This window comes from Tamandua tetradactyla, chromosome 8 (assembly GCF_023851605.1).
Source record: "Tamandua tetradactyla isolate mTamTet1 chromosome 8, mTamTet1.pri, whole genome shotgun sequence".
NCBI lineage: Eukaryota > Metazoa > Chordata > Mammalia > Pilosa > Myrmecophagidae > Tamandua > Tamandua tetradactyla.
In genome coordinates, this window is record NC_135334.1 from 49,109,038 (window position 1) to 49,169,985 (window position 60,948).

The 60,948-nt window shown below is 40.4% G+C and overlaps 1 protein-coding gene and 2 pseudogenes across 1 annotated transcript; 2 read left to right on the forward strand and 1 right to left on the reverse strand.

Annotated features, from left to right (window-relative positions):
• Positions 1–19,045: 19,045 nt before the first annotated feature.
• Positions 19,046–20,158, forward strand: LOC143643383 (septin-10 pseudogene; annotated as a pseudogene).
• A 9,955-nt stretch (positions 20,159–30,113) lies between these two features.
• Positions 30,114–59,119, forward strand: VSTM5 (V-set and transmembrane domain containing 5). The gene is made up of 4 exons (XM_077113247.1): positions 30,114–30,464; positions 55,339–55,665; positions 55,776–55,916; positions 56,046–59,119. The coding sequence occupies exons 1-4, from the start codon at positions 30,377–30,379 to the stop codon at positions 56,087–56,089; spliced, it is 600 nt and encodes a 199-aa protein (XP_076969362.1). The 5' UTR covers positions 30,114–30,376; the 3' UTR covers positions 56,090–59,119.
• On the reverse strand, positions 49,221–50,996 carry LOC143644359 (mitochondrial import inner membrane translocase subunit TIM14 pseudogene; annotated as a pseudogene).
• Positions 59,120–60,948: the final 1,829 nt, after the last annotated feature.

Below are 60,948 nucleotides of genomic sequence, written 5' to 3' on the forward strand. Positions count from 1 at the left end.
CATCAATTTCTCATTGTCCCTGAATGCCCCATCACCTTCTAAGAAGATCTTCTTCACTCCCTTGGGGCCACCTGAAGACTAGTAAACACTGCTAGTGTTTACCTTCTAGTTTGCCCTGAGGCCCTTACTAGATCAAGGCCTCTTGGCATCCCAGAGAAGATCCTTAAGCAAATAAATCTGTCTGTATGGGATGAAAGCATCTCAGGGCTAGCTTGCAAATAACCCCTGACTTCATGCAAATTTTCAGCCCTAATTCTTTTTTAAAAAAAAATTTTATTGACAAAACATAACAATATACAAACACAAACATTCTTAATATATGAACGTTCCATCTTTGGTATATAATCATTGACTCACAATATCATCACATAGTAGTATATTCATTACCATGATCATTCTTAGAAAAAAGAAAACAAAAAACTCATACGTACCTACCCGTTTCCCCTCCCTCTCATTGACCACTAGTATTTCCATATACCCAATATATTTTAACCTTTGTTCCCCTATTTTTTTTCTATACCCCTTACCACTCCCTTTCTTTGATCACTAGTATTTTAACCTACTCAATTTATTTTAACATTTGTTCCCCCTATTATTTATTTATTTTTAATCCATATGTTTTACTCATGTGTCCATACCATAGATAAAAGGAGCAATAGACACAAGGTTTTCACAATCACACAGTCACTTTGCAAAACGTACATCATTATACAATCATCTTCAGAAACATGGCTACTGGAACACAGCTCTACAGTTTCAGGCACTTCTCTCTAACCTTTCTAATACACCTTAAACTAAAAATGGGATTTCTATATAATGCGTAAGAATAACCTCCAGGATAACCTCTCGACTCTGTTTGAAATCCCTCATCCACTGACACTTTGTCTCATTACTCTCTTCCCCTCTCAGTGGAGAAGGTTTTCTCAATCCCTTGATGCTGAGTCACAGCTCATTCTAAGATTTCTGTCCTACGTTCCCAGGGAGGGAGATTCACACTCCTAAGACTCCTATCCCACGTAGAGAGGGGGAGGGTGGTGAGTTTGCTTGCTGTGTTTGCCAAGAGAGAGGCCACATCTGAGCAACAAAAGAGGTTCTCTGGGGGTGACTCTTAAACTTAATTTTAAGTAGGCTTAGCCTATGTTTGTGGGGATAGGTTTCATATGAACAAAGCCCAAGATTGAGGGCTCAGCCTATTGATTTAGTTGCCCCCCAGCTTGTGAATATCTGGAATTCTCCAAATAGGGAAGATGAATTTTCCCTCTTTTTTCATCATTCCCCCAAGGGAACTTTGTAAATACTTCTTTATTCACTGTTCAAATCACTCTAGGATTTATCGGGTCATCACACTGAACAAACCTACAAAATTTCATGCCCTATTCAAGGTTCCATGTACTTATGGTGTTCAATTAACCTGTCCATATAAATTATATTTGGGAATGCACTAGTCAAAATATAAATTTTGTACCAAATAAACATTTTTTGCTTTAGTCTCACACAGAAGTTGAAGTTACTCAGATTATTGTACTTGCTCTTAACAGTGCCCTGTCCTCCTGAGGTCACCCAAATCATGGCTCCAAGTGATATGAATGACCATCTGTTTTCAATACCCTGCAATATTGGCATTCCTTTGTTCTTTGTAATGCAAAAACATTTTTTCATTTGTACTTTTAGTTATCATTGTACTCTAGGCATTGCTAGATTATACCATCTTGGTCTTTATTATCTATCTTTCCTTCTGGTTTCATATATGCCCCCAGCCCTCCTCCCTCTATCCTTCTCACATAACACTTCATTCAGTATACTTACATTATCATGCTACAATCAGGTAGTATTGTACTATCCATTCCTGAATGTTTACAATCACTTCTGTTGCACAATCTGTATCCCTTCAGCTCCATTACCCAATGTCCACCCTATTTCTATCTCTTGATGACCTCTCTTCTCAACTGAAATTCTCCAAGTTCATTCATTATTGTTAGTTCATATCAATGGGACCATACAGTATTTGTCCTTTTGTTTCTGGCTAATCTCACTCAGCATAATGTCTTCAAGGTCCATCAACACTGTTAATGCCTCATGATGTTATTCTATCTTACAACTGCATAATGTTCCATCACATGTATATACCACAGCTTGTTTAGCCACTCATCTGTTGATGGGCATTTGGGCTGTTTCCATCTCTTGGCAATTGTAAATAATGCTGCTATAAACATTGGTGTGCAAATGTTCATTTGTGTCCTTGCCCTCATGTCCTCTGAGTAGATAACTAGCAATGGTATTGCCGAATCATATGGCAATTCTACACTTAGCTTCCTGAGTGGCAATTCTACACTTAGCTTCCTGAGTAACCACCAAACTGCCATCCGCAGTGGTTGTGCCATGTGACATTCCACCAACAGTGGATAAGTGTGCCTCTTTCTCCACATCCTCTCCAGCTCTTGTCATTTTCTGTTTTATTGATAATGGTCATTAAGGTGGGTGTGAGATGATATCTCATTGTGGTTTTGATTTGCATTTCCCAAACTGCCAGGAAAGTGGAGCACTTTTTCATGTGCCTTTTGGCCATTTGTATTTCCTCTTCTGAGAAGTGTCTGTTCATGTCTTTTGCCCATTTTGTAATTGGGTTGTTTGTCTTTTTGTTGTTGAGTTGAACAATTCCTTTATATATTCTGGATATTAGTCCCTTATCTGATATATCATTTTCAAATATTGTCTCCCATTGTGTAGGGTGTCTTTTTACTTTCTTGACAAAATTCTTTGATGTGCAAAAGAATTTTGAGGAGTTCCCATTTATCTATTTCTTTCTTCAGCGCTCGTGCTTTGGGTGGAAGTTCTAGGAAACCACCTCCTATTACAAGAATTGTAAGATACTTCCCTACATATTCTTCTAAAAGTTTTATGGCCTTAGATCTGATATTTAGGTCTTTGATCCATTTTGAATTAATTTTGTATACGGTATGAGATATGGATCCTCCTTCACTCTTTTGCGTGTGGATATCCAGTTCTCTAGGCAATTTATTGAAGAGACAGTTCTGTCTCAGGTGAGTTGGCTTGATTGCCTTACCAAAGATCAATTGTCCACAGATGACAGGGTCTATACCTGAACACTCTATTCGAGTCCACTGATCAGTATATCTATCTTTATGACAGTATCATGCTGTTTTAACCTCTGTAGCTTCATAATACATCTTAAAGTCAGGTACTGTAAGACCTCTGACTTCATTTTTCTTTCTCAGGATATTTTTAGCTATTCAGGGCACCCTGCACTTCCAGATACATTTTGTTATTAGTTTTTATATTTCTGAAAAGTAAGTTTTTGGGATTTTAATTGGTATTGCATTGAATCTATAAATCAATTTAGGTAGAACTGATATCTTAACTATATTTTGTCTTCCAATCCATGAACACGGTATGCCCTTTCATTTATTTAGGTCTTCTGTGATTTCTTTTAGCAATTTCTTGTAGTTTCCTTTGTATAGGTCTTTTGTATTCTCTGTTAAATTTATTTCTAAATATTTTATTCTTTTGGTTACAATTGCAAATGGAATTTTTTCTTGATTTCCCCCTCAGATTGTTCATTCCTGGTGTGTAGAAACACTATAGATTTTTGAGTGTTGATCTTGTAACCTGCCACTTTGCTGTACTCATTTACTAGCTCTAGTAGTTTTGCTGTGGATTTTTCAGGGTTTTCAACATATAGTATCATATCATATGCAAACAGTGAGAGTTTTACTTCTTCCTTTCCAATTTTGATGCCTTGTATTTCTTTTACTTGTCTAATTGCTCTTGGCTAGAACTTCCAACACAATGCTGAATAACAGTGGTGATAGTAGACATCCTTGTCTTGTTCCTGATCTTAGGGGGAAAGTTTTCAGTTTTTTCCCACTGAGGATGATGTTAGCTGTGGGTTTTCCATATATTCCCTTTATCATGTTGAAGAAGTTCCCTTCTATTCCTAGCCTTTCAACAAGAAGTGTTTTTAACAAGAAAGGATGTTGAATTTTGTCAAATGCCTTTTCTGCATCAATAGAGATGATCACATGGTCTTTCTGCTTTGATTTGTTGATATGGTATACTACATTAATTGATTTTCTTATGTTGAACCATCCTTGCATACCTGGGATGAATCCTACTTGGTCATAGTGTACAATTTTAGTGTGCTGCTGGATTCAATTTGCAAGAATTTTGTTGAGGATTTTTGCATCTATATTCATTGGAGAAATTGGTCTGTAATTTTCTTTTCTTATAGTATACTCGTTTGGTTTAATATGAGGGTGATGTTGGCTTCATAGAATGAGTTAGGTAACTTTCCCTCCTCTTCACTTTTTTTGAAGAGTTTAAGTAGGATTGGTACTAATTCTTTCTTGAATGTTTGGTAGAATTCACATGTGAAGCCATCTGGTCCTGGACTTTTTTGGGGGGAGCTTCTTAATGACTAATTCAATTTCTTTACTTGCGATTGGTTTGTTGAGGTCGTCTATTTCTTCTCAAGTCAATGTTGGTTGTTCATGCCTTTCTGGAAGCTGTCCATTTCACCTATATTGTCTAGTTTATTAGCATAAGGTTTTCATAGTATCCTCTCATTACCTCCTTTATTTCTGCAGGGTCAGTGGTTATGTCTCCTCTTCCATTTCTGATTTTATTTCTTTGCATTCTCTCTCTTCTTCTTTTTATCAACCTCACTAAGGGTCCATCAATCTTATTGATTTTCTCATAGAACCAACTTCTGCTTTTGTTGATTTTCTTGATTGTTTTCATGTTCTCAATTTCATTTATTTCTGCTCTAATCTTCATTATTTCTTTCCTTTTGCTTGCTTTGGGGTTAGTTTGCTGTTCTTTCTCTAGTTCTTCTGAGTGAAAAGTTAATTCCTCGATTTTGCTCTCTTTCTTTCTTTCTTTCTTTTTTTTTTTGATATAGGCATTTAGGGCAATAGATTTCCCTCTTAGCAGTGCCTTTGCTGCATCTCATAAGTTTTGATATGTTGTGTTTTCATTTTCATTAGCCTCGAGATATTTACTGATTTCTCTTGAAACTTCTTCCTTGACCCACTGATTGTTTAAGAGTGTGTTGCTGACACAGACTTCCGGGTAAAGATGGCAGCTTAGCAATGTGCGCATTTTAGTTCGTCCTTTAGAACAACTACTAAATAACCAGAAACAGTACAGAACAGCTCCTGGGGCCACATCAGTGACCAGACACACAGTGTACCCCAGTCTGGACCAGCTGGACTGGCTGCAAGCCCCCACAGAACCTTGAGTTCCTAAAGCTGCGGTGGCTGGTGGCCAGTGCCCCTCCCCCACAGGCTGCTTCTGAGAGGGGGAAAGGAAAGGAATCTACCAGCAGCAGGGACTGAGCACAATCAAAACCAATTGTGGAATTAATTAACAAATTCTGACTACTAAAAATAGGCCCCCAGCTTAGGTGGAACTGGTCAAAGTGGAGGTTGCTCATTTTTGCCCCAGCACCAAGGGGACAGGGCTGACAGAAAAAGGGGGAAAAAAAAAGAAGGAAGCAGAGGTTCTTGTGGCTGTGTTTCTACAAAGGCTTGACTGCCTTTGGATATAGTGGCAGGACTTCTCAGGCTGCAACTGCCCTAAGCATAGGCAGAAGTGAGCTCTTTGGGGGGCTTGTCTGGAGCCTGTGCCTTCCCCAGGGGAGGGGTGAAGCCCAACTCAGGTGGAATCCCTCCCTCAAGGAATTCAGACCCCAGGGATTGGTAATTTGAAGCCATTAAAACCAGCCTACAACTTCTCCTCTGTCTCCACCATGCCCCCAGCAGGGAGAGTCCACCAAAGTTAAAGGTACTGCATCATCTTATGCTGGTGGGACCTGCTGTCAGACAAGTGCTACATACTGGGCAGGATAAGAAAAGCAGAGTCCAGAGACTTCACAGGAAAGTCTTTCAACCTGCTGGGTCTCACTCTCAGGGAAAACTGACGCAGGTGACTCTTTCCTGCGTCAGTTTGGTCTGGGAAAATCTGGCTGGGGTCTATAATATCTAAGTAGACCCTCCTAAGGGTGGGGGTGGGGTGGGGAAAGGCACCACACAAGCAGGGCAAGAAACAAGAAAACAAGAACTGAAAAATTCTCCTCTGTTAAACAAAACTTAAGCTACAGGTCCAGATAAAGTTGAACTGAATGTCAAAGAACAGATAGACAACAAGTTCATCCAGCCAGAAAACCCTAGGTAAAAGAAGTGAAAGTAATCTCAGAATAAACTAATTAAGGTAATTAAATGCCTAGACACCAGCAAAAAATAACAAATCATACTAGGAAAATTGAAGATATGGCCCAGTCAAAGGAACAAATAAACAATTCAAATGACATACAATAACTGAAACAATTAATTCAGAATGTACGAACAGACATGGAAAACCTCATCAAAAAACAAATCAATTAATTGAAAGAGGATATAAAGAAGGCAAGGGATGAACAAAAAGAAGAAACTGAAAGTCTAAAAAAACAAATCACAGAACTTATGGGAATGGAAGGCAAGGTAGAAGAGGGAAACCTACAATGGTAGATTTCGAGAGACAGACATAGGATTCGTGAACTAGAGGATGGAACATCTGAAATCTGGCAAGAAAAAGAAAATACAGGGGAAAAAATGGAAAAATATGAGCAGGGATTCAGGGAATTGAAAGACAATATGAAGCACATGAATATACATGTTGTGGATATCTTAGAAGGAGAAGAGAAGGGAAAAGGAGGAGAAAAACTAATGGAGGAAATTATCACTGAAAATTTCCCAACTCTTATGAAAGACTTAAAATTACAGATCCAAGAAGTGCAGCATACCCCAAAGAGAATAGATCCAAATAGATATACTCCCAGACATTTAATAATCAGAATGTCAGAGGTCAAAGAGAAAGAGAGAATCTTGAAAGCAGCAAGAGAAAAGCAATCTATCACATACAAGGGAAGCCCAATAAGACTATGCACAGATCTCTCAGCAGAAACCATGGAGGCAAGAAGACAGTGGGATGATATATTTAAATTATTAAAAGAGAAAAACTGCCAACCAAGAATTCTATATCCAGCAAAATTGTCCTTCAAAAATGAGGGAGAAATTAAAACATTTTCAGACAAAAAATCACTGAGAGAATTTGTGACCAAGAGACTGGCAATGCAAGAAATACTAAAGGGAGCACTAGAGACAGCTATGAAGACAGAAGAGAGAGGTGTGGAGAAGGGTGTAGAAAGGAAGACTATGAGTAAAGGTAAAAAGAAGGAAAATTAGATATGACATATAAAATCCAGAAGGCAAAATAGTAGAAGAAAGTACTACCCATGCAGTAATAACACTGAATTTTAATGGATTAAACTCTCCAATCAAAAGACATAGTCTGGCAGAATGCATTTAAAAACAGGACCGATCTATATGCTGTCTCTACTCAAAGGACATGAGGGCAAGGACACAAATGGACATTTACACACCAATGTTTATAGCAGCATTATTTACAATTGCCGGGAGATGGAAGCAGCCAAAATGTCCATCAACAGACAGTTGGCTAAACAAACTGTGGCATTTACATAAGATGGAATATTATGCAGCTGTAAGACAGAATAAAGTTATGAAGTATGTAGCAACATGAGTGGACCTTGAGGACATTATGCTGAGTGTGATTAGCCAGAAACAGAGGAAAAAATACTGTATGGTCTCACTGATATGAACTGACATTAGTGAATAAACTTGGAATATTTCCTTGGTAACAGAGACCATCAGGAGATAGAAATAGGGTAAGATGTTGGGTAATTGGAGCTGAAGTGATACGGATTGTACAACAGGACTGAATATAAAACTCAGAGATGGACAGCACAATATTACCTAACTGTAATACAATTATGTTAAAACACTGAATGAAGCTGCATATGAGAATGATAGAGGGAGGAGGGCAGGGCATAAATTAAATCACAAAGAAAGAAAGACAATAAAGGTTGAGATGGCATAATCTAGGAATGCCTAGAGTGTATAATGATAGTGACTAAATGTACAAATTTAAAAAATGTTTTTGCATGAGGAAGAACAAAAGAATGTCATTACTGCAGTGTGCTGAAAATAGATGGTAATTCATATTTTAAAATTTCAACTAATGTGTGAGACTAAAGCAAAAAATGTTTATTTGGTACAAACTTATACTTTGACTGGTGCATCTCCTAATATAACTTAGGTAGATAGTTGGTTGAACACCATGGAACTTTGTATAGGACATGAGATTTTGTTGGTTTGTCCAGGTGATGCCCTGATGAATCCCAGAGTGATTTGATCAGTGAGTGGAAAAGTATTTTCAAAGTCCCCTTAGGGGAATGGTGAGAATGGGGGAAAACTCAACTTCCCCAAGTTGGATTCTTGATATTCTCACAAGCAGTGTGGACAACCAAAGCTATAGGCTGAGCCCCCAGTCTTGGGTTTGTTCATATGAAACTTAACCCCACAGGGCATAGGTCAAGCCTACTTAAAATTAGGCCTAAGAGTCACCCCCAAGAGAACCTCTTTTGTTGCTCGGATGTGGCCTCTCTCTCCAGCCAACACAGCAAGCAGACTCACCATCCTCTCCCTGTCTATGTAGGACATGACTCACAGGGGTGTGGATCTTCCTGGTAACATGGGACAGAAATCCCAGAATGAGCTGAGATTCAGCATCAATGGATTCAGAAAAACTCTAGAATGAGCTGAGGCCCAGCATGAAGGGATTGAGAAAACCTTCTCAACCAAAAGGGGGAAGAGTGAAATGAGACAAAGTGTCAATGGCTGAGAGATTCCAAACAGAGTCAAGAGGTTATCCTGGACGTTATTCTTACATATTAAGTAGATATCACCTTGTTAACCAAGATGTAATGGAGAGGCTGGAGGGAACTGCCCGAAAATGCAGAGCTGTGTTCCAGTAGCCATGTTTCTTGATGATGATTGCATAAAGATAAAGCTTTCACAATGTGACTGTGTGATTGTGAAAAATTTGTGTCTAATGCTCCTTTTATCTACCTTGTCAACAGATGAGTAGAACATGTGGAATAAAAATAAATAATAGGGGGAACAAATGTTAAAATAGATTTAGTTTGAAATGCTAGTGATCAATGAAAGGGAGGGGTAAGGGGTATGGTATGTAAAATTTTTGTTTCTGTGTTTGTTTTATTTTTCTGTTGTCTTTTTATTTCTTTTTCTGAATTGATGCAAATGCTCTTGGAAATGATCATGATGATGAATATGCAACTACGTGATGATATTGTGAACTTCTGAGTGTATGTGTTGGGAATGTTTGTGTTTCTTTCTTGTAATTTTTTTTTACAATACAAAAAGCCAAGTTCATTTTAAACACTCAAATTAATACAGCAAAATGTCTTTAGACATAGAAACCGGGTTAATCCACCACTCAACTACCACATTCACCCTTAGATAAACAAGCTGCTATTAATTAAGTTATTTTCCTTAACTTTATAAGAATTTTAGGTCAAATATGAGGCTACTTTTAAACAACAGAGATAGAGATATTGTTCTTACAAGACTTTGTTTTGATAAAGCACCATTTCTCTTATCAAATGACTTTTAAATAATCCCTTACATTGTACATAAATATCTCTTTTGAGAATTATTAACAGAGACTAAACATTCATATGGCAAGGAAGTCTCTTGTAATTTTTTTTAATTAATAAAAAATTTAAAAAAAAAAAAAGAACGTGTTGTTGAGCCTCCACGTATTTGTGAATTTTCTGGTCCTCTGCCTATTATCGAATTCCAACTTCATTCATTTATGATCCAAGAAAGTGTTTTGTATGATTTCAATCTTTTTAAATTTATTGAGACTTGCTTTGCTACCCAGCATATGGTCTATCCTTGAGAATGACCTATGAGCACTTGAGAAAAAGGTGTATCCTGCTGTTGTGGGGTGTAATGTTATATAAATGTCTGCTAAGTCTAGTTCGTTTATTGTGTTATTCAAATTCTCTGTTTCTTTATTGATCCTCTGTCTAGATGTTCTCTAGATGAGAGTGGGGAATTGAAGTCTCCAACTATTATGGTAGATGTGTCTATCTTTTCAGTGTTTTCAGTGTTTGCCTCACGTATTTTGCAGCACTCTGGCTAGGTGCATAAATATTTATGATTGTTATGCCTTTTTGTTGAATTGTTCCTTTTCTTAATACATAGTGTCCTTCTTTGTCCCTTTTAATTGTTTTACATTTGAAGTCTAATTTGTTGGATATTAGTATAGCTACTCCTGTTCTTTTCTGATTGTTGTTTACATGAAATATCCTTCCCAATCTTTCACTTTCAACCTATGTTTATCCTTGGGTCTAAAATGTGTCTCCGGTAAACAGCATATAGATGGGTCCTGTTTTTCAATCCATTCTGACAGTCTATGTCTTTTGATTTGGGAGTTCAATCCATTAACATTTAGTTTAGTACTATAAGGGCAGGACTTTCTTTTACCATTTTGCCTCTTGGATTTTATATGTCATATCTAAATTTTTCTTCTTTTTACCTTTACTGCTGTCTCCATTTCTACACTCTTCTCCACACTTCTCTTTCATGTCCTTTTCTAACTTTCTCTAGTGCTCCCTTTAGTATTTCTTGCAGAGCTGGTCTCTTCGTCACAAATTTTCTCAGTGACTTTTTGTCTGAAAATGTTTTAATTTCCCCCTCATTTCTGAAGGACAATTTTGCTGGATATAGAATTCTTGGTTGGCAGTTTTTCTCTTTTAGAATCTTAAATATATCATCCCACTGTCTTCTCGCCTCCATGGTTTCTGCTGAGAAATCTACCCATAGTCTTATTGGGCTTCCCTTGTATATGATGGATTGCTTTTCTCTGGGTGCTTTCAAAATTTCCTGTTTCTCTTTAACATCTATCATTCTGATTAGTAAGCATCTTGGAGTATGTCTATTTGGCTCTATTCTGTTTGGGGTACACTGCACTTCTTGGATCTGTAATTTTAAGCCTTTTTTTAAGAATTGGAAAATTTTCAGAGACAATTTCCTCCATTAGTTTTTCTCTTCTTTTTCCCGTCTCTTCTCCTTCTGGGACACTTGCAACATGTATATTTATGCAGTTCATGTTGTCATTCAATTCCCTGAGTCCTGCTCATATTTTTCGATTCTTTCCCCTTTATTTTCTTTTGCTTGTCAGATTTCATATGTCCCATCCTCCAGTTCACTATCCTATCTTCTGCCACTTGAAATCTAACATTGTAGGTTTCCATTGTTTTTTTCATCTCTTCTACTATGCCTTTCATTCCCATAAGTTCTATGATTTGTTTTTTCAGACTTTCAATTTCTTCTTTTTGTTCATCCCTTGCCTTCTTTATATCCTCCCTCAATCCACTGATTTGATTTTTTATGACATTTTCCAAGTCTGTTTCAACCTCCTGAATTATGTGTTTCAGCTCCTGTATCTCATTTGAATTGTTGGTCTGTTTCTTTGACTGGCCTATATCTTCAATTTTCCTAGTATGATTTATTTTTGGGGGGTGTCTAGGCATTTAATTTCCTTAATTAGTTTATTTTACAGATTGTTTTCCCTCTTTTACCTAGGATTTTCTTGCTGGATGGCTTTGTTCTCTATCTGTTCTTTGGCATTCAGTTCCACTTATTCTAGACCTCTAGCACAGATTTTGTTTAATGGATCAGAATTTTTCAGTTCTTTTTTTTATTGTTTCTCATCTTCTGTATGGGTCCCTTTTTTTTTTTCTTAGGAGTGTCTACTAGGCATTATAGACTCCTGTCAGATTTTCCCAGACCAGAGTGGCCTCCTTTCAGGCGGAGAGTGACACCTGCATCAGTTTTTCCTGAGGGTGAGACCCAGCAGATTGACAGACTTTTCTATGAAGCCTCTAGACTCGATGCTTTTCCTATCCTGCCCTATATGTGGTGCTTGTCTGCCTGTGGGTCCCACCAGCATAAATTGATGCGGTATCTTTAACTTCAGCAGACTCTCCCTACATGGGGCATGGCTGAGACAGAGAAGAGGTTGTTTGCTGGCTTTAACTGCTTCAGTTTTCCAGTCCCTTATGTCTGAATTCCTTGAGGGAGGAATTCCACCTGACCTGGGCCCCACTCCTCTCCTGGGAAGGCACAGCCTCCAGGGAATTACCTCCTTTCACCTGACCAGCCTCTTCATCTCTCAGACAAGCTTAATTCACCCATGCTGGGGGCAGTTGTAGCCTCAGAAGCCTTGCAGTTGCTAAAAAAAAAAAAAATACCTTTTTAGAGTAGAACGCCTATTCCTCGGGTTTGTTAATCAAGAGCTTAAGTTGGTACACCGCCCTATGTATCTCCAGGTCCTATGTGGTCTCCTCCTTTTTTTAGGGTCCAGACTTTTTCAAGTATTTTGTGTTGTCCATTCCAAAAAACCTCTGTTGTTATTTTCCATCAGCCCTGCCCCCTCTGCACTGGGGCAAAAACTAGTAAGACTGACTTTTATTCGAGGTTTAGCTGAGCTGGGGGCCTATTTTTAGTAGTCAGAATTTGTTAATTAATTCCACAAATTGGAGCTTCGTTGAGCTTATTCCCTGCTGCTAGTAAAGTCTCTTTCCTTTCCCCTCAGGGAACCAACCTGTGGGGGAGAGGGGCCCCCTCCACAGTTTGCAGGACCTACGGCTCTGGCTGGGATTGCAGCTGGTCCAGCTTGTCCAGACTGGTGTACGCTGTGTGTCCAGTCACTGATGTGACCCCAACAGTTGTTCTGTACTGTTCCTGGCTATTTAATAGCTGCTTTGGAGGACAAACTAAATTCCACACCTCACTAAGCAACCATCTTGGACTCAGTCCTAAATCTTAAAAATGCTTCTTTGTATCCCTCTTCCCCAATCTCACTGGACTAAATCATCTACTAAGACGACTCACTTCTGTCCTCCTCCTGCTACTAATTGGCCCTTGCATTTTTAAGCTTCTCACCAAGTTTATTTCTTCCAGATTAGAAATCTTTCATAACAAATCAATGCTGATGCCAATATTTTCAGCCGTTCCAACCACCCATCTGGACTCCTCCCCTCTCAACTTAATTGAAATAGCCAGAAAGTTCTACACTCCATCAAGCAAGGTCTTACTCCCTGACAAGCCAGAAGCACCTACAGAAAACAGACCATTGTCCCTTGGCACTCCATAAAATTAAGAGGGGCGAACTCTCTGACTGAGAATTTGAGGCAGGCTAGAACGAGAGAGGGGAGAGAAAAAAACATGAAGGAGCCTTTAAGCAAGGATGGTTAATCAAAGTTAAGAAGGCCTGTGTCCCCACAGATACCCTGCCTGGGGATTACCCACTTACAGTAAACATCTGGCAGCAGCCAACCCATCTGAAGTCAAATGATCCCCATTTGAGTGGGTTACCTACAGAGAAGAATAGAGCCAACCACCCCATTCAAATGCACTATCTACTACCAGGCACCACCCTGGAGAGAAGGGGGAAGTGCTGGCATGAAGCTGATGCATACCCCAGAAAAGCCATGTTCTTTAATCCTCATTCAATATTGCTGGGTGGGATATTTTTCGTTGTTTTCATGGAGATGTGACCCACCCCATTGTGGGTGATACCTTTTTTTATTATTATAAACAACATACAAACATTCTTGATATACAAACATTCTTGACATGGTTACAATCAATGTCTCACAATATCATCACATAGTTGTGTATTCATCACCATGATCACTTAACTCATACATGCCATACTCCTAACCACTCCCTTCCATCAACCACTACAATTTCAATCTACTCAATTTACTTCAACCTTTGTTCCCTCTATTATTTATTTCTTATCCATATTTTTCACTCATGTGTACATACTCTAGACAAAAGGAGCATCAGACACATGGTTTTCACAACCACAAAGTCATATAGTAAAAGCCATATCATCATACAATCATCTTCAAGAAACATGGCTACTGGAACACAGCTGAACAGTTTCAGGTACTTCCCTCTAGCCACACTAATACACCATAAACTAAAAAGGGGACATCTATATAACATGTAAGAATAACCTCCAGGATAACCTTTCAACTCTGTTTCAAATATCTCAGCCACTGACACTTAATTTTGTCTCATTTCTCTCTTCCCTCTTTAGGTTGAGAATGTTTTCTCAATCCCTTGATGCTGAGTCCCAGCTCATTCTAGAATTTCTGTCCCATGTTGCCAGGGAGAGTCACACCCCTGGGAGTCATGTCCCATGTAGGGGAGGAGGTAGGGTGGTACCTTTTAATTAGGTGGTTTCCATGGAACTGTGTCTTCACCCATTCAAGGTAGGGTTGCTTACTGGAGTCCTTTAAGAGGGAACCATTTTAGAAAAAGCTTTAGAGCCCATACAGCCAGAGACCTTTGGAGATGCAGAAGGAAAGTACCCCCTGGGTAAGCCTTATGAAACAAGAAGCTGGGCGAGAAAGCTAGCAAACATCGCCATGGGACTTCCCAGCTGGCAGAGGTGGCCAAAAACCAAAGATTCCAGCAGATGCCATCCACATGCCTTCCCAGCTGACAGGTGATCCAGATGGCATCAGTCTTTTTTGAGTGAAGGTAACCCTTTTTGGTGCCTTAATTTGGACATTTGCACAGATTAGAATTGTAAACTTGCAACTTAATATAGTCCCTCTTTTTTTTTTTTTTTTTTTTTTTTTTTGCATTGGCAGGCACCAGGAATCAAGCCCAGGTCTCCAGCATGGTAGGTGAGAATTCTGCCACTGAGCCACTGTCGTACCACCCAACATATTCGCTTTTTAAAAGCCATTCTGTTTCTGGTATATTGCATTCTGGCAGCTTTAGCAAACCAAAACAAGGGGGGTAGGAGAAAGAGCCCCAATCAAGGAAGGGGGAAGGTGAATAAGTAAAGCTAATCTAGAAAAGCAAATGATCCCACATTGCCTATTGCCACTGGCCTCCCTCACCTGTTTTTGTGAGAGTGCCATCATGTCCTCTTACATGTTGTACTGGTTTGAAAGCATGATGTACCCTGTACCCCAAAAAAGCCATGTTTTAATCCTGATTCAATCTTGTGGGGTAAGCCATTTCTTTTTTCCTGAGTCAATATCATAGGTACAAACTTTTGAATAGATTATCTCCATGAAGATGTGGTAAGCCCAATTATGGGTGTGACATTTTGATGAGATGGAGATGTGACTCCAACCATGTCAGGTGACTCCAACCATGTTAGGTGGGCCTTGATTAATTTACTAGAGACCTTTAAAAGAGAAAACATTTTAGACAGAGTTCAGAACCAACAGAGAAGACAGAGAGAAAGCCAACAAAAACTTCAGAGCAGAGCTGACACAGATGCCAATACTTGGAGAACAAAGACATGGATATTTGGAGATGCTTGGAGCCCAGCTGACATCACCATGAGATGTTAAGCAAGCAGAAACCTGGAGAGAGCCAAGGGGAGCCAAGTGATGAATGCCAGCCCTGGAAAAGCAAGGTGAGGAACCCCCACAGGAACCGAGTCTGAAACAATAGAGCCCAGAAGCAAGGAACAAGCAGATACCAACTATGTGACTACCTAACTGACAGAGGTGTTCCTGATCCACCGGCCTTTCTTGAAGTAAGGTATCTTTCCCTAGGTGCCTCATAGGCTTATAAATGTAAAATTGTAATTTACTGTTCTAGTTCGTTAGCTTCTGGAATGCAACACACCAGAGACGGATTGGCTTTTAATAAAAGGGGATTTATTTTATTAGTTCTTCAGAGGAAAGGCAGCTAACTTTCAACTGAGGTTCTTTCTTATGTGGGAAGGCATAGGATGGTCTCTGTTGGCCTTCTCTCCAGGCCTCTTGGTTCCAACAACTTTCCCCGGGGTGATTTCTTTCTGCATCTCCAAAGGCCTGGGCTGAGCTGTGAGTGCTGAAATGAGGTACGCTGAGCTGCTTGGGCTGTGCTACATTGAGTCTCTCATTTAAGCACCAGCCAATTAAATCACATCATTCATTGCAGCAGGCATGCCTCCCAGCCAACTGCAGATGTAATCAGCAACAGATAAGGTTCACGTACCATTGGCTCATGTCTGTAGCAACAGAACTAGGTACCTTCACCTGGCCAAGTTGACAAGTGAATCTAACTACCATACTTACTAAATTCCCTTTACAAAAGCCATTCCATTTCTGGTATATTGCAATTCAGCAGCTTACAAATGAATACATGCATATTCCCAATAAATTTTCTCCCTGCTTACTCTTAAAAAAAATTCCATTGAGTTCTACCTACTGCAGTTCTGCATATCAGGTCCTGAAACTGTAGGTCAATGGTGGGATGTTTGGCATCTCACTCTGTGGATTTATACTTAAGAAAGAAGGAAATTAATATTGTAAAACTTGTATGTGTCAGACACTATGCTTGGCAGTTCATATATTATTCATTAATAGAACAGAGAAGCAGAATAACATAGTGATGGGGAGAACAATCTCATAAGCTGAACAGCCTGGGTTCAAGTGCAGCTCTGCCACTTACTAAGTCTGTGCATCTATTTTCTCATCTTCAAACTAGATATGGTGATAATAGTACCTTCCTCATGGCATTGATTAAATGATTAAAGGCTTAAGTAAGTCCTGTCCTGTGAAGTACTAGGACAGCACTAACTCTCTAACATCAGTAATCTTTTTTCTTTTTTCTCTTAAAAAAATGAAGATGAAATTAATACATACAATTAATTATTTTAAAGTGTTGAAGTTAGTGCCATTTCGTGTATAGTAATCTATTTTTATCTTCACAAAAACCCTGCAGATAGTATGAAAATATTCAGTTTACAGATGAAATAACTGAAAATTCAGAGAGGTAAAATAATTTGCTCAAGGTCATTAAGCTATTAAGAGCTTAACGTTAATATTAGAGCCTTAGTTTTCCAGGCTGCTGTTTTTACTTAAATAACAGGAATTTATTGATTCTATTTCAGAGGCTAGAAGGCTGGCTTCCTCCGAAGTCAGTAGCTTTCTAGCTAGAAAGCCATCCTTGGCTTTTCTGTCACATAGCAATGTCCTTTTCTTTCTTTCCTGGGTTTTGAGTTCTTCTGACTTCTGGCCTATGGTTCCTCCCCATAATCTTCTCTAAATTTGAATATCACTCTTTTTCTAAAGGACTCTAGTAATCCAGATTAAGGGACAACCTCATTCAACTGGGCCACATCTTAACTAAAATAACATCTTCAAGAGGTCCTATTTACAATGGGTTCATACCCACAGGAATGAAGAGCAAGACCAAGAATGCATCTGAATCCGGGGTATATCACAAGCCACCAAGGTACCATACTGGTATTTGAACTCAGGAATGCTTCAAATACATTCTAGCATTGAAATTCATGGAATTATTTCATGTAGGAGCTCCTACTGGGCCCTCCTGATAAAGTGAAGAATAAGAGGAAAAGGATCTAGTAACTCTAACTAGGGGGAGGAAGAGAGAAAAAGAAAAAAATAGACGAAAGAGATTAATTCAGATAGATGATAATGCAATGAAGACTATAACAACTGATATTAACAGGCAAAAACTGGAAAATAACCAAAAGTTCATCAACAGGTGAATGGATACACAAACTAGTATAGCTATACAATGAAATAATAAAGAATGAAATACTGAAACACACAACATAGATCAATCTCAGAATCACTGCGATGGATGAAGAAAGCCAGACACAAAAGGTTACATGCTATATGATTCTATTTATATGAAATTCAAGAACATGCAAATGAATCTATATCCACAAAAAACACACAATTCAATGGTTGTCTGACTGTGGGCTTAGAGAGGGATAAACTGCAAAGCCGCCCAGAGAAAAGTTTTGGAGTGATAGAAATGTTCTGCATTTCATGGGTGTATTTATATAGTAAAACTCATCAGCTTGTACACTTTAAATGCATGTAGTTTATTGCTTGTAAATTAAACCTCAATAAAGTTGATTTTAAAACATGGGATGGGACTGAGGAATGGAAGGGGGAACTATGGTGTATACATACAATGGACCAATGAGCGGATGCAAGAAGAAATGAAGTTGTGAGGCATGCAACTAAATGAATGAACCTTCAGAACTGCATGTTGAATGAAATGTCAAGAACAAAAAGGCAAACATTAGCATGCCTCAATCATATGGACTAATTATAATATAAAAATTCAGTGAACTAAAGTCGAGAGCATAGGTTATCAGTTTAGGGCTTATTGTAAAAGGTCCTAGATTGTAAGCTCTTACAGCAGTCACAAATATTCAGGAAGTATAACAGTTAATTCTAAATTCTGAGATACTGAGCTATTTGTACATAATATGGTCTTCCCAGAAATTTTGGGTATTTATATGACACCTGAGACTCAGAGTTAGAGCTCTGAAGCTATGAAAGTCAGCTGTACCACATACAGGAAGTGTTTAAAAAGTTGAGAAAATAGGCAGGCCACAATGGCTCAGCAGGTAGAGTTCTCACCTGTCATGCCAAAGGACCTGGGTTCGATTCCTGTGTGCCTGCCCATGTTAATATAAAGGAAAAAAAAAAAGTTGAAAAAGTGATCAGACATCAAGTAGAGATATAAATGAAGCTGATCTGGGTAGGACTAAAGTATAACAGAAGATTGAGTAAAGGATAACATCATCATTCACATTTTAAAACTTCAACTTCTGTGTGAGACTAAAAGGAGAGATGTTTTATTTGGTACAAAATTTATATTATGTGTAGCACATTTCCTAATTTAACTTACATGGTCAGTTTAGTTGAATACCATAAGTACATGAAATCTTGAATAGGGCGTGAGATTTTGTTGGTTTGTCCAGGTTAGTGTGATGTCCAATAAATCCCAAAGTGATTTGGACAGTAAATAAAGAAGTATTTGCAAAAGCCCCCTTGAGGAATGGGGAGAAAAAGGAAAATATTCAATATTCATTTATGATATGCCAAGCCCTTGATTTTGGGGTTAACCCCTATGAAACTTATCCCTGCAAAGGATAAGCTAAGCCTACTTAAAATTAGGCCTAACAATAACCCCCAGAGAACCTCTTCTGTTACTCAGATGTAGCCTCTCTTTCTACGCCGACAAGGTGAACTCACTGCACTCCCCCACTGTATGGGACATGACTCCCAGGGGTGTAAATCTCCCTGGCAATGTGGGACACATTGTTTAATACCAATTTTGAAGACTGAATACTCAAATTTTTCCCACATGTTAGACTTAAAACTCAGAGGTTTGAACTTCAGGAATACAATGTTCAATTGAAGTTGACTGTTGTGAATACAGTGGGATTTGGTGACCAAATAAACAAAGAGAGTTATCAACTTACAGTTAACCACATAGATGCTCATTTTGAGGCCTATTTCCAAGAAGAACTGAAGATTAAGTGTTCTCTCTTTAACTACCATGTTTCTTGTATCCATGTGTGCCTATACTTCATTTAACCCACAGGCTACTCTCTGAAGACCCTTGATCTCTTAACTATGAAGAGTCTTGACAGTAAGGTGAACATTATACCACTAATTGCCAAAGCAGATGCAATTTCTAAAACTGAATTACAGAAGTTTAAGATCAAGCTCATGAGTGAATTGGTTAGCAATGGCGTCCAGATACACTAGTTTCCACCTGATGATTAAACTATTGCTAAAATCAATGCTTCAATGAATGGACACTTACCATTTGCTGGTGTAGGAAGTATGGAAGGGGTAAAAGTTGGAAATAAAATGGTCAAAGCTCGTTAGTAAACTTTGGGTGTTGTGCAAGTGGAAAATGAAAACCATTGTGACTTTGTAAAGCACCGGGAAATGCTCATTTGTACAAATATGGAAGACCTGTGACACAAACCCACACTCGACATATGAACTTTATAGGCAATATAAACTGGAGGAAATGGGGTTTTAAGACATGGGCCCTGAAAACAAGCCTGTTAGTCTTCAAGACCTATGACACCAAAAGACATGAAATTTATGGTGAGCTTCAGAGGAAGGAGGAAGAGATGAAGTAGATGTTTGTGCAATGAGTAAAGGAGAAAGAAAGCCATGTTGAAAGAAGCTGAAAGACAGCTACAGGTGAAATGTGAACACCTTAAAAGAGTCCACCATGAAGAGAGACTAAAGCGTGAAGAAAAGAGAAGACTTTTGGAAGAAGAAATAATTGCTTTTTCCAAAAAGAAAGTTACCTGTAAAATATTTCAGAATCTGTATTTTGCTGCATTGGGTAGCACCTTAAAGAAAGACAAGGATCGTAAGAACTCCAATTATATGTAAAACAGAGGTTCCGAAACTATACATCACAGAAGGCAACCGCAAGCAAAAGTTATTAAAAAGTTAGAGTATGCTTTATAATATTTTTTGTTGTTCTTATCTCCTATGTCATTTATTAGTTCTATATCTGACACATGACCACAGTAACTGCCATTTGTGGAAAAACATTTTCAAGTATAAGGTCAAAATATATATGCTAGAGTAGATGATACTATTTACATACTTACTGCTAGGAATTTTTCAACTGTTGGTTGGAGATGAATTTAGATCATTTTTCCCTGTTGCCAAGTTATTAATACTTTGTAGTACATTGTACCAAAGAGAAAAGTCTCAGTGCCAATTAAAATACAGAACTCATTCCTATTATATCTATCAGGTTGCACTTATGTTTCAAGATAAACCTTTTTCAAAAATATTCTAAATGTAATATTTGAATTGTTGGGAATATATTTTGATGTGTATTATAAATTTTAAGCTGTGTAACCTCTCAATAGTTTTACGGAAATTTTTAAATTTTGATATAACTACCTAATTGGTAATATCCCAGGCTTTTGTACCAAATTATATGACCTTCTATGCTTCAGTATGCCTTAATGTGATTGATGTATTGGTGTAATGAAACAAAGTATGATTAAAAGTAAAATCATCAGGTGTATACATCCTTTTTTCTAGTGATAAGCACCTTTGAAAACTGGGTATATTACACAATTTTCATTAGGATGTATGACTGACTTTTGCTTAAAACTGTCTTCCAGGGAAAAATAAGAAGGTGGAGTCATTTTATTAAAAAAATTTTTTTAAAGAAAATAGTTATGAACATCTGAATAGTATAGGTGTAAGAAATTCGGATAATTCATATCTCAAGGAATATTTGAATTCAAACTGTCTTAATAGTATTCTCAGAGCAATTTGGTGATTTCCAACCTTTTCTTAACATTCTTAGATATATAGTTTTTCGTTTTTTGTACCTGAATATTTCTAAATAAAACTGACATCTTACTCTTGACAAAAAAATATTTACTTGGTATTTCAAGAACACACACAGTTTTGATAGTTAATCAAATGGTGTTTAAGATACTGTTTAATATTTAAAATTCAAGTAACTGATCTCTGTATTTATAGATATTTTCCTTCCTTGTTTGAATTTTAAATTGGTTTATGAAATATATTGTACAAACAGACTTTATAATGACTACTTAGATTTTTTTTAATTTGCCTATAGCTAAGCTAACTAAGATTTCCATTTTAGGTGGTTAAGATTTCTATATATTAATTGTTTAAATACTTGTGTCTTCAATTTTCCTGAAATGAGGAAATATTTAGTAACATAGGTCATTACTATAGCAATGCAGATATTTGTAAGAACTTTCCACCTGATATTTTGAGAACATTCAGTTTTGACAGCTGATCAAATGGTATCTAAGTATTTAAGAACTTTCCTATCTAAATATGTAGATTTTTTTCCTTGTTGCCTCAGTTTTCAATTGGTTTATGAAACTTACTGCACAAACACAGGCTTTGCAATGATTATATGGATACTTTATGTAGTTAAGCTAGCTAAGATATCCATTTTTAGTGGTTCTAAGGGTATTGTTTGTTTTCTCAAACATGGGATGGGATAATGACTACAGTGGTGTGTAGAGCAGCGCTACTTTAGATTAGACGGTCAGGGATGGTCTTTTTACAGCTAATGAAATCTGTGCTGAGAACAGAATAATGATAAGAGTATTAAAGCATTAAGAAACAAAACGAGATCTTAGTCCAGAGGCACCCAAATATTCTCAATCCACGACAAACTGAGGGCAGTTTTACATTGCCTTGCAAACTGCTGCAGAAAAAATAAGTTGTTAAAGGTTTTATTAAGCACTGGCAGTTCTAAACAACATCAGTGATAAAATATTCTTCCCTGTTAGAGCAGACAGTTTCTATACCAATGCTTTTAGTAATGATGCACAGCATCAGAAAATTCTGTGTGGCTTGCAGACCATGCTAATTTTTACTAAGAACAGTGGCAAACTTAATTTTTTTTAAGCTTTCATCACACCTATTTTTCTTTGGCAGTACTTCTCCATAGTGCATGGCTTCATGTTTGACTTTTATCAGAATTAGGCTTGATCTACTAATGATTATGTCTAAAAGTCACCCCCAGAGAATCTTTTGTTGCTCAGATGGGCCTTTCTCTCTAAGCTAACCCCACAGGTGAACTCACTGACCTCCCCCCTACATTGGACATGACACCCAGGGGTATAAATTTCCCTAGCAATGTGGACACGACTCCCAGGGATGAGCCTGGCCCTGTCAATGTGGGATTGAGAAAGCCTTCTTACCAAAAGGGGGAAGAGAAATGAAACAAAATAAAGTTTCGGTGGCTGTGAGATTTCTAATAGAGTTGAAAGGTCATTTTGGAGATTACTCTGATGCAGTATATAGACATTTCTTTTCAGTTTTTGGTGTATTGGAGTACCTAGAGGGAAATATCTGAAACTGTTGAACTGTAATCCAACAGCCTTGATTCTTGAAGATGATTATATAACTATAGAGCTTTCAAGGTATGATCATGTGATTATGAAAACCTTGTGGCTGACACTTCCTTTATCCAGTGTATAGATGGGTGAGGAAGAATAAAAAGACAAAAAATAAATAAATAATAAAGGGGGCTGGGAGATTTGGGATGCTTGGGGCATTCTTTTTGTTTGTTTGTTTGGGACATTCTTTCTTATTTTTATTTTTATTTTTTATTTGGATTAATGAAAATCTTAAAAAATTGATGATGAATGCCCAGCTATATGATGATCCTGTGAACCACTGATTATACTCTTTGGATGGCTATATGGTATGTGACTATATTTCAATAAAATCGCATTTAAAAAAAAGAACTAGGTGTGAACAGCTCAATTCTTATTTTGTCCATGGGGTTCCTAGTCCATCTGAGTACTTAATGATAATGGCAGGCCCTGCTGGCCAACTAAGCTCACAAATGTCAGCTGAGTCAGGAAAACTGGTTTCTTTGTTTGCTTCTAATTTTTATGTTTGACTGAGAATCTCCTGCAGACCATATTATGAAATTGATCAGACCTCATCAGCCTCAGGTCATGTATGAAATGCCTAATTTTTATCAATTAAGAAATCGAGACCCAGTGATATTAAATCATTTTCATACTAAAATAGCTATACCCAGAATTGAAGTTAGGTTTTTGCACTCCACCACACTGCCTCCACTATGTATTTACTGAACACCTTCTGTACAACCAGCACCATGCAAGAAGAGACAGCTCATAAAAGATCTAGAAGAAATGGTCTCTGCTGTTGGGCTCTGTCTTGGAGCCCAAGAACAAAAAGAATGAATATACTAGATAAATTAATTTAACATTTCTGAGCACTTATCATGCAAAGCACTGAGTTTGGCACTGTAATAATAATTAACATGGATCAAGGGTCTACTAGTCAGCCTGCCTGCAATTAAGCATTTCATATCTGTGTCTTATCTAACCCTCACAACAGCACTTTTAAGTAGACAGATGAGGAACTGATGCTAAAGAAATGTTAAATAGCTTGCCTAGGGTCACCCAGCTTGCAAATGGAGATCTGGGCTTCTCCTGGGGTCTGCTTGACTGCAAAGTCAAAGTTCTTAACCAACAGGCTTCACAGCCTCTCCATTATCACGTGGAAGGGATGAAAAAATTATAAGCAATGGCATTAATCCCTAAGGTAACTATCGCCTAAAAGGGGAAACAAGGTTTACTAATGCAATAATAACCACAACTTCTGACTACAGAGTCTAAATACAAGCTACATGTTAAAAGCAGTTTAGACCACTCGTTTTCAAACAAGGAAAAGGCTTTCCATGGCACATCTTCCCCTCAGTGAGTGTTAAGAGTTCAACTGTGTCCTCCCAAGAAGTATGTAGAAACTGTAACCTGTGTACCTATGAATGTGGCCTTATTTGGAAATTGCATCATTGCAGACATAACCATGTTAAGATCTGTTAAATATTTGATGAATAAACAAATGAATGCAAGTGATTCCTGAATCTTCTTAATGGAATAAAGCAGAACAGAAAAATGTCAGGACTCTTGTGTTAGGACTTTTCAATTTTCTTTTTCTTTTTTTTTTTTTTAAACTTTTTTTCATTAATTAAAAAAAATTAACAAACAAAGCATTAAGATACCATTCCATTCTACATATACAATCAGTAATTCTTAATATCATCACATAGTTGCATATTTATCATTTCTTAGAACATTTGCATCAATTTAGAAAAAGAAATAAAAAGACAACAGAAAAAGAAATAAAACGATAATAGAGAAAAAAAAGATTATACATACCATACTCCTTATCCCTCGCTTTCATTTACCACTAGCCTCTCAAACTAAATTTATTTTAACATTTGTTCCCCCCTATTATTTATTTTTATTCCATATGTTCTACTCTTCTGTTGATATAGTAGCTAAAACGAGCATCAGACACAAGGTTTTCACATTCACAGAGTCTCACTGTGAAAGCTATATCATTGTTCAATCATCATCAAGAAACATGGCTACTGGAACACAGCTCTACATTTTCAGGCAGTTCCCTCCAGCCTCTCCACTACATCTTGAACAACAAGGTGATATCTACTTAATGCATAAGAATAACCTCCAGGATAACCTCTCAACTCTGTTTGGAATCTCTCAGCCATTGACACTTAGTCTCATTTCACTCTTCCCCCTTTGGTAGAGAAGGTTCTCTCAATCCCTTGATGTTAATTCTCAGCTCATTCTAGGGTTTTTCTCAGTCCCTTGATGCTGAGTCTCAGCTCATTCCAGGATCTCTGTCCCACGTTGCCAGGAAGGTCCACATCCCTGGGAGTCATGTCCCACGCAGAGAGGGGGAGGGTGGTGAGACTGCTCGGCATGTTGGCTGGAGGGAGAGGCCACATCTGAGCAACAAAAAAGAGGCTCTCTTGGGGGTGACTCTTAGGCCTAAATTTTAAGTAGACTTGACCTATCCTTTGTGGGGTTAAGTTTAATATGAACAAACGCCAAGACTGGGGGCTCAGCCTATAGCTTTGGTTGTCCACACTGCTTGTGAGAATATCAAGAATTCCACTTGGGGAAGTTGAATTTCTCCCCGCTCCCACCATTCCCCGAAGGGGGCTTGCAAATACTTTTCCAGTCACTGATCAAATCACTCTGGGATTCATTGGGGCATCACTCTGGACAAACCAACAAAATCTCATGTCCTACCTGAGATTCCAAGTACTTATGACATTCAATCAATCTATCTACATGAGTTATATTAGGAAACGCTCTAGTCAAAATATAAATTTTGTAACAAATAAACATTTTTTTGCTTTAGTCTCACACATAAGGTGACATTTTAAAGGGACTTTTCAATTTTCAATCATAGAAATCCAACTTAAATTTCCTGAGGCAAAGGACAGAATTTATTTGCTGACAAGTGGCACACCCCAAAGTGCAGAATGGCAGAGCTCAAACCATATCATTAAAGCTCTATTTCTCTCCTCACATCCCAGCTCAGCATGTCTCATTTTGGTTTCATATTCCATTCACAGCCTCCATTTAGTGTCTCCCCACCAGGGTTCACATCCTGATTTTAGCAATCCTAGCAATGATCACATATCATTCCCAAGGAAGACTCTGATGGACATGCTTGCCCAATCCTGAACTTAACTTTGGCTGACTGGTCACCCTGGGTCATAAGTCTACCCTGGAGAAGTTCAGCATGGTACCTCTATTGTCAGCCTCACAAACAGCACATGGAATTGGCAATAAATTCCCTTAGGAATCAGAAGAGAGATAGGAAAGGATGCTGAATTACCATAGTCTCTTGTATCTTTCTTTCTGCTCCACCATCCTTACTTATCATGATAGCTTTGTCCTTACCTTTGCAGCTTTACTGACGCCACAAACCTAAACACTATGAATGCTTTCAAAGAAGGGAGACAGAAAGGGCTGGAGTCCCAGCCCTATCTGTCCCATTTATCAGGAAGGCAAAAATCTTTCCAGAAATACTTGTAGAAACCTCTTTAAACATCACTGGCCAACACTGGGTTACACTGCTAACCCTAGCTGCAACAGAGGCTAGAAACTCTAGTTTTGACAGAATGAAATAGAATTTCATGACTAGCTAGGACCAATGGTGATTATTCCCTGTGTTAATTACTCAGGTTAATTACTCCTGCTCTGAGCACCCATAGCATCCTGGACCTCTCTTATCATAGCAACATACACAAATTAGAGTAATTGCTCATTATTCTGCCCCACCTGAGGAGGTACCCATGTCTTTCTTGCTTATAGTGGGACTCCCCAGTGCTTAACAGAGAGCCAAGTTTCATTTCACAAATGATTTCTAAGAGTCTATGATGTCCAGTCCATTTCTTGGACAGACAGATGGACAGATGGATGGATGGATGTTATTACTGGCCAGAGCAGCCTGAGATTCTTTTTCCCTCTTTCATGCTGTAATAGTTTGAAGCTGTTATATACCCCAGAAAAGGCTATGTTATTTTAATCCATTTCTGTGGGAGGAGATCTCCTAAAGGTGGGATATATATTTTTTTAATTTATTACAGAAATTGGAGGTTTACAGAAAAATCATGCATAAAATACAGGATTCCCATATACCATCCTATTAGCAGCACCTTGCACTGGTGTGGTACATCTGCTACAACTGGTGAAAGCACATTTTTATAATTGCATTTTTAACTATAGCCCATGATTTAACTTAAGGTTCACCATCTCTATAGTGCATTTTCATGGATTTTTAAAAATTTTTTATCCTATTACCATATATATAATACAAAATTTCCCCCTTCAGTCACACTCTGATATCTATTTCAGTGCCATTAATCACATTCACAACGTCATCCTACCATCATTACCAACCATTACCAAAACAACTTCATCATTCCAAATAGGAGTTCCGTACATTTTTTTAAAAGAAAATAAAAATAAAATTTAAAAAAATACCCAAAACATCCATCCTCCCATTCCCCCTACTTTTTAATTTATTTTTCGTCTTTTTTTTTTCTTACTCAACTGTCATTATACTGGATAAAGGAGTGCCAGTTACAAGACTTTCACAATCACATAAACAGACCTTAAAAGTTCTAAAGTTATTCAATCATCTTCAAGAATCAAGGCTACTGTATTACAGTTCAACAGTTTCAGGTATCTCCCTCTAGCTACTCCAATACACCAAAAACTGAAAACAGATATTCTGATTGGCACCGAATGGAGGTGGCCTAAAGGTACAACGACTGAGAAATGGAAGGGGGAGCTGTGGTATATACATACAACAGACTACTGAGCGGTTTCAAAAAGGAATGAAGTTGTGAGGCATGCAACTAGATGAATAAATGAACCTTGAGGACAGTATGTTGAAAGAAATGGAAGAAACTAAAAGATAAGTATTATCATGCCTTACTCATACGGACAAACAATAATATACCATCTCAGAGAACTGAAGTCAAGAGCATGGGTTATCCGATTGGGGCCTATTATAAAGGGTCCTAGACTGTAAGCTCCTATAGCAGTCACATCTATTCTAGAGTTGTAACTGTTATTTCTAAATTCTGAGATACTGAGCTATTTGTGCATAACCTGGCCACTCCCAGAAACTGGGGGTATTTCTGTGACACCTGAGATTTAGAGTTAGAACTCTGAAGCTATGAAAGTCAGCATTACCCCATATAACAGCTATTAAAAAGCTGCAAAAAATGACCAGGCTTCCACTAGAGATATGAAGGAAGCTGATCTGCATAGGACTAAGGTAAATCAGAATATAGGGTAGAAGATGATATGGTCATATTTTAAAACTTCAACTTCTGTGCGAGACTAAAGGGAGAGATGTTTATTTGGTGCAAAATTTATATTTTGGATAGTGCATTATCTAATTTAACTTGTATGGTCAGTTTATTTGAACACCATAATTACATGGAATCTTGAAAATGCTGTGAGATCTTGTTGGTCTACACAGGTTGATGTTATGTCCCAATATATCCCAGGGTAATGTGGGCAGAGACTAAAAAAGGAGACTGGGGAGAAAGGAGGAAATATTCAACTTTCCTATCTGAATTCCTGATATTCTCACAAGCAGTGGAAACAACCAATTCAATAGGCTGAGCCCTCAATCTTGGGGTTTGCCCTATGAAACTTATTCCTGCAAAGGATAGGCTAAGCCTACTTATAATTATGCCTAACAGTCATCCCCAGGGAACCTTTTGTTGCTCAGATGTGGCCTCTCTCTCTAAGCCAACGCCGCAGGTGAATTCACTGCCCTCCTCCCTATATGGGACATGAATTCCAGCAGTATAAATCTCCCTGGCAATGTGGGACAGGACTCCCTGGATGAAGCAGGACCCAGCATTATGGGACTGAGAAAGCCTTCTTGACCAAAAGGTGGAAGAGAGAAAAGAAAAATAAATAAAGTGTCAGTAGCTGAGAGATTTCAAACAGAGTTGAGAGATTATCCTGGACATTATTCTTACGCATTATAGAGATATCTGTTTTTAGGTTATGGTATACTGGAGTGGCTAAAGGAAAGTACCTGAAACTGCTGAACAGTGTTCCAGTAGCCTTGATGCTTGAAGATGATTGTATAACTATTTAGCTTTTATAATATGACCATGTGATTGTGAAAACCTTGTGTCTGATGCTCCTTTTATTCAGGGTATGGGCAAATGAGTATAAATAAATAAATAAATAAGGAAAAATAAAGAAAGAAAGAATGGGGGAAAGGGGGTAAAAAATATTCAGTAGATTGAAAGAGGTAAAAAAATATTGCTTAGATTGTCAATGAGAGGGACGGGTAAAGGGTATGGGTTGTATGAATTTTTTCTTTTTATTTCCTTTTTTGGAGTGATGCAAATGTGAAAAAGATCATGGTGATGAATACACAACTATGTGATGATATTGTGAGCCACTGATTGTACATCTTTTATGGGCTGTATGTGTGTGAAGATTTCTCAATAAAAATAAAAATTAAAAAAAGAGCACCCAAAACATCCCATACCACCTTACCCCCTACTGTTAGTTCTTTTGTGGGTTTTTTTTTTTTTTGTCTTTTTTTTCTCACTCATCTGTCCTTACACTGGATAAAGGGAGTGCCAGTTACAAAGCTTTCACAGTCACACAGACCTTAAAAGCTCTAAAGTTAGTCAATCATCTTCAGCGACTTAGCCACTGATACTTTATTTCATTTCTCTTTTCCCTTTTGGTCAAGAAGGCTTTCTCATTTTTAGGTTGCCAGGTCCAAGTTCATCCCTGGGAGTTATGATCCATGTTGCCAGGGAGATTTATATCCTGGGAGTCCTGTCCCATGCAGCAGAAGGAGGGCAGTGAGTTCACCTGTGGAATTGATGAGATAGAGATAGAGAGAGATGAAGGCAGGATCTTTTGATTAGGTTATTTCAATTGAGATATGACCCACTCCATTCAAGGTGGTTCTTAATTCCCATACTAGAGTTCTTTATAAGAAGATAAAACACCTACAGAAGCTAAGAGATAAAATTAAGAGAAGCTGACAGAGAAAAGCTCCAGTGAAGCTGAGAGAGGGAGCCACTGAAGCCAGAAGCCAAAAGTTAGAAAACCCAGGAGAGAAGGACGAACAGACTTTGCCATGTGCCTTGCCATGTAATAGAAGAACCCCAGATGCCGGCAGCCTGTCTTCAGAGGCCTCTTTTTGATGCCTTGAGTTGGACATTTTCACCATCTAAGAACTGTAAATTCTAAGTTAACAAATCCCCATTGTAAAAGCCAACCAATTTTTGGTATATCGCATTTCAGTTACTTTAGCAAACCAAAACACACCCCCTCACCCCAGGCTATTTCACTTTCCTAAAAGCCATCCCTCAGCTTCCTCAAGTACAGCTAGTACTTTCCCTCCCTTCTGCCACCCAGGATCCAGCTGAATCTTGAATCAATACTAGTAACTGCGTGTTAAAAGGAGACAGCTCATTATTTGCCTCTGATTGTGTGCATTCTCATTCCTTTCTTTCTCTCTCTGCCCTCCCACCCCTTCTTGGGAACTAGTTCAACCAGAGTACTGCCGGCATACAACCAGCTCGTCTGCAGAGGGCCCCAGAGAACTTGCAGCAGCCAGAGAAGGAAGAGGAGGAGAGAGAAGGTGAACTGGCAGCGGCAACGGGTAACCGGTGCAGCAAACACAAAACCCTGCTTAAGCAACCCATGCCTTGCCCGTGTCACCACGGGCTTGCTCATGAGGCCTCTGTTGAGCAGGAAGAAGAACCGAGGCATCTCCCTGGGACTCTTCGCCCTCTGCCTGGCCGCAGTCCGCTGTCTGCAGAGTAAGCGTGGGGCGCGGGTGGCGGGCAAGGGGCGTGGGCGGCAGGCGAGGGGCATAGGCAGGATCTGGGCTCGCGACTGCCAGGCCCTCACCTTCCTGGTCCCATTGGAGGAATGGCGGCAGGAGGGCGAACCCTGAGCTCCAGCTAGCAGGAAACGCGCCGCTTCTTTGGGGGCAGGGTGTGGCCTCGAGCCCTCCTACACTGCGGGAGTAGCTGAGACAGAGGCCCTGGGCCATTTCGGGGTACCTGCCCTGAGCGCCCCTCCCAGTGACCTCGGCTGAGCGTTAACGGAGCCGGAAGCCGGTCCAGAGATTACCTGCTCCCGGCCAGTGGCTGCCTCCTCTGCAACACTTTCTTTCTTTTACCTGGAATAACCATGACTGCAGCTGAGGTTCCCACGGCCCAGCCATTGCCCCATGTGCTTCCTCTGGTCACCAGTAAGTTCTGCAGACCTCTCTGACCAGACAAACCCACAGCAGCCTGTGCCCCAGAAGAACAGTTTTCAGAGTTTGAATTCTTTAGGCTGGAGGAGTTCTGACCCTACACTGTGTGAACTGCTTTGGGTTGGCTGGACCGAGGATCCCTAGCCCTTGGTACACCTGAATGTAACAGGCATCATCCACAAACACCCATGGTCATAGAACACAGATGAAAACACAGTTTGGTTTTCTCATTTAATCGCTATCATTCTCATTTCTAAGATCAGTGAATTGAGGTTTAGACAGTGACTAGAGCAGGGCCACTGGAAGTGGGGCTATAGTAAAAGCCAGCACATATTAAGGACTTTTTCATTCAGCATTACTCAGACTTCACAAGACTCATTATTTAAGTTCCAGACAACCCAATGAAATACGTGCTACTCTTATCTTTGTTTCACTGTTGAGGAAACTGAGGCACAGAGAGGTTTTGTTATTTGCCCAAGGTTGACAACCAGTGTGCGGTGGAGCCAGCCAAGCCCAGGCAGTCTAGCACTCTTGAGCTTTGAGGATACAAATCTCAGAAACCCACTAAGACCAAGATGGAGCAGGTAACTCTGGCTGGCTATAGTGTAAGAAACAGGGATATCAGTCAGACAGGTGGGTTGGTGTGTTTGGCGCTGATGTGACCTTTTCTATGTTCAAACCCCCCAGCAGACATTCCCAAGCACCATTCTTACTCAAAGTCAGTATGGATATCCCCAACATTCATGGACTCCCCATTCACCATAGTGAATGGGAAGTCACTCATTCACTGACCCTCTCCTGCAGGGAGTGGGCTGCAGAGGATACTGGGGATACTGTGGCACCCAGATTTGCACTTGGTAAGCTATGGTCTCAAAGGTAGACAGACAAGCAAACAAAAGTGCAAGCCTGGAATGGCAAGCCCTGAGAGGCAGGAAGCAATCCCCTCTGGGAACCCTATGAAGTCCTCAGAAGGCAGACTTGGGGAATCAGAGGAAGCCTCTCAAGTGTCCTGCGCCTACTCAAGCTAACAGACAGGAGCAACCAGAGAAATGGGACAAAGGCAATCCCAGGTGTCCCAGACAAAAAAGGATAGCATGTGCAAAACCTGGAGGACAGGTAACAGTTTTACAATTATCTATTGAATATCTGTCTTCTGTACAGCTCTAAGCTCCAGGAAGGCAGGGATTCTTTTTCACCTCTGGGCCCCTAACACTTGTCCACTGCTGACATGCACCTGCCAGAAAGAGAACTGTGCTTAAAGAAGTGGAATGGGCCTCCTCTTCAGCCTGTCAAAAGCATCCATCCAGCAAGTCTGGTGTTCATCATTTACACTGTTACAGTGTTAAAGTGTACCCCTCACCCCACGCACAAACACATGCACCCTGCATTTGAATCCTTTCCTCGATAAATACAATTTAAAGGCTTGTTACCTCAGAAAGTTGGCAGGCTTCCCTCAGCAGGCCAGGGCAGGAAGTGCCTTTCCCATGCTCATGAATGCCTATGCTCATTTCCTTTCTCAGCTCTCAGCACAGCAGATTAGCTATCTGAGGAGTACCCAGAACTTCCTCTCATTTGGAAGCAGGTGATCCAAGACTGAAGTAGACCATTTTAGTTAATGGGCCAGGACTGAGTCACCTGCTTGCTCTGCTCTAACCCCAGCTCTAAGAAGCAGGTTGCTCCTCTTACACACACACACACACACTCACTTTAACGTCTTCACCGCACCAGGTTGGGATCGAGGCTAGAGGAGGTGGCCCCAGGGAGTCACTCACTGACCAGTCCCCAGAAGAAGAGAGGAACAGTGGGTGGGAGTTTGAGTCTGAGTCTGAGGAGCAAGCAGACATGTCTGGAGCTGCCACAACCAGAATGGAGGTGTAGGTTCTGGGCTTAGATGGAGCAGGGGTGAGGGAAAAGAGGGAGCAAGAGAGTCGTGTGGAAGAATCCCTTGAGGCCCCCAAACATCTCAGAACAAGGTCCCCTGTCCCCCAGGTGAAGCCATGCAGCATATACTCGTGAGCACCTACTGCATGTCAGGTTTTGCACTAGCCCTGGTGAAACGGATAGATGAGATGTAGTCTCTGTTTACACTGTCCTTTCAGACTTTCAGAAAATGGTTTTTCATGCACCCGTCAAAAAATCTGCTTTTTGGGTGTGCTTTTTAAAATGTAATCATGCTAAACTTGTTTTTCAGCAGCTTTTTTATGCCCCAATTTTTTTTTTAGCTCTATATTGATAAGCAGAGATCTTGTTCATTCATTTAACTGCTATGGAGTATATCATCATATAAATATGCCACATTTTTTTTTGCCAACTCCCTACTGAGGGATATTTTAGCTTTCAGCCCTCAGTCAGGGGACAGAGAGACCCCTAAAAGAGGGTGGCAAAGTTCACTGCTAATGATATGCACATGGTAGGAAGGACGTGGAAGGCAAATGCCCCCTCCCCTACTCACAGAGACTCTTGCACATCTCTGTGATGCATCTCCTCCCCAGCCTCCCAGTATTGGGTGAACACCAGAGCTAGTGTTCAGAAAATGCCCAAAGGATTAAATTGAAGCTACTGAGGAAAGGGTGGTGATAACCAGAGTCATCAAGGCCTTCCTGAATATACTCCTTGCTGGCCTGGGAAGGGGACTGGAGCCAGGAGACCCTCCTTTCTCCATTATCCCCAGGATGATAACGTCATACTTCATCTACTGTCAGACTTTTTTTTTTTTTAATCAGGATGAAAATTGTTAGGAATCATTAGCTTCATTACCATCTCTATTGGCCTGGATCAAAGTTGAGTTCTTCTAGAAAGGATGTGTGTTGATTGAAGGAATGCAGGCATCCTTGCTGGGGAGTCAGGAAAGGCTTCATGGAGATGAAGCTGAGTGTTGAAAATGAATAAGTGTGTACAGCAAGACAGGGTGAAAAGAGAATTGAAGTTATATAGCAGGTACTCAAAAAATCAGTACACTGTTCCTCCTGGGGCCAGGGAGGGCCTGGATTCCTGGCCCTTCCAGGCCCCAAGTACCTACTGGGAACTTGGCCACTGCTGCTCTCAGAGAATCTACTGACACTGGACCCCTCAGAACTTGTACACTCAGGTCCCTGGTCTACCTGCACCTGGGATTTTCCCTGGAAAACAGGCTTGGGGTAGCAGAGTACTTACTTATCCAGCAGAAATGGGAGTGGGAGGGAAGGGGAATTGGCAAGTTCAAAGTTGGAAAATAACTTTCTCTTGTAACTGATTTGCTGGGCAGGGAAGGCACTGGTGAGTCCTGTGGGCAAAGGGGAAACGATACACTGGACCGTAAAGGGAGTACAGGACATTCCTTATTCACAAGTCCAGCCAGTCCCACTACTAAGGCACCCTGGGAAGGAGCTTGGGTCTGTGCCATGTTGACCCAGAGGAGGCCAGCATGCTCTGTGGCTTCCTAGATGTCTTCATTCCCTAGGGCTGCCATAGCAAAGTACCACCAACTAGGTGGCTTAAAACAACAGAGATCTGTTGCCTCAGCCCTGGAAGCTAGAAGTTGAAAATTTGTAAGGGAGAATCCTTCCTTGCCTCTTCCTACTTTCTGGAGGTTTGCCAGCAATCCTTGGGCTCATCTCTGCTTCAGTCCTCACATGGCATTCTCTTCCTAGTGTCTGCATCGAAGTTTCCTCTTATAAAGACACCAGTCATATTGGATTAGGACTCGCCCTAATGCAGTTTGGCCTTACTTTAACTTAATTTTTTCCATCTGAAATTACCCTATTTCCAAATAAGATCGTATTCATGGGAATAGGGAGTAAGACTGGAAAATGTCTACATGGGGGGACACAATTCAATCCATAACCCTGGAGAATCCTCAGTTAGCAGAAGGGAAAGGACCTTAAGTTCCAAATATTGAGTCAGCTTCCTTCTCAAAGCATACAGGACTAGTCTAGTTGATCTCAGCCCTGGTTGCACGTTAAACCACCTGAAGAGCTTTAAAAAATTACAAATACCCATGTCCTAACCCAGACCAATTAAATCAATATTCTGAGGCACTGTTTTGTTCAGTTTTTAAACTCCTCATATGATTCTAATGTGTGGCTGAACTAGACCATCTCCAAATCCCCGCCATTACTCTCCTCCAATGGAAATAGTCTGTCAGGAAGTTGTGCACCAATCTCCCACTCTCTGTTCTCAGAACACCCACTATGGTGCACCATAGTAGAGTCTCACTTATGTCTTATCTGTGGTTTTAGCCTGACAAACCTGTAAGTACTCTCCCACCAGGTACAAGTCAAGAGAATAGACTACTTTACTTTGAAGTTTGATATGGCTCAGTTGATAGTCCTCAAGCACCTATATGTCAGGCCCCATACCAGGAGCTGGGGATATATAGCACAGTCCCTGCACTCAGGATCGTACAGTTTAGAGACTTGAGTCCCTAAACAGATTATTTCAATGCCAGATGCCATCCGTCGGGGCACAGAGAGGCATTTAGCCTAATTTGAAGTTGGAAGGAGACTTCTTGAAGAAGCCTTGAAGGCCAAGTAGAAGGGAGCCAGGTGAGCAGGGAGGGAGAAAATTCTGAGCAGCAGGGAATCATAAGCACAGGCACCTTCTCTCTCTGTGAGACAGCTGGAGGCATGATGATTCTTTAATTAAACCAAGTTTTTCTCCTTCAATTTCATAATATTAAACCTGACAAGTTGTCTATTAAAGGAATGAAGCTTGGGAAGATCTTGGGTCTCAAGTGGAAGATACTACATAGTTCCTCTGATAGACCCTTACACTAGTGCCAAAGAATTAGGTTAGGCCAGTGGTTCCCTCAACACCAGGAACTAGCCAGGGCACCTAACATAAGGCTTCTCTGTTTGCCCATCTATAAAATTGGGCTCATATAATATCCCTGCACCCAAGCTCACAGTGGCACTGGGAGAGATTTCTTTTAGAAGTCAAAGCCTAGAAGTGTGCATCCAATCTGCTCTTTCCTCCCCTCCCCACCCCCATCAACCAAACTTTCTATTTAACTTTGGGATGGGATTTAATTGCTAATATCTTCAGAGGCCCTATTTACTAATGGGTTCACACTGACAGGGCCAAGGGTTAGGACTTGAACATCTTTTGTAGGGAGCAAGACTCAATCTCCAACATCACCCAGTTTCATTACATACTTCTTCCTCCTGTTCATCACATTAGGTTTACTTCAGGGGTGTGTGAGAAGGAGCAATCCTTCCAGTTCCCCAAACAGGCCATAGACCCAGGCCTAACTATAATAAGTTTTACATGCAGTCCAGCTGTGCAGAGGGCAAAGAGGTAGGCATTCATGGCCACCTGTGCTAAACTCAGGTTGCATCAGTGCCTGACCCAGCCAGGTCCCCACTTCCTTGAGGTTGCGCAAGGCAAGGCAGTGACCCCTGCCACACCTGATTTCCTTGGCATCCTTGGTATCTTATTAGAAGCATGGCAATGGCTTCACATAGCCTGTGGCCATTCAGAAGAGAGCCCACTTACGAGCAAGGGTGGCTCTTGCTTGTACCTGTAAAAGGTGTGGTAAAAGAGACCTGAAGGAATTCCACCAGTATAAAATCACACATTTACAAATGCTCATTCCATTTCTATATCTACTATGTCCTTTGGGTTGGAATAACCAGCCTCCTCCACCCAACCTTTTAGTTCCTAACCCAGATATACTGCTTAATCTCTGGTACAATTCTAGCTTCTGCATACACACTGATGGGCATGGGGGATTCACTACCTTAGTTTCTTCAAAGAATTGTAATTGCTAATATTTATTAAGCAATCACCAAACGGTAGAATCTGTGATACTCTTGACATGTATTGTCTCATTTCAATTTCATTCTGCTGCAGGTCTTGGGCAGTGTAGTATTATAGTACCCTTATTACATAAGCATGACAACTGAGGCTGAAAGAAATTAATTTACCCCAGATAACACAGTTAGGGGCAGAGCTAAATTTTTAACACAAGTCTGCTAATTCCAGAGTCCATGAATGTGTCCTTTATACACACATTGCCTTAATTCTTTTCACCAGACTCAGTCTCCTTTCACTCTTTATTCATTCTGGCAATGATTTGAAAGCTATGATAGGTGTCACAAGTCTTCCCTTCTCCAAAATAAATTCTGCACCAGAGTCTGGTCCCCTGCTGGCAGAAGTGGTGTCACAGTATGGGGAAGAAGAAAAGGAGTCCTGGCCTGCTGGGATCCTGGGAGCATTCTCAGTATGCCCTTTGCCTAAGGTTTTGGGGAATCTTTACTGCCAGAGTCTAAAAGTGTGGTGCTGGAACCAGACGCAGCAACATTAGCTACGAATTTGTTAGAAATGCAAATTCTCCAGCCTCACTCCAGAATTACTGAATCAAAAACTGTGGATTTGATTCCCGGTGCCTGCCCAGGCAAAAACAAACAAAAAAATGTGGGGATAGGGCTGTGTATTAACAAACCCTCCAGGTGATTTGTGATGCATTCTAAATGTTGAGAACCACTGCATTATAACACTGGAGAGAGTGGAGGGGGCAAAAAGAATTATTTAGCCTGCCCTTTCTTCCTCCCAAACTCCAAAGCATCACTAGCAACAGGACCAGCCAGATACAATGCAATCTGAGGGATGCCAGAAAAAGTTCCACCTCTGTGAGAAAGGGCTTGTCACAAGTGCCTCAAACATTCCATTTACACAGAAGTCTTTCATACCGTTGGTTTTAGGCTTTATTAAAACATCCACTGTGTGTAAAGTCCCCTTAAGGGACTGGGGAAAAATCCTGGGGAGGACCTGATATTCTCACAATCATTAGAGACTGCCAATCTCATGGGCCAGGCCCTTGATTTAGGCTCTTATGATACTTATTCCTGCAAGGAGAAGCTAAGCCTACTTGTGATTATGCTGAAGAATCATCTCTAGAGAACCTCTTTTGTTGCTCATAAGTGGCCTAAGTCAACTCCACATTTGAACTCACTGCTCTGCCTACATGGGACATGACTCCCAGGGGTATAAATCTCCCTGGCAATGTTGGGACATGACTCCAGGGGACAAGCCTGGCCCTGGCAACATGGGAGTGAGAAAGCCTTATTGACCAAAAGGGGGAAGAGAAACGAAACAAAAGTTTCAGTGGCTATGAGATTGCAAATAGAGTTGAGAGGTCATTCTGGAAGTTATTCTCATGCAGTATATAGATATCACCTTTCAGTTTTTTGGTGTACTGGAGCAGCCAGTATTTTGAACACAAGTCTGTCCAATTCCAGAGCCGCTGAACTGTAATCCAATAGCCTTGATTCTTGAAGACAATTAAATAACTATAGAGCTTTGAAGGTCTGACCCTGTGATTGTGAAAACCTTGTAACTGACACTCCCTTTATCTAGTGTATGGACAGATGAGTTAGAAAAAATTAAAAAGACAAATAAATAAATAAATAAATAATTGGTAGGATGGGGGTATGGGATGTTTGGGGTGTTCCTTCTCACTTTTATTCTTAATTTTTTTTGTTTCAGAATAATAGAAATGTTCAAAAATCTATTGTGATGAATGCACAGCTATATGGTGATACTATGGTGATACTATGAACCACTGATTGTACAATTTGGATGATTACATCCTATGTGAATAAATAATGTCTTAAAAAATGCATTAAAAATACCCCTTATGAAGGAGTTTATAATAAATGATTTTCAGCAGCTAACATTTTAGTGTGTTTCAGCTCAATGTTTGTCCATCTTGGCTACATACTGTAATGACAAGGGGGGGTTTAAAAAAACACAGAGGCCTTGTTGCCACCCCCAAAGATTGTGAATTCATTGATCCCAGGTAGTTCTAAAAATTAACCCCAGATGGTCTGATGTTCTGTTAGGGTTTGAAAACAACTAGATTCGCTGATTCAGTCCTTTCCAATTGGAAAACTAGATATCTGAAGGCAGGTATTCCTGTATACAAAAGCACGGAAAGGCTGACAAACACGGTGGGAATATATGGGTAGAGAGCAGGTCTGAATGGGGTGAGCCCTAGATTCCATCCTCACCCTGTAGTTTCAAAGGCTCCCACCCTTGTCCTACCAGGCCCCTGATCATAACATCATACCAATTCCTCAAGCTAGCACTATTGAAGTATATATTTTTTAATTTTATTTTTATTTATTATTTTGCATGGGCAGGCACTGGGAATCAAACTCGAGTCTCTGGCATGGCAGGCAAGAACTCTGCCACTGCGCCACCATCGCCTGCCCTTAGACTATATATATATTTGTTTTTTATAATGTAATTTATACACCAACAAAAGCTGTCTGGTAGACTATATATTTTTAACCCACCTTACAGTGAGTGTTTACTGGGTGCCAGCCACTGAATCTTCACAATCATGCAAAGTAGGTATTAGACCCACGTCACAGATGAAGAAACAGAGTCAGAGAGGTTAATTTGTAAGAAACAGGAGTCATCCAAGGGAAAAATACCTTTACAGGGAAGCAGTGGTGTCTGATAAGGACAGAGACGCCATCTTAGGACTGGAACCAGGATGGGGAAGCCATCTGGGAACACCGCAGGCCCTCTCCCAAAGTCCTTGGGCCGCGTGAGCCGCCCGATTGCCGCCTCTCACACATGAACCACCTGGCTCCGGCTCAGGCTCATCACCTCTCTCACATACCTGCCAGGCTAAGGTGTGGCTGCGTCCTGATCTAGACCCTGAGGAGAGAGAATCTGATTGGCCCTGCTCGGATCAGGTGGTCCAGTTTGGTCCAATCAGCTGTGGCCTGCTGTGGCCTGGTGGGTTCTCCAGGCCTTTCCCGCAGGGGCTCTGAGGAGGCGTTTGGGTAGAGTAGGGAATTAGTTAATACCCACTTCCCTACAGACGGTGTGACGTGCAGTAGTTCCTCCTTAAGTGTTCTTAATTGAATCATTGGTACCAATCCCCAGTGAGCCCTAATTACAGATGAGAAATGGCGGATGAGAGAGGTGCAAGGATCTGAGCAGTTTGGCCAAGACCAGGGCCTTGGTACTCTGGTCCCACAGTGTTGGCTCTGGCCGGCATCTTGCCCTCGCTTCCTGTCCTCGCTTCCTGCCCTCTGCTTACGGGCAGTCGGTCACCTGAGGACTGAACTGGGCGTCCTGAATACCTCTGCAGAGGTGTTAGGCAGCCTTCAAAGGAGAAGCGCTTAGCTTGCTTTGTTTTAAAAATTACATTTTTCCAATATATACTTATAAAGTACTTCTGGATAAATATTAATCATATAAAACCAACTTCTCAAAATAGAATTGAACCTAAATTCCCACAACTCTAATTACTAAAGAATCAATTGAAGTTGTCTATGTGTTTATACAGGAATGATAACTTTAATAATTTTTAGAGTTTGGAAACATTCCTTGTTTTCTTTTAAAAGCTTTTACATTGCTTTTGTACAAAGGTTTTGTTGCAGGAAAGACGCGGTTAACATGAGTTCATTTGAAAAAAAAAGATAACTTATTTCTTGGGTTTGCTTACAGCAGCCTGAGGTACAAACTGCACCATGAATTGTCTTCTGATTAGGCCTAGTGTTCTTCTAGGCATAGCAGGTATAGAGCTTTGTGGCTACCACTTATTATTTTACAGGAGTGGGAGGAACTATGCCAGGTATTTGACACGCACTCGTTCCTTTTTATCCCTTCTAACAGATCAGATCTGAGGTGGCTGTGCTATCCCTGTTTTACCAATGAGGAATAGTGATTCAGTGACTTTGGGGTAACGTGTCAAGGTCACAAAGTTAATAAATGGCAGACCAGGATTTGAACCTCCATCTGCTTGACTCCTCTCCTCTGAAGGACTTGCCTTCCTGGTAGGATTCCTTGGTATTCTTACCACAAATGGCCCTGTCTACCAGAAACTCAGGAACTGGACCCTGTGTGTATGAGTGTGTGTGTGTGTGTGTGTGTGTGTGTGTGTGTGTATGCGCACATTCATGCACATGTAAGGGACTGTTCAGGTGGGATACACCACATATTTCAGATAGGGCAAAGGAGCCAAACTGAGCCTCAAGAATAACACCAGACCGGGTTGTGGGGTCATAACCCCTGATCCTGGACTCAGTTTGGCACAGTCCTAGTCTCCCCTCTTTGTGCCCCCTCATCCTGCCCAGACCAAATCTGTAGTCCAATAAGGGGAAGTCACTGTGTAGGAATGCACATCTGTTCTCTGGGCCAGGTGCTATACAGGGTTCTGGGACTGCAGTGGGGAGCCATATCGGCAGCTCCCGGCCTCAAGGAACTTATAGTCTATGCAGAGGACAGACATCAAATTATCACAAGTAAATTTACACTTAAAAACTACCATAGTTACCATGAAGAAAAAGTGCTTCAAGAACATGTAAAAGGGTGAAAAAGTTAGAATAGGCATAGCCCAATACCCCTAAAGAATGAGATAGAAAGATCAAAGGTGATGGTGGAGTTATACAGAGAAGGTGGGGTTTAACAAACGAATATGAGTGCGGAATCATTGAATTGACATTTATTTTAGTCTCCAGTATCTTAGAGAAGCTAGAAGTAAAAACCTGAAGTTGTGGAATTGTAACCCATATCAAACTCTGAAATCTGTTCTACAACTAATTATTGTGCTGTGCTTTGAAATTTATTGCTTTTTTTTATATATGTTATTTTTTCACAAAAAGTCAACTGTGATGATAAAAATATATATTTATTCCTTCTAGCCTCCTATATTATGGAGCAGCTAGAAGGAAAAATCTGAAATGACGGTATGGTAGCCCCTGGGATCTTTCCTGTAACTACTTGTTGAGAAGTGCTTTGAAAACTATGCTTTTTTCTTTCTTTGCTTTGTATATATGTTACACAACTTTAAAAATTATTAAAAAAAAAGAACTTGTAAGAGGGGATCTCACCTAAACTGTGGGTTGGTAGACTTCCCTGAAAAAGGTAATGGTTGAGGCCTGAAGGTAGAATAAAGGTTAATAGGCAGACAAGGGAAGGAGCAGAGTGAGGGAGGAGCACGTTCAAAGTCCCTGTTGTGGGACTAAACCTGATGAACCCAAGTGGCTGAAAAAAGTGTGCGGGGAGCCCAAAGCTCAAAGTGCATTTGAGGATGCTGAGGCCTGAAAGGTAGGCAGGACCAGATCATACCTGGCCAATCAAGCCACTGAAGGAGTTTCGAGTTATTCTAAGATCACTGGAGAGCCAAACAAGGGTGTTAAGCAGGAGGGTGATATAACCAATCCTCAGGAAACTCCAGCATTTAATGACAGATCAAAGAGGATGAGCTTACAAAGGTGATTGAGAAGATGTAGCCAGAGAGATGGGAGGCACACCAGACCAATATAGTGGCCCAGAATCCAAATTCAAGAGGGTGTTTCAAAAAGGAGGGAGTGGTCAATAGTGCCCCAGGAGGGGAAGGTCATCTCCTAAGAATTTGGAGGACTTTGGAAGTCCAAAGAGATTGGAGAGCCCTTGTAATAGTTATTATGAAAAAAGAAATAGTACATCTACTAGAAAAACTTAGTAAGATCTTCCAGTATGGGGAACCCTCTTGAATTTGGTGATCGTGAATTTTCAGTGGAAACAATGTGTCTGGAGAGCACCTCCAGAATAATTGTTATTCTGTAGAGCATCTGACTGGGATGTTCTCCTGCAGTGTTGGTTACTCAAGTACGGGCAAGAAAAAGTAGATAGTTATTGATTCATGGCTAGGGTTTTACCAGACAGACATGATGAAAAGATAGAGGTAAGGAAGTTGGTAAGAATTCTAGGACATACTGGGCCATGGAAACTTGACTGGATAGGGAAGGAAGTGAAGATAATGGATTGGAAGTAAAGAGAGGGAATCAGCGGAGTGCAAGGACCAATGAGGCCAATGGAAGTTGAACAATTAACAGGAAGGAGAGAAACTGTGGCCAAAGAACCAGCTGCTTTCCTGGAAGGAGAAGGAGGATGGCTCCTGTGATGAGGGAGCTGGATGAATAGCCCATGGAAATGTCTGAGGTATTCAAGATGATGCCAGGACCAGCAGTAAAAAGATTGCTAAAGTGTTTAAAGAATGAGGAGGAAAGACAGACATCATAGAAGTGGTCTTGTCAAGTATGGGAGAGGGCAGAACAACCTCAGAAGAACAAGAATTTTTTTTTTTTTTTTTGCAGGAGCATAAGGAAGTGATAGTCCAATAAAAACTCCACTATTGGCTCTACAGATGCAAATAAACTCTTTGAATGGCCTACTTATGTTGTGGTTCTTTTAACTTAGAGCAGTTGCTGTTGGTTTTCCTGAGAAATGTAAGCCACAAATGTAATTTTTAATTTTCTATTGGCCACATTAAAATTTTTAAAAAGACACAGGTAAAATTAGTTTTAATACTATATTTAATTTAATCCTTAGATATAAAATAATGCTATTTCAATATGTAATCAATATTTCAAATTATTAAGAAATAACTTAAATTCTGTATATTGTACTAAGTCTTCAAAATCTTGTGTGTATTTTACACTTACAGCTTATCTCAATCCCAGCTAGCCAGTTTCAAGTGCTCAATAGCCATATGTGGCTAGTGGCTACTATATTGGACAGCCGGGTCTAGACTCTTGCTGCTTGTGACACTTATCTCCCAAGTCTTCACATATACTGAACAGTGTACTATTTTGGGAAACACAAGAGAAATATAAAACTCCACCTCTAGATTCAAGTGTCTTATCTTGTTTGTGGTAGCTGTGGGACAGTGAAAAAGACTTGGGTCCCAGTCTCAGGTCTGATTTTTACTTAGCAAGGACTTGGGCACTTATGTTTCTAAGCCTCAGTTTCCTGTAAAATAGTGACCAGATAAGCAAATACCTGTGAAGCATTTAATCACACTGCCTGGCATATGTGTTAGGTTAAGAAACCACCAACCTCTTAGGAAAACCAATAGTGACTGCTCTAAGTTAAAAGAGCTACAACCTAAGTAGGCCATTCAAAGAATTTATTTGCATCTGTAGAGGAAAGGGTCTGACCCTCGTCCAGAAGTTGGAACCTCTAAACTTTCCTATTCTTGATTTATATATTCTTGTGTAGCTTGTGGCCAGGTATTTTACATAAAGTTAGCATTATTTGCATCTATAATTATCTGTTGACTACTAATTAATGAGTATGTCCCTAGGGTTATATAATCCTGTGTTGTCTACATACTATTTCATATGTTGCATGTTCAAAAATGGAGGAAAGTCACCACCTCTGGATGTGTCTTTTACTATACTGAAAAGGTGAGGGTTACCTTAAGGACATTTGCAACTGGTTGAATCCAGTTTCTCTGTTCAACCAGAGAAGCAGGATGTAGTTAACCAAAAGTACATGATGTTGGTCTAAATATAGGTTCTAAATTTGTATAATCTATGTACATCTCATTACTTTTGGATGCTGGACTCTTGGTTCTCTTTCTTCCATAGTTCTAGCTGGCTACCATCTTCCCCTATGAAACTGTAATAGTTTCTTTGTAATCCTAGTAACTCTACCCCCATCTTTCACAACCACTCCAATAACTCCCCTTTTCTTCAGGATAGATGACAAACCCGTCAAGCACTGCAGAGGGGCCGCGGTCTCAAGGCTTCTGTAGTTTCTTCTGGCTGAGTTAGGGTGGAGATATAGGGAAGGGGAAGCAAGCTGGAGAATGAAGGGCTGAAAACTGTAAGTGAATAAATTTTTGAAGACATTAATAAGGGTGGGGCAGCAGCAGAGAGCAGGATGATGAAGATGAGGGGTCCAATGAAGGGCAAAAGCCACTTGCTTAGTTAGAGAGTTAGGTATCCAGAAGGTAATTATTGTTATAGATTTTCCAAAGGATATGTAGTCCTTGGCTCTTTGCTTTAAGTTGTTGAGTGATTCTTGAACTACTCCAGCCCAAGCACCAAAGGCTCCTTGGAGTCACAAGCTGACACCAGTGTTCTAGGATTTGGTAAGGCAGGGACTGCTGTATAGGTGTTTGCAAGGGTAAACACAGCCAACATCAGCTGGTGATGTTCTGTGTCATCTGAATACTTTGGAGGGAGGGGATTAAAGAAGAGCGAGGAAGTTCTCCTGAGTTTTGAAGAGAGCCTGAGGAGTAAAAAAGAACAGTGCATAAACAACAATGACAAAAAACTCTGGACTACTGAATCCGCCTGCCAGATAAAGGCTTTCTTTTGAACAGCCATATCAGCCCTTCTAAGTGTTCAGTGGTATATCCCAGTTTTTTCTTTTTTGCTGGTGAATGTCCAAGGATTTGAGGTCTGGTACAATCCACAGTTTTACTTGAGTTTAGTGGACCCATGGCTTGAAACCCTGTAACTTGAGAGAAGAGTGAGTAGTTAATAAAACATAATAGTTAATAAAACATAATAGGGGCCTTGCACTTAGGTTTAATCTGGTCCTCTGGCAGACCTTGCTTCTAGGTTTTTAACAGAATCCAGTCTCCTGCCTTGAATATACACAGAGGAATATCAGCTGGAAAGGCATGCCTCAGATTGCCAAACTAATAGAGTACTTTGAGGGTTTCATTAAATTCTATGGCCCACTTATTGAGGGCTCTTCTTTTTTGGGGGAAGCTTTTTTTTTTATTATTAATTAAAGAAAATAAAAGAAATTAACACAACATTTAGAAATCATTCCATTCTACATATGCAATCAGTAATTCTTAACATCATCTAAACAGACAAACAGAAGAGCCTCTAAAGGGCTCTTCTTTAGACAAGGGTGTGCACTTGGGCATGGCTCTTTGGGTCCACTTAGGAAGGGCCTCCATACATCAATTTAAAGGGGCCTAAGCCCAGGCTCTTGCATGGGCTCACTCTAACCCAGAAAAGTGTAATGGGCAAAGTTTGAGTCCATGATATGTGGGCTTCTTGGCAAATTTGTACAGATGGTTGTTTTTAGGTGCAGGTCTTGTGTTCCACTTTTCCTGCAGATGGGGTCTCCATGCAGCATGAAGTCCCCATTTGATTCCAAGATCACAGCTAAGCTGCTGTTCTGTTTTGGAGATAAATGCAGGTCCATTGTCTGACTAGGGAGAAGCATGTAGCTCAAATCTTGGTATGATTTCTTGTAGAAGAAATTTACAAACAGTGGTATGCCCTTCTTTCTGGCAAAGGAAGACTTCAGGCCATCTGGTAAAGGTGTCCATGAAAACTAGAACATACTTGAAATTCCCTCGGGCTCTCTGTATTACGGGGAAGTCAGCTTGCCAATCTTCTGCAGGGAGGGTTTCTCAACACTGAATTGCAAGGGGAGGTTTTTTGCGTTCTGCTGTGAGGATTGTTTTGTTGGCAGTGTAGGCAGGAGAGCATGGCACGAGAGGCAGCTTGGGTTAGATGGGTTCCAGTAGCTGTTCTCAAGATAAGTTTTATAAGTGCCTCAGTCCTAATGTGAGTAGTTTCATAGTACCACTTTATGATGGGCAAACAAGTTTCTTAGGGAGCAGGATCTTGTTTTCAGCATTAGCCAACCATCCACCATGAGTTTTTCCTGTATACTACCAATTTTTGGCTCAGGCTAAGTCCTGGGTTGAGTAGTCAGGTTATAATACATCTTGAAGTTGCTGTGCCATAAGAGGGCATATGTGGGGTCTGTGGTACATGGTTCTTGCAGCCACCTTGGTAGCTAAGTCAGCCTTACAATTCACTGAAGCAGTGTATGAATCTCTTTTCTGATGTCCTTGGCAGTGGAAGACTGCGACCTGGGCAGGCAGCATAACAACTTCGAGTAAGCATGCCTTACAGCTTACTCTGGGTGCCTTACAGCTTTGCTACTTGTAGTAGGCAGCCACGTTCTTTCTAGATGGCTCTGTGTGCTTGGAGGATGAGAAAAGCATATTTAGAGTCTGTATAGATATTAACCCACTTCCCTTTACTCTTTTCCAGGACCCAAATTAGGGCCATTAGCTCTCTGCCTTTTGGACTGAGGTACTTGGTGGAAGGAAACGAGCTTCAATGACTTTTCCTGCCATTAATGAGAGCTTAGCGGCTTCCTGCTCCCCTTTCTCTACAAAGCTACTCCCATCAGTGAAAATTTCTAATACAGGGGTTGTTTAATGGTGTATCCAGTAAGTCCTCTTTAGCTGAGAAATTCTCAGACAAAACTTCCAGGCAATCATGAGTAGGATTTAGAGCACCCAAGTCTGGTAGCAGTGAGGCAGAATTTAAAGTGGGTGAAACTTCCAGTTTTACTTACAGGTTATCAAATAAGAGGATTTGGTACCAGCCTAACCTCCCTTGAGTGAGCCAAAGTCCAGCCTTTCCCTCCGTTAGGGTTAAGACTTTGTGAGGGACATGAATTATCATGGGATGGTCAAGAGTAAGTTTTTCTGCTTCTTGCATCAGGCTGTAGACTTTTTCAGTGTTATGCAGATTTTTGGAGAAGTAAGCCACTGGTCAGAAGTTGTGGCCCAGCTTCTGTGTGACGACACCTAGGGCTACTCCCCTTCTTTCATGCACAAGCAGATCAGAAGTTTTTTTCAGTTCTGAGAGGCCCAGGGCTTTTCCGCATTCTGCTGTCCAAGTGAGGGGGCTCTGTGTCCTCACTCTGTAAGGCATGATACAGGGGTTGTGCAATAAGCCCCAAGTTAGGAATCCAAATTCTACAGAATTCAGCCATGCCTAAAACCCCCATAATTACCATCTAGACTTGGGCGGTGCAATGTGGATGATGGTTTGAACCTGATAGTCTGTTAGGGAATGCCTCCCTTGCTCCATGATAAAACCCAAGGAAGTTACTTTTTTGTCTTATCATTTGTGCTTTCTCTTTTGAAACTTTGTATCTGACCTCAGCTAAACAGTTAAGCATATTAACAGTATCATTTTCACAAGCTTCCCTGGTGGGACTGGCAATATGGATGTAATCAACATATTTCAAGTATTGTCCCTTTTACCAAGCTTGCTCTTACAGGTCTTTACTTAACTGTTCACCAAAAAAGAGTGGGAATTTTTAACCCCCTGAGGAAGGACTGTCCAAGTATACTGTTCCTTTTGTCCCATGATAGGTTCCTCCCACTCAAAAGCAAAGAGGGGCTGACTTTCTGTGTTCAATGGAATGCAAAAGAAGGCGTCTTTTAAATCAAATATTGAGAACCAGGAGTTAGTGGGCAGGGCTTAAGGTAGACAGTAATATGTATGGATTCGGAACAACTGGATGGATGTCTTTAACAATTTTGTTGATTGCCTTTAAATCTTTTTTTGTGTGTGTGTGGCTGTCTTAGGATCATATTCTAAAGACACGATGAACAGATTTGATCAAAAAGACTTTAAATGTGAAGAGGATGAAACAGCACATATACCCATACTTCAAAATGCCCTAAACACATACCAACACCAAATGATTATCTCTGCTATTTTACCTTGAAACGTCTTGTGAAATCCATTAATAATTAAAACACTTTAAGATGATTTAAGAAAGTTTAGATGGTACGTAGTAAAATATATTTATCTTAGAACTGCACAATATAGACTACTTTTGGTGACCACACACTGATTTACCTTAGATATTTTATACATTTCTGGTTAAGATCCTTATGACACTTTATATATATATTGTATATTGTATGGCAGGGTCACTTTATTATTTTTCCATGTGAGTATCCCATTATTGCAGCATCATTTGTTGAATTTTGTTTGTTTGTTTGGGGGAAAGTGTATGGACCAGGAATCAATCCAGGTCTTCTGCATGGCAGGCAAGAATTCTACCACTGAACTACCCCCATGACATTCTAAATATTTTAATGTTAGAACAACTGTGAGCCATTTACCTTCAGATGTTATTTAAATTCATTAGCATATAAATTCTTCAGATTCCAAACTGAAAAATATTTTGATACTGAGTGCATTTTCAGTTACTCTAGGAGTGCTTAAGCTTGGTCACAACAGTCACAAAACTTTGTCAAAAAATAACCAATTAAAGGAACAATTTATAAATGGTCAAGGGGATAGCTGAAACACAATGTAAATATGTTCTTGATTAAAAACAGGACCATTCTCTCAAATTTCTTTTTATAATACTTTTTTTAAGTATGAAATCTGAGTTCTGTTAATTATGATATAAATGTACATGTTTCAGTTTCCTTTGGCTCCAAGGTTCCAGGTAGTTGGGACTTGCTTTTTATAGCATGGTTCTCTGTACCTTGAACAACCTCTTCTCCCAGTGAGATAAGAGTCCCTACTATATAACAGTTTGTGCCAATTCTATTATAACATCATTATATTTTAATTACCTGCTTATTACTCCCCCATTAAACCAGGAGCTCCTTGGGTTCTGGAACTGTCGTGTTCACCTTGCCTTGAGAAATGCTTGGAATGTATAGCTACCAACTTATTAGCTAAATGAGCAGTGAATATTCTAATCAAATGGTATAAGTACATTTATCCATAGTTAATAATTAACCTTCAATATCCTAAAATAGACTGTAATCTGATTTAAAATTCTCAAATTTAAAATTATAACAAGGTTTTATGCTAAATCATTTCTTAAAATTACAGCTTTGAGGCATTTTATTATAAAAAGTTGGTAATCATATACATAAACTACCATGAATTAAAATTTTCATCATTCATTTACCTCATTTTTTAGCTTGACCTTCTAGTGAATCTTTAGCTTCATTGATTTTGACTGCTAAATAAGGAGGTCCTCCCTTGTCTGGGTGACTTAAGAGCATAATTTGTCAATGAGCATCTCTTATTTTTCCTTTATTGGCAATCGGGCTTACACCTAATATTAACACTACTTCCTGTATTGCTATTTTGGGCTCAAAACCTCCTCTGTTATAGCCACCACTGAAAGCAGATTTTGGAAGACTTTGAAAAACTTGTTTTAATTGAGGCTCCATATGCTTCATGGCTTGCAAAACATAGCAGCCTGCAAATCCTGCAGCTGTAAAGGTCGGTCCAGTTGCTCCCACTGTACTGGCCATGGCTCCGGCCCTGGCTCCCAGGCCTCCAGCAGGAGCTTGCCTCGTCACAGCCCACAGGCTACAGCCATGCATGCATGCCCTTTAAATCTTGAACAAACCTGTAGTCCTGTGTTCCAGGTTTCTTAACTGGGAGAACAGGGGGTTGGATGGGGATTGGAAGGGTTTAGGGATTGAAAGGGGATAAGAAGCCCAACAACTTTTAAATTCACAATGACCAATTGGAGCCCCAACTGTGCCTTTAGCACTAAAGAGTACCACTTAATCTGAGGAAGCTTAGGCTTCAGTAGCCCAGACTCTGGGGTCAACCTGGCTTTCTAGGGGCTACAACTCAACTTGCACTTGTCCTGGAGTCTGAATTAAAGTGGTTTGTAACCACCAAGCCTCATTTTCTGGCACTTTAATTTTCAGCCCTTCCGCTTTGAAAGTAATTTCCGCTTGCAATTTGGCTAAACAGTCTCTTCCCAGTGGAGGAGTAGGGCCCTCATGCATATTCAAAAATTGGTGAGAAGAAACTTTGAGTTCCAATTTTACAACAGAGGGGGGCAGTAACTTTGGGTGGTTTTTTTCCAGCCACTCCCTTGACTTTGTGAGGGGCCCCACAGCAGAGTTGAGGACTGAATAGGTTGCTCCCATATCTATTAACACCTTCATTTGAAACTTGGGTTCTTGATGAGTCACTGGGAGAGAGGGTGGGTCCACAAGAGGTGTGGTTCCTTCACTTCTGTCTCCTGAGGTAGTGCTTATGAAGGACTTTGTCAGTTGTATAAAGGTGAATTACTAACATTTTCAAATCTGAAACATCTGGGACTCAAAACCAGTCTTGGCATGCATTCTGTTTATTTTTAGAATCACAGTGTTTTTATTTTTTAAGTAATTTGTAAACTTGCTAAAATATTCAAACTGTTCAAAAGGGTATAGACCAAAATGTCAGGCTTCTTTCCCCCTGAGACATGCAGTCTGCACCCAGAGATAACCCATTCTAGTTTTGAGAGTAACTTTCCAGAGATGGTCTAAATATTTATATGGATAGTTGCATTTATTGGTTATCTGTGTGTGTATACATATATAACTATTTTACTCTAATGGGGGCATTGTATGCATGCTATTATGCCCTGTGCTTTAGTTTTTTCCATTTTACAATATTTTTTAGATATCTAATATCAACACATATAGGTCTACCTCATTTAAAAAATGTCTTTGTTGTATTCCAGAGTCTGAATATTGGTAATTTATTTAACCAGTGTCTACCAGTGAACACCTAGATTCTCTCCAGTCCCACCACTACAATTGATTCTACTATGCTTCAACGACTAAACTTAAATATATATCTTTGCATACATATATCATAACTGTAGGGTAAATTCATAAAAGTGGAATTTCTGTGTCAAAGGGTATTATGTGCTTCTTAAACATTTTTACAGATTTCTCCATATTACCTTTCAATGCGGCTACACCCATTTACAATCACCACAGTAGTGTTTGAGTGTAACTTCTGCATACTCCTAGCAACATAGTATACTATCAAACTTCTTATCTTTGCAAGTCTGATAATGGGTAAGTCACGCAGCTTTCCAAGTTTCGCTGAGCTGTGGTGATGTGTGTATAACATCTTGTACCTGATAGGAGTTACCAATAGAAATGGTGGCCATTGCTACTTTTGAGTGATTTTTCTGTTGGGATACAAGTACCGATACCTGATGAAGGGAGACATCCCTTCCCTTTGTTTTGGTTTGGCTGACATCTAGGTGACTTCCCAGTCAGGAGTGCTCCCTTGGGATAAGATGGAGATTTGGTTTCTGAATAATCAAGAATTGAGCTAGCAGGAGGGCCAGGCACTGTGATGATTAGTTTTCCTGTGTCAACTTAGGCTTGTGATGGTGCCCAGTTGTCTGGTCAAGCAAGCACTGGCCTAACCATCACTGTGAGGACACTTCGTGGATTGAAATCATCAGTCAGTTGATTACATCTATGGTTAATTACATCTATGATCAATTGGGCAGTGTCTTCCTCAATGAGAAAATCCAATCAGCTGGATTTAATCCAATCAGTTGAAGACTTTTAAAGGAGAGGTGACAAGTTCAGCAGTTGGAAGAGAGAACTTTCATCTCTACTTCAGTGAGCAGCCCTTCCTGGAGAATTCATGGAAAACCATCAGAGTTACCAGTTTGCAGCCTGCCCTATAGAATTTAGATTCGTGTATCCCCACAGTTGCATGAGAAACTTTTATACAATTTCATGTTTACATATATCTCTTGTTGCTTCTGTTTCCCTAGAGAACCGTAACTAATACAGGCACCCTGTAAGCTATATGCAGATCGTCATAACTCTTCTTTTGCTAAGCTCAAAAGCCATTATTTGGGGTTACTGTGCTGGCCACCTACACAAAGCTGATTCTGAAATTCCAGGCATGCCTGTTCAAGAGAGCAGAAGTTGGACACCAACATGGATATTTTAGTTGCAGTTTAAAATTCTGCCATTTCTTCTCCTAGCTGTTCCCCTCTCGACTGACTTAGGGGTTGGAAACAAGGTCCTGCCAGTATTTCCTTTAGCCAGATCTGTCATCCCTCACCTCAACACAGGTTCCCCACCTTTCCAATTGCCAACAGTTCTAAGCCAGGGCATGCATGTTTTTATTCAGTCCTTCATATGTATATTTTTGGAGCACCTACAAAGTGCCTGGACCTGTGCTAGGCGCGGCAGGGTGGGATGGGAATGGGGGGTTTCAGTATGGCGGTCCTTCCAATAATGATCTCACCGACACTACCTACCACACGCATGCGCACCTCCTCCTGCCTCTCCACAGTTCAGGTGGTGGCTGGCTTGGGTGGGACTTGGTGGTCTAGGTGGAGACAGGTGACTAGGGCTCTGCCACACCCAGCGCCCCAGGCTAATCTTGGCTGTTTTTGCTCCAGTGCTGTTCTCCCAAGTGTTCCAGTCATGGTTCTTCCCAGGGTGCACAGGACCCAATACGGGTAGTGGGCATAAGTGAAATGATGTAAACAATAGAATAATGAATTCTGCTGCCAGGCTGCCCTCCCAGAAACCCAGTGGGGACCATATCATGCCTTTATTTGAGTACCATCCTGGCCCCTCAATGATTGAGAAACAAAGTTCCTACTGCTTTGGATAACCCCTATCTTGTTCTGCCCCCACCTGCATCTGCTCACTGTTCTCAGCCAAGATTGCACTTCCTCCCTTTTGCACGCTTAATATTCTACTGTTTATGCCCCTGCTTAATTGCTTGTGTTTCTTCTTCCTGGTTCCATTACCAGGAGAATAAAAAGTGCTGGTTGCTGGTTATTTGACTCTCTGCTCAGCCCTTTACTGTGACTTTGGGCAAATTACCTAACCTTGGTGACTTTCAGTGAGCTCCTCTGCAGAATGGGGATGATAATATACCTTGCACCAGGCCAACACCCTGCTGTTTGGGAAGATGTGGCCAGTGTGGTGCTGGATTCAAGGACTAATGGCAGGTCCCCGGTAAAACTCCTAACCCATAGAAGATGTGCTAGAGAGCCAAAGAGTTAAGAGAAGAATGGTTCTCCTCCTTCCTTAGCTTATGCCTAGACGTGCCTGCCTCTGTACCTCCTGAGATGAGGTAGGCCTGGATTCTCCTAACAGGCAATGGAAGTAGAAACCAGAGGATGAGCAATAAGCTTAAATGCTGTCCTATTCACTAACCATCCTCTGGCCAATCCTAACCACTCCTCTCAGTGTTTGGGGGCATTTGTCACATGTGCCCTCCACTCTACCAATCACTGGCCTTTGATTTGAATGCAGAGTTAAAAGTGTAGCTTTGCATGTGACAACATGGATGAACCTTGAGGACATAATGCTGAGTGTAATAAGTCTGAATCAAAAAAACAGATACTGTATTCTTTCACTAATATGACCTAACTAGTATACGTAAATTCAGTCATGAAGCATAGACTATAGGTTACCTAGAGACTGACAGTAGCTAAAGAATGGGGAGTGGATGTCTAATAAGTAAAGAATTTTTAATGAGGTTGAACTTAAATGTTTGGAAGTGGATAGAGGTGTGGGTTATTGGGATTATAAGTAACAGTGCTGAATTGTAGGTGAATTTGGTTTAAAGGGGTTGTTTAGAGTCATTTCTGCCATTGATTAAAACTACAGATATAAATAAATTCATAAACTACTACAAATGTATGACACATACAAAGAGTTAATAATTGAGTGGTATGTGGTGAAAAATTCCCTACTGCAAGTTATGAACTGTAGTTAACAGTAGTACATTAATATTCTTTCATCAGCAGTAATAGGTGTACCATACTGATACTAGGGACAGGTATGAGGAAAGGGTAAGGGTATCTTAGGTATTCTGTTTTTTTATGTCTATCTATTATTTTTCTTTTTGGAGCAGTGAAAATAGTCTAAAACTGAGGGTGATGATTGCACAATTAGGTGATGATACTGTGAGATACTGATTACATACTTTGGATAGATTTATGGTATGTGAATATATTTCAATAAAACCTGCAGTTTAAAATAATTTAAAAAGTGCTACTTTGGAGTTGGCAGTCTTATGTGAATCTCAAGCTATTTAGTCCTGTCGAGCCTAAAGTTCATGTGTAAATCCTGACAGAATTGCAGGGGATCATGTGAATCTTTAATGAGATGATCCATGTAAAGCAGTTAGTACAGGGCCAGGGGCCTGGTGCATACTTAATACATGTATGAAACATATATAATCTCAGCCAATGACACTGCTATCCACCTACTTAAACAGCAATCTCTGCATGATGCCTCTTTGCCCCTTTTATCCCCTCATCCCCAACACGACCACATCTACTTTGTCCGTTTGTTCTGTTCTTCTGGCTTCCAAATCTTACATCAGACTACCCTTCACTGGTCTTCAAGGCTACCACCTTCATCTCTTATCTAGGCTCCTGTAGCAGCCACCTGACTGGTCTCTCAGCTTCTACTCTTGTCCCTTCTGACTCCCAGCATTGTCAAGCTTAATGGAGACATCACTTTCCTGCCTAAGTCCTCATGGCTTTTCATTACCCTTGAATAAAACCCAACCTCTGACCCTGACCTTCATCATGGCTTGGCTCCTGCCCAGCTTTCCAACCTTGTCTCCTAAACTCTCCCCATTGCTCTCTGCATTCCAACATACTGGCTTTCTTTCAAACACACCAACCTTGTTATTTCAGTTTTTGTATTGTTGTTCCCTTTGCCTGAAATGTTTCTCCCATGTATTCACATGGCTGCCTCCTCTTCCTCCTCTTTGTCTTGTAAGCACAATGTCATTTCCTCAACAAGGTCTTCTCTGACCATCCCATCTAATGGTGTGTACCACCTGCATTCCTGCCAGTCACTATTACCCTGTTTTATTATCGTTAAAGCAATTCTCATTATCCTGAACTATCTCATTTATTTACTTGTCCCTTGAATGTTTCCCTTCTAGAATGTAAGCTCCAGGGAATGGTGACTTTGTGTCTTGTTCACCATTATAGCATCAGTACCAGAACTAGATGTATGCCTGACATGTAATATGTCTTAAATAAATCAAATGAATTATACAAGTTTACTTAAATATAAATGTGTCAACATTTAGCAGTCCATCCTGCAGGTCAGAGAGTGTCCTTGTACATTCCCCAGTCCATCATCAATGCCACAGTGGAAGAAGACATTCTGCTCTCAGTTGAATACTCCTGCCATGGGGTGCCCACCATTGAATGGAAGTATACATCCAACTGGGGTGCACAGAAGATTGTGGAATGGAAACCAGGGACTCAGGCCAACATCTCACAGAGCCACAAGGACAGAATCTGCACTTTTGACAATGGCTCCATTCAGCTCTTCAGTGTGGGTGTGAGAGATTCTGGCTACTATGTCATCACGGTGACTGAGCACCTGGGGAGCAGCCAGTTTGGCACCATCGTGCTACATGTGTCTGGTAAGACTGCCCCAGGGACCCTGACACCCCTCTGAACTGCACGTGTGTGAGAGGTCGACTTCATAATATTAAAAGACTTCTCTTCCCCTTCCCCTCACCCCACTCCATAGAGATCCTCTATGAAGACCTCCACTTTGTCGCTGTCTTCTTTGCTTTGCTTGCTGCTGTGGCTGCAGTGTTAATCAGCCTCATGTGGGTCTGTAATAAATGTGTGTATAAAGTCCAGAGGAAGAGGAGACACAAACTCAAAGGTAACGTCTCTTGGCTGTGTGATAATCAATTCATGCTTTTGAGGCTGGAAGTAGCGTGTGCTATCTTGTTCTCACCACAAAACCACTGTATGGCTGATTTTTAACATTGACCTGTCTTTTGCTTTGCAGAAAGTACAACTGAGGAGATTGAGCTACAAGATGTTGAGTGTTAGCCAAGGCTGGGTCCATTTACATTCCTACCTCAAGAGAAAAACATTATTTTCCAACGAAATAAGTAAACGCAGCCAATACACCCTGCAGCCTCCGCTTTTCCTGACACATCAACCTATTCCTGATGGGACAGCAGGAAGTTAACAAACCTGACTGCATGGGGTTGAAGGCTATGGAGTGAACAGATCTTGTTCTAGTACTTGCTCTAAGTTCAAGGGGAAGAGTCCTTGAGGCTTTCAGCCAGAGGCCTTGCTCAGCTGCAGTTTCAAGGCCATGTTGTCCCACTACCAACGGTATAGTGCAAGCTCTGGCTGCTTGCTCACTACACTTTGCTGTGGCCTGGGGACTGGCTTGTTGGAAGAGTCCCTGTATCTGAGGCTAGACTATCTCTAGACCCATAAGTGTGCAGCCATTTTTGAGCATGCTTTGTGCTCCTGTCAGCTCTGCAAACTGCTTATGCCTTCCAACCCCCTACGTGGTAGCTCAGGACTGCTATGGGAGCTATTGTGAAAAACTGGATTTTGGACATTCTACTTGCTAAGAAGCAGAAGTAGACAGACTGAGAAGTACCACTCTGTTGGAGTGAGTTGCTCAGAGTAGGTCAAGCCCCAGTGGCCTGGAGCTTTGATGAGAGGCGCTCACTGAGTTCCTGAGGGGTCAGCTTTGGGCTTAGGAAATAGAAAATGATTTTTCTCTTCTTCCCTTATTCCAATATGAATTGTTTTTTTCCCTCCCATGGCCTCAAACATAGGCCAGTGTAAGTAAAATAACAGCTCATTTTCCCTGCAGGCAACATCTAGGTAAGGCAACCTGTGTGAGAGGTAAACCTCCATGATGCATGGTACAACTGAAAATCAGTAGGCCAGGGCTTCGGTTCTGTCCCCCTCAGTGACTTCATGTCTCAAATCAGGCCCTTGCTCTCTCCTTACTGGGCTAAGGAACACTTAGCTCTCACCTACCTCAGAAGGTATCAAATGAAGAGCTCACAGCATATATAGAGCTCTTTGAGCAATTTAAGAGAAGCATGAGTGTTCTTCAAGCACCTAGAAAGCATCAAGCACTGTATTAGCAGAGTATTGGAAAGTGGTAAGATGCCCTGGGATATTGAGGCTCCAGGTAAGATTGAGGACTGGACCCTGCACAGGTGGCCTTGGCCCTTGTTCTATCTGGTTGCTGGTCATCATGCTTAATTAGAAAGTTAGTCCATCCAACTTCACTTGGCAAGCTCTAAAGCAGGCAAGAACTGTTTTCAATTCTCCGTTCTCGACATTCTCAGCTACAGATGCAAGGTACCACCCAAATTAAGATGGAAAACAAGGTTATTAGCTGTATCCTCAGACTTCAGCTGCTAATTCACCCATGCAAAGGAGAAGAGGCACTAGAACATTCCCTTCTCTTTTTCCTTCAAGTCCCCAGTGTGCATATATTTTCTACTTCCTATGTGGTAGGTAAAGAGTTGTCTGGAGAAGCTGGTATGAGACCCTTCCCTAATAATCAAAGCAGCACTACAGGAAGGAATCTTGTACTGTTCTAGATATGAACTCTCCAGTGTTCTAGAGAAGGGTCCTGAAGGCATTACTTGATTTATTAGTTTGTTAAATGCTGCTAGAATGCAATATGCCAGAAATGGGTTGGCTTTTATAAAGGAAGTTTATTAAGTTAAAAGTTCAGTTCTAAGGACCATAAAGATGTCCAAACTAAGGCATCCAGAGATAGAAACCTTGACTCAAGAAAGGAAGATATCTATCACATGGGAAGGCATGTGACTGGTGTCTGTTGGTCCTTGTTCCTGGTTACATTGTTTCCAGCTTCTGATGCCAGTGGTTTCCTCTCTAAGCATCTGTGGGTCTTCACTTAGCTCCTCTGGGACACAGCTCTGGGTTCTGGCTTGCTTAGTATCTCATGGGAAGGCACACAATGATGTCTGCTGGGCTCAGCATCTCTAAACATCCATGTCAAGACATCTGCTCTCTCAGTTGGCACTTCAAACATCTGCAAATATTTGTGTCACTGTCGGTTCTGAAGCAACTGTGTCTTCTCCAAAATGTCTCTCCTTTTAAAGGACTCTAGGTAAACTAATCAAAACCCACCTTGAATGGGCAGTCACATCTCCATCTAATCAAACGACTAGACCCACAAATGGGCAAGTCACAGCTCTGTGAAATAATCTAATCAAATGCCACAACCGTAATCGAGCAAACCAGTCTCCATGAAGAAAATCTAATCAGAGGTTACCACCCTACAGTATCAAATCAGGACTAAAGGACGTGGCTTTTCTGGGGCACACAACATCTTCAAACCAGCACACTTGAGTTATGAAAAGAAAAGAGAGAAATCGGTCTGTACAACTGGTTTGTTGCTGTAGTACTGAAAACAGAAGGTACCCACAAAAATCCCTCAGGCCATGTACTACTCTCTCTCACGTGCATACCTGTCCTCTTTCCCTAGCAGCAGTCAGAGGAACCCTTTCCCATGCCTGGACAGCTTTCTTATATTAGGGTCCAGTACACCATGAAGAAAGGTGAGGAGTACTGGGGACAAAAGAGAAACAGGGAAAATATGGTAATTGCTTTCCTGTCTTCAACACAGAAAGCCCATCAGCAGGAAATAGATTTGGCGCTCAATAGATTGTGGAGTATGTGTACCATCTTTTACATTACCTGCTTTCCAAACTCTACCCCTCAGCTTGTCAGAAGTCAGGAGGTAATCCTCATAATAAAAGGAGAGAGCAGAAAAGAATGCCCAGTGAGAGGTCTTCACAGGCAAAGTCAGATGTAAATTAAATTGTCTCCCCCTCCCAAAAAAACACTCAGGATGCCTCCTGCATCAAAAGAGCTTTCTGTTTCTTTTCTTTATTTTTAAGGGATTATTTTGTACTTGTAAGACTCCCTCCACCATGAACATTCCTGTGGAACGTCTTCCATTCCAGAAGTCTTTTCTTTTAATGAGAAAATATTAAACTGAAGAGACTGCCCAGTGTAAATGTTAAGCTGTCAGTTGTTTCAGACTGCGAAAAAAAATGTTTTACAGAATGACAAGAAAAAAAAAAAAACACCTGAAAATAAAGCTCTGGTGCTTTGTGTGAGTCCATTACTGATAGGAGCACAAGTTCTGGACAAAAGTAAAAACCTGGGCCACAGCCATGGGTCCAGCACATTTTAAAAACAGTAAAACTAATCTCACTGGTTCTAACTATACTCATTCTTCTTCAAGTCATAAAAACAATATCCTATTGGCACCATCATTCTCCCCTGCATTGTAGCCAGGAGGCCAATTTGAAATTTGTGTTTTTATAATATTAATTTTAATTCAATAGAATCCTTCCTTTCTACTTCTGGGAAAAGGCTGAAAACTAGGACAGGACAATTGTCCATCTAATTTAATGGTGCACAAGATGCCTTACAGAGTACATATGCTTTGACAACATAATGCCCTCTTGGAGATCTAAGAAACCAAAATGGCATATATTGTACGTTCTCATTTCATGGTTTTCCCAAGAACTAAAACAAAGAACTCATATCCTTAATCCTTACTTCACCCTTACTCTTATTTGAAATAACACAAAAGCAAGGAGAAACACAGGCAGAGATAAGAATGGCTATCCAGACGTCTCGTCCAATGCACAAATGCAGAGACTGGCCTTGAAGAGGCTATGATTTAGAAGAACTATGTAAGAAGGTAACAAATGGTAGAGGAAGAGGTGGCAGAATAGAATGCTGGGTGATAATGATTGAGGAACAAAATGTATTATCCTGTGATGTGTGACTCAAAGGCATTTCCTCTTCAATATGACTCATATTCAGTCTCCTTGACAACATAGGAGGGACTTTGGGGGAAAAGGGAAACCTTGCTGTCATCAGCTTTTATATACCTAGCATAGGTTTTGTTCTGCTTAGTTAACAGGGAAGCATCAGACAGGGCTATGGTTTGTCAAAAGCAAAACAATCCCCATGGTTCTGGCTCCCATTTCCACTTATCACTCAACTTCCATCCCAGCTGTTAGCTCTTCCAATCTGTGAAGAGGAAATCACAGTTGCTGAGGTAACTATTTCCACTGCCTTTTAAAAATAAGGTGGTTTGTTTTGGTTTGTTTTAATGATGTTAATGACACATCATTAAAATTCAAATAGTACTTAAATCTATATATAAAGTAAACATTCTCCCTTCTCATTCCTACTCCCCAGAGGAAACAATGGTTAAATATGGCATGTATCTCCTAGACTTGCCTATGCATATATGAAAATATCTGTCTATATACACAATATATAAATATATTTAACATACATATTTTCTTGTTAGGCAAATGGGCTTCTGTTATACATATCATCCTACACTTTGCTTGTATTCCTATGGTATTTTTGTGTCTTTACTTATTCCTAAACATCATTCTTTTTAATGCCTTTACAATATAATCCATAGCATGGATATATTTTAATTGTTTATTTGCTGAAGAAGTTACATTTTACTCCAAATGATAAAATATTCATTTCCTAAATAAAAGTCTTGGGCAAGCTTTCTATCACATCAGACTAGCTCCTTCAATTAAGATGGCTTCCTCTTGTTATGATAAAGCATTCAGCTCTATCTCCTTTGAAATCTCTTCTTTCAGGGAATTGAGAGTCAATGTTGTATAATACTGATGAGTTTGGCACATGACACTTTTATATAAAGTTTATCAGAGACCGAATGTTTGGGGGTGGGAGAGAGACGTTTTCCAACAAAAAAATGAATCTATTTTAGATTTAATCTGATAAAGTGCAACACAGATAGGTTAAATTTCTTTGATCCAACAGGCCAGTGGTTAGATCAGTATTTTTCCTTCAGATGCTTCATGTTCTGAAAAGATTTTTTCCTACTAAGC

What these genes read in the sequence shown, in the direction of transcription:
- VSTM5 (XM_077113247.1), top strand. Translation starts at nt 30,377, where the DNA reads ATGAGGCCTCTGTTGAGCAGGAAGAAGAACCGAGGCATCTCCCTGGGA. An exon ending in CATCGTGCTACATGTGTCTG is followed by an intron (nt 55,666 to 55,775) that starts GTAAGACTGCCC and finishes CCCACTCCATAG; the next exon opens with AGATCCTCTATGAAGACCTC. An exon ending in GAGGAGACACAAACTCAAAG is followed by an intron (nt 55,917 to 56,045) that starts GTAACGTCTCTT and finishes TTTGCTTTGCAG; the next exon opens with AAAGTACAACTGAGGAGATT.